The 60948-nt window shown below is 33.1% G+C and overlaps 2 protein-coding genes across 3 annotated transcripts; both read left to right on the forward strand.

Moving 5' to 3' along the window:
* Positions 1-9385: 9385 nt before the first annotated feature.
* On the forward strand, positions 9386-10441 carry LOC146530990 (uncharacterized). The gene has a single exon (XM_085199374.1). The coding sequence runs from the start codon at positions 9588-9590 to the stop codon at positions 10305-10307; it is 720 nt and encodes a 239-aa protein (XP_085055500.1). The 5' UTR covers positions 9386-9587; the 3' UTR covers positions 10308-10441.
* A 16271-nt stretch (positions 10442-26712) lies between these two features.
* Cph (BCL11 transcription factor chronophage) lies at positions 26713-59586 on the forward strand. 2 transcript variants are annotated; one of them, XM_085199216.1, is made up of 5 exons: positions 26713-27454; positions 45402-45575; positions 45792-45995; positions 46298-46483; positions 55827-59586. In XM_085199216.1, exons 1-5 carry the CDS (start codon positions 27418-27420, stop codon positions 57812-57814), a joined length of 2589 nt encoding a protein of 862 aa, XP_085055342.1. In that variant the 5' UTR covers positions 26713-27417; the 3' UTR covers positions 57815-59586. The 2 variants fall into 2 exon arrangements, with proteins under 2 accessions (XP_085055342.1, XP_085055343.1); XM_085199217.1 differs by having other exon boundaries at positions 46301-46483.
* The last annotated feature ends 1362 nt before the right edge of the window (positions 59587-60948 follow it).

Genomic DNA, 60948 nt, shown 5'->3' on the forward strand with positions numbered 1-60948 from the left:
CAATATTTAAATTTACTTTTAAATTATAAGTATCTTAGAGATATCTTATAAAAATTAAAACTCGAAAAACAAAGCTCGTTTAAATATATTAACTTTACACTTTAAAAGGTAAAAACTACTATAAAATGTAAAACTACTATATATGAAGTAGGACAACTAAGGTACCGTATTTTTTTTCCAATATAAATACTTGATATTTAACTTAGTAATATTTTATACTATATCCATTATATTCTAATCATTAGTACCTAACTGTATATACATATTTAAATATTAGTAAACCAATAAAACAATCTAAATATTCCTTTATCTAATATCAGCATAATATTTCTCAAGTAGTAGTAAAAACTTTGACCATATTCAAACCACATATTAAGGGACACCCAGCATTTAGGACCAAACGATGGTTAAAAATAGTCTCAGAAATGGACAAAAAATGCCATAAACCGCTCCTACGGGCAACTTTACGCAATATGGGTTTTGACCCTTATACCCATCGGATATTTGTTTTATTCTTGACATAAGTCATGCCGTGGGATTATACAGGATGCTACTAAATATAAATATGTTTTTATTTAGGAATTTAGGTGAGATTTGATGCTGTTTTAGTACTGTTATGGAATGTCTTGTGGATTCCATTGAATATTAAAAAAAATATTTTTCGCCAATTTATCTCTGATAACTGATTTTTAGTTAATTAATGACTAAGATCTTTTATCTTCATGCATAGTCTGTAAAAGGTAAAAAGGAAACGAGTATAAGAATTAAACACTGGCAAATTCTACCAAAAACTGTTGTGACAAATATATTTTTATTATTATTTACCACAATACCAAATATAATACCAAAACCAGAATAAAAAGTCCACCAATCCCACAATATTTCTAAGCAATTCCCTGCAATTTTTCCTTCAAACACTGTCACGCAAAGCAATTATATACAAACAATATATAATACCACAATGAAGTTAGAGCACACCTCCGGCCCACGTTTTTTGCGGGTCATGGCGGGCTAACGGTGAGAGCTACGGCTTCCAGATGCGGCTAGCGGTATTCCACCATGGGGTTTTTTGCTTACTTTCCTATCGTATGCCATGAAACACCGCCCTTCTGGAAATCATTTAAAAATAATATTTAACATGGCAAACGCCATTATGACTGACAGCGCCGATATATTTGCAAAAGAGTAAGTAGATTTGTTTTTAATTTGTGGTATCAACTACATTAGTACTAATCAAAACTATCTTTATTTTTGTGTTAGTTAAACTTTTATGTGTTAAATGGCGGCGTTGGACACAACGGCACATCTCCATGCATTTTCAAATATATAAGTATGCATACAGCAATTTTATACCAAATTTCCAAATATTGATTGCAATTATGTACTGCGTCTAATGCCATACTATAGAAGACTTTTTCTCAGTTTCAATCTGTATTCTGCATACGTAGGGTAGGCAAAGGGTATCTAGGAACTTAGTGCTAAGATTTCCTTTCCCATTAAAACTCTTACACTCTGCATTTTTTGCCAAATTCTGGAGGCATTAACGTCGACACTAGAACGAAGAAATGAAAGTAATAAATGTTTAATTTCATCGAGCCCACGTAATCGAACCCATAAGCTATCGTATATACAGTTCACTTGTACACCTGCACCTCAAGTGGCCTAAATTATAAATATTTAATTATAAAAGCATATACCATAAAAAATATTGAAAACTATAAATCTATAATTAAACTTAAAAAGTGATAACTAAAATCTTTAATATGAATGCACGCTATGAAACAGAAGTAAGGAATTTAAATGTCCACATCATATGTCCGTCTGGCCATCGTATCTGGCGACCACGTGTGTTGAGTCCCTCCCAATACGGGTGATCGACTTCTTGAAATTAATATGTGAACTAACTAAGAAAATAATTACGTTCTCAATTATGCAATTAATTTAAGTTATTATTGTATCATCATATATTCCGCCGAAAAAATTTAAATATTAAATATTTCATTTTCTAGAATAAATATAATAAAAAAAATATGCAATTATAATAAAAAAATGTCATTTTCATACACAGGTAATATGCAAGTAATATAACGTATAAAAAATTCAACATACTATTAACTGTTGTTACCATTAAATCTAATTTCTTAAAATTATCAAAAATTTTACAAGATATGAAATTTATTAATAATTAAAATATATTTAATTTGCATTTTTAAATAAGAACTTAAATATTATATTATATTTGAACACATTTATTTATTTTATAAGAATTCTATTTAATACTAAAGCCACAACTTTAGAACACATAAATCATATGTGCGCGTGGGAATCGTACTGACCCATGGACAGAGTCAATGCAAAAAATATGAGCAAAAAGTTCACACTGGATAAGAATCTACATTTGATTAGTCTAGTGGATAGTGTTTGGCTAACTTTGTGGATTCGATTCCTACCCGGGAGAATAGAGCTAAACCACGACATTGAGTTCGGCCATTCAACCTGCATATCCTCAAAAAATTGACGGAAAGTGGATAACGGAAGTATCTTAATGGAACGCAGTGTCCTAACACTAGGTTCCCAAGGTGTCTCTGCCTACACTGCTTAAGACGTATAATGTATATCGAATTCACGACCTCTGAAATTAAAATTACTAAGCAGTATTTTAAAAACCAATTCTTACAATATTTATTTCAGTTATTTCAGATTTACTCGGCTTACTACGTCTGTGCCATATGAAGAATATTTTTTACTACAGTTCTTGTGAGAAAAGTACCGTTATGGACACAGACTGCATCAATTAGGTGAAGTGGCGAATGCATTTTTGGGTGCATCTAATAGGAATATAATATTTTAACATAATTATTTTAATTAGATATTAATTTACAAAATGTACGTAAAATTAAATATAACTATAATATCGATTAAATCCATATAATATTCACCATTGGGTTTTTTTTCAATTATTCATATAGTAAATAACACAAAAACTTTAATAATATATACCTATGTTAAGTAAGTATACAATGTCCTGTATTTCTACAAAACCGTTTACAAGCAAGTAGTTTCCGAGTCTTCAAATCCATTCTCGCTCTGGCAACACTGTTCCTCTCGTATAGAATGGCGGAACCCAACGCTGAACGACACAGCTTAATAAGTATTTACTGAGACATATATGCAAATATTACATAAATTCGCCAAAATATCCACAAAATCCATAGCATTTGACAACGAAACGTAAAATATGTAAACGTTTAAAAGATCACTATTCTCTCCGTGGTCCCATAAACTAATGTTTTTATGCTGTCCACAAATTCATTAGCGACGCAACATGTGTTGCTGATACCATCGACTGTGGCTATAAAACACCATGTTCGGGGACTCTTATCTCGAGAAATATAAGATGACCGTATTTATAGATACAAACACTTGTTCCAGAAGTTAGTAAATTAGAAAAAAGTAGACTAATATATTGTATACTATACTATTTCTTTTTCTTGTAGAGAGTTTTTTTTAGAGGCACTGTAAATTTGTTAATTTTGAGTTCCGCTACTAAACACGCGGTATTTCAAATTCAGGTGGAGAATGGAGTGTCTTGACACTAGAAACTCTTAACATTATTTAAAAATAATTATTAGACATATTTTTTAATTCTTTTAATATTACGTTGAGGACACAGAGACTTGCTGTATAATTTTGTTCTCGGCGGAACCCAACAACAATCCATGTAGCTAAATGACCCATCTATCTATCTATATATATAAAATCGAAAGGTCACTCACTCATCACGAAATCTCAGAAACTACATGAGCATATAGGAATCTTAAATTTTGCATAGGATTTATTTATAGGACGTAGGTGCTCGCTAAGAAGCAAATTTGTAATATTCGACTTCTAAGGGGTTGTTTTTGGGGTTGAAAGTTTGTATGAAACTTCGTTACTACAAATGCTAGGAGTCTCAAATTTTGCATGGACCTCACTTATAGGACGTAGGTACTCATGGAGACGGATATTAATAATAACGTGGTTCACACAGGCGAAGCCGCGGGCGGGCCGTTAGTAATTAAGAAAACTTATTTAAATATTTTGACTATAGAAGTGGTTAATGGGATTGAATTCAAAGCAATCACTTGTAGACACATTAATAGCAAAAAATGACATTAATTTCATTTTTTTCCCAAGACTGTTTGTCTGTTTGTCATTGTCTCTGTTTGTCATTGTCTCTTGACAATGACAAACAGTGTTGTTTGTGTCTATGTATTTTGTTGCAAAATAGATTTTGAAAATTGAATATTTTAGGAATAAAAAAAAATATATTTTTATATAAAAATAGATAATCTTTATTATTTAGGAACTATAACCGAGAATAGATACTCATCAAACCATCCATCAACTCTTTCTAATTATATTCTCACAATGGACACAAAAGTTGAAAAACAGTGGACAATGGAATGGGGTCCATCGCTAAAGGAGGTCTATCAAAAAGAGATCACATGATAGACCCCCACATGTGGGCTCCAAATCCTCATAAAAAACTAAGAAATGTGAAACGAGGAATTATTCGCATCGTTTCCTTTGAAATTTTATAGAAACACCTTTTTTGTTGCAAAAAAGCATAAATAGAGGGTAGATAGTAAAAAACGTGCGGACAAAGGCCGGTATACAAGAAGCTTTAATACATCTTTTTCTGATGACCCCATCGTTCTTCAAACGGTCGACACTCGATAGAGCCCGCATTAATCGCAGCTACCTAAATAAGCTTTAGAGCAAATATTCTTACAAATAATAAGTAATTTAGAAAATCTAACAGAGCGCGCAGTTTGTTTCCGCCACGTATTACGCAATGTGGCAATAATTTAGCGGAAAATGGGGAACGGAGTGATTTAACACTAGATTCTCTCTACCTTATCAGCCGTGTTCGGTATATATCGTGAAGCTGATCTAAAATAAATGTTAGATCGTAGAAGGACAAATATTAGCGTCACATCTACCATATTAAGCCATACATAAGTAGGTATGGCCTAATAGGTCAGTCTCTGACCTGACCTAATAGGTCAGTCTCTAGTTGAGGTCAGTCGTGGCTTAGGGTACAAAGAGTGACTGTAAACTCGACAGGTTGTGAGTTCGATTCCCATTCAAGGAAATAAAATATTGAATATTTCTTTTTTTTACTTTTTTTCTTGTTGAAGCAAATTGAGTTCCGCCAATCAACACGTAATGCCTTCGGAATGCGGCGGAAGAGTAAAACGGAATGTCTTAACACTAGGTTCCCTCTGCCTACCCTGCTGTGTACAGGATATAGCATGACACTAACAAAAAAAACAAAAAATCTATGTAGAAATCGAACCCACAACCTATAGAAAACATTATAATTAAAATACAATCTTCAATATGAGGTGACAATGCGTCGTTCACGATAATTTGAAGCAGGGTGGGGCGACGATCGCGCGTCCGCTAATGACAGCCCGCGGGCCCGTGTCCAGCCCGCGCTCATTCAATGCAAATATCTGTGTAGATTGTGATTGTTGTAGACAGGATTTTAAATTATTATTTTAATAAGGTTTTTTTATGTATTATTATAAGTAAAGGCAGTCGTGGAGCAAGTTGTGATTGTGAGTTCGATTCCCACTAGAGGTAATAAAATATTTATTTAGATTTATATTTTCATTTTTTCGCTTTGACGTCATGCATGGCGTTGAATCCGAAATTCAGCGGAAGATGGGGAACGGAGTGTTTTAAAACTAGGTTCTCTCCGCTTACCCTTTTACATGTGGGATGCAGCGTAAGCTGGAAAAAAATCACAAAACAGCTAAAAAAATTGCTATTTCTACAGATTCATTTTGCTTCTTAGAATAATTCTAAAATTCCTTCTATATTTCACTCATTTTACAATATATAAGGTGTAATTCACACACGGATTACAAATATCTGTATTGAAATTTCGTGTAAAAAATCGATCGGAGTAGAATTACACAGGTACTAACATCAAAAGTACATGTACAACCTGTAGTTAATCGCCCCTTTAAAAAAGTTTTTCGCCGATTTTTTAACCGACTACTGTCAAAAAAGGAGGTTCTCAATTCAACTTTTGTTTTTTTTTATGTTTGTTACTTTTATTTTTAAATTTTATTATATTGATTTTAATTTAATTTAGTTCTATATAAGTCTTAAATTTGCATATTTTTTTGCAAATCGGTTTTTTATTAAGCAATATAAATAGTAAATAATTTAAAAATAAACCATCAAATCTTCTCTAAGAAATATTATAGTCTTCATATCGTACACAATGACCCTTGCGATGACAAGCCGCCTGCCCACGCCCAAACCCATTCTACCGATCCTCCATACTCAACATACAAGAAAGACAATGAAATAAATTAAAAAGCACTAACATAGCAATACATTGACAACTGTACTACCGATATAACTTACAATACCAGTACATAGCAAGCGATGTATAACGAAACCTTAGGAAAAATTGTCTCGTAAACTCATTTCTATAAGTTATAATCACATCTTTCCTCATGTTCAAGCCTTTCGTCCATTCATACATATTTGGACGATTTTTCATTATAGTTTAAACACTCGAGTGGGCAGACGTTTTGTTTTATTGTTTCAGATTTGATACGTAATCGCTTTATCGTCGGTCAGCGTGATGGATTTATTGTAAGGTCTTTACTGATGGCATGATGAAAACAAATTATATGGTCATTTAGTTCTCTGATTGACCCCAAAATGTAATTGATGATTATCTTTTAAGTTTTAAGTGTTTAAATATTGTTTTTGATAGTTTCTAGTATTTGAGACCGTCGTGGCGCAGCGGCACAAGGGTGTGACTGTATCGCGAGGGTTGTAGGTACGATCCTCACTCGAGGAAATGAAATATTTATTTATTTGTATATTTCCATTTCTTCGTTCTTGTATCGAGGTAAATCGCGGTTCTGCCACTCAACACGCAATGGCTACAGAATTCGATAGAGAGTGGGGAACGGAATGTTTTATCACTAGGTTCCCTCTGCCTACCTTGCTGTGTGCGGGTTACAGCTGATATTTCCTATATCTTATAAAACAAAGTCGCTTTTCGTGTCTGTCTGTTGTTTCTAACTCTTCTTCTTCTAAACCACCCAACGGATTTTAATGCGGTTTTCACCATTAGGTCGAGTATTTTTCGTAGAAGGTTTATATATAGTTTATTATTTGTACATTCTTATGTAAATTAACATAAATACGATAAATATGTATAAAGTCCTACCCGTTGAGACACTTTCGCGCATAGCGCATGCGCATGCTTTAATGGTAAGTACTACATGAAAATAATGTACTGGAGTATTGTTCCTCTTAATAAGATCTACAAAAAAGTCTGCGAGAGCATATTTTTATCTTTTAAGGATAACGTGTAGTGATCATATTTCTGTCTAAAAATAGTAATTTCAATATATTTTTAATTGTGAGAGATATTTTTCCATAATGGTATTAATCCTTATCCTTTAAAATACTTTATTAATTTTCTACTTTAAACGAAGATAAAATTTGCTTTTTACACTATTTCGAAATTGCGAATAGTTTTAGAGAAAAACGCATTTAATTGTTCACATCACGCCGTTGGCTCATCAACTGTGCCGACTCAAGTTTTACTTATCCCTTACAAGCATATAGCATATAGATAGCATATAAATAAGGATGTTAGTTACGTTGGCCATTTAATGTAGATGAACTGTCCTTTACTGTTTTTTCATTTTAATAAGTACTTTAGAAGTTGTTAAAATACTAAAACATCCTTGCTGCGAAACGCGCCTCGCGACGTTTTGCTTATTTATACAAGCGCGTCATGAGCAGTCATCGGTGGTTCAGTGGTAGAATGCTCGCCTGCCACGCGGGCGGCCCGGGTTCGATTCCCGGCCGATGCATTCTATTTAATTTTCCTCACAGGCAGCCACGTAGTGCCTACCCAACCGGTGTCGCTGTTTTAACAGCATTAACCACAAGCTCGAAAAAAAACCCGCCTGCCTCTATAGCAAAGAAGATTTAGATGCGTTTCACATATTGGATAATTTCAGTTAAATGTATTATTATTATTGGTTATTGGTTATTGGCGCGATATTGGTTTCACATTTTTTGTAGTAGTTATTAGTAGGTAGGATTTTGTTTATAATTTCTTCCGTTTAAAAATAGTCATTTAACTATCTAAAAATAGTCATTTAAATATATTTTAATAAGTACTTGAAAAGATTAGTAGCACAGATTTAAAATTACGGTACCTACTAAAAAATCCTTGCTGTGTAAAACAATTAGAAATCCTTATTGAAACTATAAAAATGCGGGTTGCATTAGGGTTTCATGAATTTTCACATTATCTTAAGTGCTTTGCAAACATATATTACATGAATAATCCAGTAGTTAAAGCGGGCGAAGCCGCAAGAGGGTCGCTAGTTTATAATAATTTTATTAATTTTATATTTAGCTCTTTAGGGATGCAGATGCGGAGAGGTATAAGGATTCTCAATCGGGAGAATATTTAGGTATAAGGATCTTTCTATAACATAAAAAAAATATTTTCAGTCATTCGCCAGAAGAGACCTCGACGCGAACGCGACAGGTTGTGGGTTTGATTCGGACTCGAGGAAATAAAATATTTATTATTTTCATTTCTTCGCTCTAGTGTCGAGACAAAACGAGGCATTGAGATCCGCCACTCAATACGCAAAGCCTCCAGAAATCGGTGGAAAATGGAGAACAGAGTATCTGAACACTAGATTCCCTCTTCATACCCAGCTGTGTGCAGCATACAGCATCTACCTAAAATAATTGTGAAAGCGTTTTTAAAATGTAAATCATGGCCGAAGCCGCTGGCCAATATGCTAATTGTAATATGGAACGTCAAACTGCTTGTTATGTTGATGACTGTACATTTCTGTGACCACACCCTCGTGTGACGGTGTCAAAACATTCAATGGGTCATCATTCATACGAAATTCATTCATATTTACTTCTTTTATTTTATTATAATAAAGCTTGGAGTATTTTCATTGTATAATTTTATAAGACAGACAATGTGATATTTTGTATATTAATATACTAATTATCATAATAAATATTATTTATTAATCTGCCTCTATAATAAAGGTTATAGTTTAATCTGTTAAATTTTTGTGTGGGGATTGGAAGTAAGATATTATACATTGTATATGGAGAGAAGAGACACTAGATTATTAGATCAGATTGTTATATGATATAGATTCTCTTTAGTCAAGTACTTGGAGCTCGTGCCTCGTACTATTATTATATGAAAATACGTATTTGTTTTTTGTAACAATTGTCAAATTATTCAAAAATAAGTCATTTTTTTGCAATGTTGATTAAATATCAATTAATATTTTTTTCGCGGGTAGGAGGTCAAAAAGTCTATATCATTTTTTCTCCATTCTATAATACTTTCTTTTATTTATTTGGAAATAACAGTTTTTAAAGTGAATTTGCAAAAGGAAATGATTCACTAAGTTGTAATACCCACTAGCTAGTGTTATTTTCCTTTAAAAGAAACATATAGTTGTTTTTTTCGAGTGTCATAGTTTCGACTACCACTACTGTGTAATATGGAAGGAATAAAAGACTCACTTATTGCTATGAACGAGATGTTCAACATGAAGATGAACGAGTTCCAGAACGAGTTGCACAAATCGTCGTCTCCTATCACGGCATCTTCTCTGGCGGTTGATTTTAATAACTTTAAGAGTTTCACTCTCTCTGCACTGAATACCCTGCAGCGGCAGGTGGAACTTATCAGCCACGAAATGGATCGTCAGGAGATGCGTCGACGGAAGAAAATGTTGCTGTTCCATGGAGTCGCAGAAGAAAAATCAGAAGATCTTTTAGATAAAGTAGTCACTGTTATAGGTGATAGTTTAGACCTAACCGATTTTTCAAGCTCCAGTATAAAGTCATCGTATCGGCTAGGACATTCTTCAAAGAAACTGCGCCCCATTGTCGTCAAATTTATGGATATTGCTACGCGGAATAAAGTTTGGTTTGCCAAAACCAAATTGAAAGGTACTGGTGTTACACAATCAGAATTCCTCACAAATCCTCGACATACGGCGTTTCTTGAGGCAAGAAAGCGCTTCGGTGTTACCAAGTGCTGGACAAGAGACGGTAACATTCACGTAATAACACCCAACGGAGCAAAGCACAAAATTGAATATTTGTCGGAACTGGAGAGCTTATCTGGCTCCAAACCACCACAAAACACAGTCCCCGTAAATAAAACTGCACATAAAATAGCAACTGCACGTCCGAAACGACTTGTCAAGAAATAATAACTATTTGTTTACATCTGTTACCTACTAATTTTAAGTATAATTGCTAACCTTCTATTTTTTATATATATTTTTTTATACTACCCACATGTTCTAATTAATAACATTGTTACTAAAATAACAGTTTGGTTTTTATAGGGCTTTCATTTTTGTACAAACTAATTGTACGAATCTTTAAAAATTTGAGATAATTATTATGTTATCGTTTTTTAATCAGATTATTTTTGATGTTATTATTGTATAGTATATATATATTGTATATTTTAATATAATTCTTCTGGCAACTGGCAGGTGGGTTAAGAAACTGAGAAAAAGAAACTTGTTAATTTTTATTTTATATACATTTATAAATTTATTTATATTAATTACTTACCTATTATATACTTATAAGTACATTACAACTTTTATATTATATAACAAACTTATAATTTAGATTTTATCGCATTGTATATTGTAGTATTTTTATTTATTTATTTATTTATTATTATTAGTATTTATTTTTTCACATATATACCTGTTACTATATATATTTTTTGTCTATATTAATAAGATTTCATTATCGTTATTTAAATGTCTGAAACCTCCTCTGATACAAATCCTTTTCTCTCTTCTTCTTCTGTTTCAGAAGATTTATCTAACAACAGTTATCAAAGCATTCCTTCTTTAAATGAGTGTCTGAATTTTCATCTTTCTCCTTTTCCAAAAAATCTAAATGTGATTCACATAAATGCACAGAGTATTCCAGCTCATTATCCTGATCTTCTGTCCTCTTTTGAAAATACTAATGCGCACGCCATATTAATATCAGAATCATGGTTAAAGCCTTGTCTGCCATCAATAGCTTATTCGTTACCTGGATTTCATCTGATTCGAAATGATCGCACAGGGCGCACTGGTGGGGGTGTTGCAATTTATCTCCGCTCTCATATACCATTTACAGTTCTCGACTACTCTCATTATAATGCAGGTGACGCCGCTAGACCTGAACATCTTTTTATTGAACTGTCGTTTACACATACAAAAATTCTTCTGGGTGTGTACTATAGCCCGTCACTTACTGTGGATTATTTCGAATCTCTTGAAGTTCTGCTTGAAAAACTGAGTCCTTCATATGAGCACTCAGTTATCATGGGAGATTTTAACACATGTCTGCTGAGAAATAATAGCCGATCGGATCGGTTAAAGGCCGTTGTGAATAGTGTTAATATGCACATTCTGCCTCTATCCTCTACTCACTCATTTCCTAACTGTACTCCTTCTCTTTTAGATTTAATCTTAGTCTCTTCCATTGATCATGTTGAAATACATGGTCAATGCAATGCCACTGCATTCTCGTATCATGACCTCATCTTTCTGTCTTATAAAGTTAAACCGCCCAAAGCAAAATCAAGAATTCTTCTCCAGCGTAACTTTGCGAGTATGGATTTAGAACGTTTGCGAGAAGATGCTACAAAAATCGATTGGAACATAGTCTACAAAGAAAGTACTGTAGAGCATCAGGTGTGTGCTTTCAATTCACTTATAATCCAACTGTAAGATAATCATGCACCTATTAGACCTGTACGTGTTAAGCATCTACCAGCTCCCTGGCTTACAGAGGATATAAAAAAATTACAACAAAAGAAAATTATTGCTAAAGCTAAATACAAAAACAACTCTTCAGACAGTAACCGTGAGAAATATGCTAAGGCTCGGAATCGTTGTAACATGGTGTGTAGGGATAGTCAACGACGCCATATCCATAAATCTGTTGTTGAAGAAGACAACACAGAAAAAATCTGGAAATTTCTCAAGACACTTGGAGTTGGGAAGGCAAAGCAATACACCAATCCTTGTAATATTGATCTGAACAAATTAAATAAACATTTCTCCCCTTCTGTTACAATTGATGTAACCACTAAATTAAGTTCCCAAAATCAAATTCGTGCCTTGCCCACTCCTACTAATCCTATTTTTAATTTCGCTCAATTCACCGAAAGTGATGTTAAAGAGAATATATTGGCGATTACTTCTGATGCTGTTGGCCATGATTGCATTAGTCGTAAAATGATCATACCAATCCTTGACATCCTGATTGCTGTTCTTACCGAAATTTTCAACCTTTCCATAAACACCAGTACCTTTCCTCCAGCTTGGAAAGAGGCCCAATTAACTCCATTGCCTAAAAACCGCAATCCTTCCTCCATGTCAGATTACCGGCCTATTTCAATTTTACCATTCCTTTCAAAAATCCTTGAACGTCTCGTAAACCAGCAATTTAGTAAATATCTGGTAAGCAATAACCTACTTAATTCCTTACAGTCCGGCTTCAGGCCTGGTCATAGTACGACTACTGCACTAGTTAACGTATCAGATGATATTCGTTCAGGTATAGATAATCATCAAGTTACCTTAATGATTTTGCTTGATTTTAGTAACGCCTTTAATACCATAGATTTTGATATTCTATTGTCAATTATGTATTCTCTTAACATATCTCCTAAAGTGATTGATTGGTTTCACTCTTACTTGTATGGTCGCAAGCAACGTATCCGAATTCAGGATTCCTATTCTGAATGGACCTCGGTGCGTGCTGGTGTTCCGCAAGGTGGCGTGTTGTCTCCTCTCTTATTTTCTCTCTTTATTAACTATTTCTGTCACAATCTTGCTTCTCCCTACCATCTTTACGCTGACGATCTTCAAATTTATCGTCAATGTCCGTTGCATAATCTTCCGAATACTATAACAGCATTATCTCAAGAACTCACTAATATTTCTACACGAAGCAAATCATTAGGCTTAATTATAAATCCTAAGAAAACGCAAGCTATTATAATAGGTAGTCCAAGGCTTATTTGTCAAATCACATTTAACGATTTACCTGATATATTGCTTGACGGAGTAACAATTCCTTTTACTGAGAAAGTTAAGAATTTAGGAATTATATTCGACCAACATCTATCTTGGAAGCCACAAATCTGTGAAGTAAGCAGGAAAGTTTTTTCAGCTGTCGCATCACTACGTCGATTACGTAACTTTCTACCCATCCCTACTAAAGTTGCGCTGGCACAATCACTCCTACTACCAATTCTTAATTATGCCGATTGTTGTTACCTTGACCTAAAGGAGGAGCAATTAAATAAACTCGAGCGTCTCCAAAACGTCTGCGTAAGGTTCATCTTTGGACTCCGCAAATACGATCATATTTCCGAATTTCGAAAAAAGCTCAAGTGGCTCCCTATTCGATTTCGCCGGAATACTCATGTTCTTTGTCTTCTGTATAACGTTCTGTTTAATCCATCTTCCCCTTCATACCTCAAAGAACGATTTAAGTTTTTATGTGAATCACATAATTTCTCCCTCCGCTCCCAATACACATTATCTCTTAAAATCCCTTGCCACTCTTCTTCCTTCTTCACAAATTCCTTTTCTTTTAAATCTGTTCGCTTGTGGAACTCTTTACCCGTTAAAATAAGGCAATCTCGAACTTTAATGACCTTTAAAAAAAGGCTGAAGGAATATTATTTGACACTTTGAGAATCTTAAGTATAGTTGACAAATTTAATTTAATTAATATGTTTCCTGTTCCCACAAAATCTTATTATATATGTATATGTGTATGTAGGTGTGTTTGTATGTATGTATTTATGTATGTATGTATGTGTATGTATGTATGTATATGTGTATATATTTGCCCATTTATATATTTTATTTAGTACTCAGATTTATTTAGTACACCCCTCCTAATTTAATTAATGCTCTCCTCTATCCAAAGGTTGCCTGGGAGAGATTGCTGGCTTAGCAATAAGGCCGCCTATTGTGCTGTTTCTTGTATCATTATGAACATATTTGTAATTAATTATTTGGTGTGCAATAAAGAATATTTTACTTTACTTTACTTTTTTTTAATATCTTTCTCTTACATAAAATATCTTGTATTCTTGCAGTTTCACCTCCACTATTATAGAGTTTGTAGAGTTTAGGTACCTACTGGTGATGTACTTACTTATTAGCATGTCCGATATAAAGTTCTAACGACATTATAACATGCAATTATAAATAATGGGGAACGGAAGTCTCTTAACACTAGGTTCCTAAGTTACCCTACCACGCTGTGTGCGGGATACAGGGTTAACTAAAAATAGCTATGAATAAAACCATCGAACGCACCATATATTTACGTTAATGTCTCAATTATAAGTATTTTAAATGACCACCAATTTTGTAGGTCTTTCAAAGGCCAACATTTGCGTTTGTGGTCAAGCGTTAAGAGTTTGATGTAATTCGTAAGCATTGCGGTCGGCATGTGCATGTGCATGTGCATGGTGATGTGTTGGTCATTTGGCTTTCACCTGCTATTGGCGACAGTTGGCGACCATTGAGTCTTAGAAATTACCATAATATGCATGTCGGTTTTGAATTTTAAACATGTTATTTATGGTTTTTTTTTAGTTGTTGAATGATATATGTATATGCAAATTTGTGAATTTGAGACTGCTTTTAAGAATTATTTAGGTAAAATCGAATGTTTTATTATTACTTTTTGATAGCGTTAAGAGGTTCATATTGGATATGTAACAATTCATCTTAACTATTAATATTAGGTGCACGGTGTATCGGTAAAAATGTTTAGTAGAGCCTACGTAGGGGCGGTAGCCCTGGGCACGGGTTCTTATTACGTCTATGGGATAAGGAGAACTGGGCGCTTAAAATACATTATACATTGTAAAATACATTATCCCAAATTTGGCCGAAAAGTAAAGAATAGATGGTTCACAGTTTTTTCTGCTTAACCTACTAATAATATGTGCTTACTATGCTACTGCTACTAAGTACTAGGAATATTACTGGAGTTATAGGTAATATGTGAAAACGTAAAAAGAATGGATATCAAAACACCGCGGCGCGGCGTTAAGTTCCCCCACGCAACACGCAATGCCTCTATATATATGATACTAGCGACCCGCTCGCGGCTTCGCCTGCGTGAACTACGTTATTATTAATTTCTGTCTCCATGAGTACCTACGTCCTATAAGTGACGTCCATGCAAAATTTGACACTCCTAGCATTTGTAGTAACGAAGTTTCATACAAACTTTCAACCCCAAAAACAACCCCTTAGAAGTCGAATATTGCAAATTCCCGTCTTAGCGAGCACCTACGTCCTATAAGTAACTCCTATGCAAAATTTGAGATTCCTAGCACGTGTAGTTTCTGAGATTTCGTGATGAAGGAGTGACCTTTCGATTTTATATATATAGATGTACGTTCTTTTCTTATGTTGGACATAATCCTACAACGCTTACCTATAATAATAAGCATGCTGTGACGGTATTATATTGTTTAAAGCTTCAGAACTAAGAAATTGCAATACAATAATTACTTTATATAACGCGAATATGAGAACACTTAAGTATTTTAACATTACATAAACCATTTAACAAAACGATTAGAGAAAACAAAAAAGAAAATAAATCATCGCTGTAACACTATTGTGAAAGATGTAATTGGTTTCTACATATAATAAGTTGTAATTAATGATGGGTGATGAGATATCAGTGGGCAGAGAGCCCACTCTGTGTGGGATTCAATTACTTAGTGAAATTACTGGTACAGTTCATAGGTTGCCGAAATTGCGTTACCTTGAGTTTTTTTATTGGCTTCGCGCTTTATCCTGAGTAGGTTTAGAAGGGTAAGCTGAAGCTAGTGTTAAAACACTCCGTTCCTCACTTTCCACCAAAATTTTCGAGGCATTGCAAGTTTTTCCTTGGTGCCTGAGCGAAGAATGGGAAAGGAAATCTTAATCAATAATAATTCATTCCCCCGAGTGGTGATTGAACCCTCGACCATCGCGTTGCAGTCACTCTCTTGTTCACCTGCGCCACCACAGCCAACCTTGGCCTTGAGTTATTTTGTCTTATATAAAAACTAGCGGCGCGCCCGCGACTTCGCCCGCTCAAACTACATGATTATTCATATTAATTAAAGTCAATAAAATATATTTTTTTAAGAAACCCTTTTTTTAAACAAAAATATTAAGAATAAGTATATCATTTTACCATCACTTCTAATTATATATTATTACGGTAATACTACGGCAGGTACTGACCTAATTTAGGTTCCCGTCAAGATTGCTGTGGTAATAACTCTATTGACAATGTAAAACACAATACATTTACTGTCCAAGAAATTACGTGCTATGTCAGAAAAAGACATGTGGTAGAATTTTCTTCATACAATAAAAGAAATATTTATTAATTATGTTTGTAAAGTATGATGTACATTGTAACGTTCATTATATATCATCTTTATATAACGCATTTTAATATATTGCGGCGTTGAAATCCGCCACTTTACACTAAATGACAGGGTTCAGCGGAACACATGTGTCTTAATCGGAAACGGAGGTGTCTTAACTAGGTTCCCAGGTTCCCTCTGCCTGCCATGCTATTGTGTGAAGCTAAAGAAACAAAAAAATAATCATTTTAGGTCTTAAAGTCCACGCAAACAAAGCTATAGGCAACTAAAAGTTTATAAAATTAAATGACTCCACTCATTTCTTTATTCCGAACCTCAATACGACAACATTTGGCAGAACCGCGAAAGTGGGACTGTTGGCATTGTTTGACACAAAACATTGTCATTATTGGATGAATTCATTTTCGATATTTTTTTCTGTGTACACTGCCCAGTTATTACTTGTGAATACAATTTCTTTTTAAAATAAGCCAATCATAATTTAAAATATCCATAAGGAATGGAGAGTAGAGAGGAGAGGAGAGTGATATCATATTTAGAGAATTCTAAATAATGCATTGGATTAAATGTATGCATTTTTCAAAAACTACATAACTATAGAGTTTCGAAGTGCGGCGTTAAGTTCCGTCACTAAATGCACAAAGTACCAATAATATAGTTACCTATATATTAGTATTTGCAATTAGCTACGTCCTGACTATACTTATTTGAAAAATCGACTTTACCTTTGACTCGCTGACCTCCAGCCCACATGGCTTCCCACATGGCATTGTGGATTCGGGCCGCGTACGTTGTGCTAGTTTTATTACTATACGAATCATCGATGTTTCGACAACTTAAAGGGTCATACTTACCTAGTAAATTTTGACTTTTTTATTATGAAAATAGGTAGTAATTAGGCTTTTTCTATTTATTTCTTATTTTAGATAGGGGAACCTTTATTTGCTATAAATATAGTATATGCCATAATGGCATTCCATGCAGATCTTTATATTTTATTTGAATTTTTATTTTTTATTGTATTACTAGTTATACGAAAAAAAATTATATTGCACTTCTTAAGATTTTTAACAATTATTTTAATATATGCACATGGATTTTATAATATAAATATCTATAATACTTTTATACCCAAAACAATTACTGAGCAAAACTTTTGTAAACACTCAGACTACTGTCACTTTTGGTCAACTTTTTTAGCATTTTTTCCTCAATGTGGTAACAAGGATCTGGCATTTGATCAAAAATATTTTATGAGGCAAAATTTATGTCGACACTTTCGTTGTTCCGAGTATTTGAATAAGAGGTCACTATCACAATTATAAATAAAAACATGTAAAAATCGATTTATTCCAAATTTTTTAACTGAATTTATATAGGTGCCTGCAACTTCTCGTTACACTTATTATTTAGCCATGGCTACATAACATATGTTAAGCTGATAGAAAGTGGAGAGTGAAATGATATAGAAAGTGGAGAGTGTAATGATATATATATAAATTAGTGTCCTTAAATTTAGCGGTTACGTAAATACCGAAAAGAGGATTTAAAAAAAAATATACTAGAACAAAAAAAAAACAAAATACTAAATTATAACACATTATAAAAAAACATCTCATACTTAGCAAGAGCTAATTTAGTCGACATTGTCGCTTCCTGAGCAGGGTCAAAAGGCTTTGGCCTACAGTCTAGACGTGAAATATAACAAAACTAAAGCGAATTGTCTAACATAAGACCTCTCGACGTCACTTTTCAGTAGCCATTACTGTCTCCATTCATCCCATTGTCCCTTACGTAACTCAATACTAGGATTTTTTTATGGATTTTGTTGGATTTTTGTCAAAATATTTACTTTGCTTCGAAATCACACAATGGGTCTTTAAACTAATAATGCTATTCAGAATTGTGAACTGTGTAATTGTCATTATAATATTTTCTATGGGGACATTGATGCTTTGACATAAGATATTGGCGATAGATTGGCGATGATTGGCATCTATCTTGAGATAACATCTATGTATCGTATTGCTTATTCTTAAGTGTTCGTAATTCAGGATATTTCTAAAGAAGATGGAGAAATAGTAGCCTGGTAGGTACCTATTCAAAATTACTGTTACCCAATTGTTAAAGCTGATGTGACATCGTCTGACTCCGAACTTATAAAATCTATCTTCAGAATTTCAAATTCTGTTAAAAATTATCAAATTCATTATAAATAGCGTGTGACTATAAATGCGTCAGGTTCGATTCCAATTCGAGGAAATGAAATGTTTAATATTTTTATTTGAGAATAAGCGGAAAGAGGAGAACGGAATGGGAATAGTGTATTCAGCTTAACACTAGGTTCCCAGGTTCCATTTGCTTACCCTGCTATTTGCAGCATAATGTTAAAAAAACATAATCTTCAAAATAACAATTGATAAACAAAAAACTTATTTATCTATTTAAACACAATAATCGCATAATAAGCTTATTTCGTTTGAAAACACTAATACTATTTACTTAACAACAAGGTGACAAAAAATAAACCTTTGAATGGACGGTCATTATTCATGTTTGTATGTAAATGCTAGGCTCTACCTTGGCTGGAGTCATCAGGAATGAATTAGGTATCGAACTTGACCACGGGGCAGGGTCAGGAGGTGGAGGAGTGACATGATGACGACTGCGCTTTGTTTAGTTTGAGAGGTTCCCTTTTTTTGCTGTTTTGTTGTTTATTTTTTTGTTATTTTTTTTTTGTATTTTAAACGAATATTTAAGGAAGTATTGTTTTCGTCTTAGTTAGTTAGTCTATTGTTTGTATTGATTGTTTGCGTTTGCTTAATTTAATATTAAATGTTTTCGTTATTTTTAGATCAATAAGTTTTGGTGTATGTACATATTTCATCACAGATAAAAAAATCCTTTAGAAAACTTGTTTACCTATAGAAATTCAATATAAAAAATTGAAAAAAAAAGCGTCAATTTTCTAAAATATAATCAAATGAATGTAAAAGCTTGATTTGAATCTGTTATACGTGTAAGTCAACCACTGAGACTACTAAGAGATTATAAAAACTTAATCTACCATAATTTTTCATATAATAACAACACACCATGTTGATGTATTCTTCGCCATGGTAATTGCTGACCTCACCTGAATGGACTTGAACCAGTGCGATGCGGTCAATAGATGGTGCCAGGCAGTACCGGCCTCGTGCCATATCTTGCTATTTTTATAAAAACAATTTATATTATTTGTTTCTATAGCAATGGCTGTCTGTGTACCTTTCTTAACAATTGTAGGTAAAATACTCGTTTTGTAACGGATTTCATCCAAAATCTGCTTAAAATATTATGATGAATATACAGTATGCCAGGAGGAAGAAGATCCAGTATTATATAATTTGAAATATCTACTAATATTAACATTTTATTTTATATTACTTAGAGTCGTGATGCAAGAGCGCAAACTGCGCCTGTAAACGCAATAGGTTGTGGATTCGATTCCCAGTCGAGGAATACATATTTCACATTTTCTTTTCTTCCAAAATTCGGCGGAAAATGGGAAATGGAAGTGTTTTAATGGGAATGGAGTGTGATAACGCTATGTTCCCAGGTTCCCTCTGTGTAATCTTCTTCAGGATACATCGTGAAGATAAAAAAAAACAAAAAAAATATTCATAAATGAACTGGGCTATGGTATATTGGCCGGTCAATAGCCAGTGCCTACGCGTACCACGCGCCAGTAAGGGTAGCATGAATATAGCTACATGCACCTATTGATTGAAAGATTAAATGGATAGTTTATATTATAATGTTATAGATAGAAAACCGGTCAGGTGCGAGTCGGATGAAGTGTTTGGCACGAAGAGAAGAGAAGTTAAATGAAGGAAAAGATCTGAACAGATAATAGAAAAAAAACATTACAAACTAATATTTGTAGTTCATTTCTTACAAAATGAGCACATATACCCGCAAACTTAACTTCGTCAACTTTTCTAAGTTGAACTTATAGTTGACCTACAATCCTAAATTGGTGGGCGTCCGGCTCTCACTTAAACGATTTTTTTCCTTTTGAGGTATAAAACCCTAAAATGCATAAAAACAACGAAATTTAAGGACGTAAAACCCTATACCGCAACTTTTTAACATAATTTCTTACTATATTCTACAAATATTGTTGAAAAATTATATCACACTTATTCTAAAATACTATTTTATTTTTTATTCCATTATAACTAAATACGCAACTGTATATTAATAGTCGTGCTATACAGTTTTTAGTCCAAATAAGGCGACTATAAAATCAGTGGACTATAACTCAAGCTCATTACCTAAAAACATAACAACAATAAACAATTATATAATAATAACAATGTACATCCAGACAAACAAATTTATAGGCTTGATGGAATATTATATTTCGCAATGATGAGTCAGCCTGAGAATAGACTATACCTCTGTGGGAGTAACGCATTGCGAGGTTTTGCGAAATCATTTAATATGCTAATTTGGCCTTTATATGCCATGGACTGATGCAGGTCAGTTGGATCGATTGATTTTAAATTGATTTATAATTATTGTGTACGTAATTAACGTGTTTTTTGTGTTTTTATGTTGTTTTTGTTGTTTTTTTTGTTGTTAACGTCAAAGGTCAAAGGTCAATATGTCATCTTAAAGATACGTTTGACTAATATGTGTTTCTTTTTTATTATATAAAGCGACACAAACAATAAATATTTATTTCTAATTCCATTATTTAATTGAGTGAAGAAATTATTAATTTAAAATAAAACAAAAAGCCTTCAAGTCAGTTTTAAATAACAGGAGTTAAATTGAAACATCATTTTAACAAAAACTGCAACCCTTGTCAAATTTTCATTTACAATTAGTTAGTTTTTATGAGTCTTACAAAAAAAATATTATTTTAAAAATTCTTATAGATTTTTAGTAGTCTTTTACAGTTATAATTATGTATATTAAGACAAAATATACTTCCCATGGTAATTTATCACATAGTACGTTGGTGGTTCCGCATTAGCTACTGTGCTAGAAAGCTTTGAGATATGAATCAATGCATATCATAAACTTTACTAATATATTTACATATTTCCTACTTTAAAAGCTTATTTTACTTATAAATAAAATATTATATGATATCTTAATTTTACAGAGTAAAATTATATGTAGTGGGGAATGTCTTAACACTCCGTTCCCTCGTGAAGTTTAATATAACGATCTAAAGATAGATTTTAGATTTTAGTGTAGCGAAGACAAACAGCACAAAAGAGATAAATAATACTTACAAATACCAAAATTTCAAAGAAACGTTTTTATGGAATATACGGAAAATAATAAAAATAATAAAATTTCATAAAATGTTTACAAAAATTAATAAAGAATTACATAAAACGTAATAAAATTGTGTCCACCCCTTTATATTTTAAGATGTATTTCTCTATGATTAGACAAGTCGTAGGCGAGGAGCATCTATTGTGATGCGCTTAGATATAGGCCTAAGATCATAGGATATGCTAGTCGTGGCTAAAGAGTCACTGGTTGTCGGTTCAATTCCCGCTTAACAAGCAATGTCTCCAGAATTCGGTGGACAGTGGGGAACGAAAATGTCCTAATGGGAATGAAATGTTTTAACGCCATATTACTAGGTTCCCATCTATTCAATTGTATTTTTAATTTTAACAATTACTAAAAATACCTTCCTCTCTATGAAGGAGTCTTCCTCGCTTTACTAAAATAAAATTCTCCAAAAAATTGAGGCTATATATTATATATATAATCATAATCTATATATATAATCTAATTTAAATTGAGGTTGTTGGTTCGATCCCCACTCGAGGAAGTAAAATATTTATTTACGTTTATATTTCCATTTCTTCGCTCTGGAGTCGAGGCAAAGCGCGGCGTTGAATTCTGCCAGTCAACACGCAATGCCTCCAGAATTGGGCAGAAAGTGGGGAACGGAGTGTCTTGACACTAGGTTCCCTCTGCCTACCCTGCTATGTGCGGGATACAGCGTGAAGCTGATTTGATTTCATTTTGAAATTCTTCTAAATTTTAAATTCAACTTTCATCTCACAGCTTGTGTCCAAATCATTTAATATTTAAACCATTCACAGATGATTCTACTTATATTATCTTCGTACTAACATAAAACGGCCGTAGTCCTTCGAATTATGACCGTTCTAATTTTACCACTAAAGGCGACCCACCCTAAAGATTTCGATTTATTTTTGTCATAGACCAAGCTATATTATTATTAAATAAGTGTTTATTTTTGCACCTCTACTGCCCGTCTATACCTGGATACTATCGGGGGATGGTTTTTATAGAATTTTAAGACGTATCAAGAGAAACTGACTGACTCTAGAAGGTCTACCTTCAAACAAGCAGCAAATTTCAATCTCATACTTATCATGCAATGATGAATTAAAAATATAGGTACAAAAACAATAACTTTTATATAAACTAATTAAAAAATATATCTAAATACCATTTTATATTGAAATAACTATTGAAACATAAATTATTTTACGCCACGCTGCACACAGCCTAAGGCAAAGGGAGCCTAGTGTTAAAACACTCTGTTCTCCATGCATCTTAAAAACCAAAAATATTTTGATAATATAATATTATTTTTTCATTACTATCTCTTAATATTTAGTCTTTCCTAGTATAAGCATAGAAAGAGAAGCAACGTGAAAGGTAATATATCGTAAAAGGAATATGTGACATTAGTTTCTGTCGGACACATGTGCGTCCTTGAAATGGGGCTTGCGTAAGTTTCGGTCTATTTTAAGATTGTAGCCTTTCTAATCGGGGTGCAGGGACAAAGATACATGGTTTAACCGTTACATATGTGTATAAGTCCTTTACCGACTTTTAATAAAAAAGTAAGTGTCTATAGGAAATATCACTTGTGGTTTAGTGTGAGCCCCATATAAAGAGACACAGGTTCAAATCTTACTACAATATTTCAATATGTAAGTAACATATTCGTTTAAAAAATAATAATACTTTTATCGTCTTAAGTAGATCGTTGTTGTCAAATTCAAAGTTTAATATGAAAGGAAAAGCAAACGTTTTATGTAAATAGAATTTTTTATTTCTACTTTCTACAATTTAGAAACTAATACAATAACTTCGCTTATAAAATTAAATTCATAAAACTACCTATAGCTAAAATGATAACTAATCTCCAAATTATAAATTTTACTAATAGATTAGATGCGTTGCAAGAAGGAAGTCAGAAAATATTTTGATAACGATTTATCTTATATATTTATTATCTGCGGAAAATCGTTATTGTTCTGGTTTTTACTAAAGTGTATTGAATTTTTTATCTACTTTTTGATATCCAAAATATCTATATAGTTATCTATTATAATTAGTTTGTTAGGGATTTAATCTCGTAGGTCGTAGGTTCAGTGTACCTACATACATTTTTTTTCTAGTCCCGCTACATTAAAATTTTAAGAAATTAATAAATTTTATTTTTTCCTTAGTGTGTGAAGCATTTTAATAAAAATATTAAAACAATTAAATAAAGCATAACATGTTATTAACATTAAATTCATTAATATATTTCTTTCTTATTTTATAACACTATGAATCCCGTAAGTAGTAAGGTAGGCAGAGGGAACCTAGTATTAAGGAATATAATAAATAAAACAAAATACAGAAATAATTAATTCACCTAACTGTATTTTCAAAATACATCGGAAACCTGTACTAATGAAAGGAAATTATAAAAAAACATTCAAATTCGATACTTTCTAGCGACAACGTTTCATGTATCGGCTTCAAATTTTGTATATCCCGTTGCACATCTGTCAAGAGACAAAAAATATTTGTCGCGACATTCAATCATAAGTTTTAACTATTCTAACGTTTTCTTTTTGAATATACATAGATGTACGTACGTAGGTACCGTAGGTAGGTATAGAGGAGTTAGTGACCATTTTTTATACTCTCCTCTTGTCTTCCCTCTTCCCCTCGTTGCCCTGAAAATAATGTATTATTTAGGATTTGATCTAACTGTACACGTTAGGGTTGGCACGTATTTGCATATTTTTAAGATATGAACATATGTGATAATTAATGGTCGAAGTGCTTAAAAGTTTAAAAATAGACACGAAAAGGAGGCACTAAATAAATATAAATTTTAATAACAAATACGTTATCTTTATAAAAAAATAATATTGATATAGAATAATAAATAGTAATAAACAACACCACCACATACACCTACATATTTAAATAATACAAAACAAAAAAAACCACTTAAGTTATATTTTTTTAAGAAAAATCATTATAATATATTACTTTACTGTAATAAACATAGTACTTATTGCAATTTTAAGACGAAAATGTAATAAAAATCAACATTGAAACTTAAACAGTTACAGACGCGGTAACGAACCTCCGGGGGGTTCTACCGCCCTCGCTTTTCACGCCGTCTAGCGTCGAGTAGCGTCTTCTGGCACACATGTTTTCCACATGCTAACCATCCCTCTCGCATCCCCCACATACCCCTACATATGAACGAGATAAACATACATTAGCCATTACTGGGGCTTTTCTCTCGAGAAAACGACACCCCCCATCCGTCTCTATTTTCACTCAAACTGTATACCTTTGAAAAGAGACGGAAATATTTCAAACCTTTCGATAACCATTAAATGACCGTAGTTGTCCAGCCTACTAGTAAAATTTTGGGTTGAAAAATTCATGTCCAAAAAATTAAACTAAGAAGTGTTAGACATATATTTAATAGAATATGTTTCACAGTAATGAAGTAGAGTCATATAAATTTATATTATATTATGTAAAAATAGAAATAAATTATCAATAATTATTTTTAGTATTTACTTCTTGTAGAAGTTAAAATATAGATAATCGTAAGCGCGATATAAAAATAATTTAAAATTCCAATAAAATATATATTATTATTCCATAACATTAATAATTTTATACTTAAATAACTCATAAAATACATACATTTACCACATTGAAAACATAATTGAATTAACAAACAAATTTCATTCAAAAAAAAGAAATTTAAATTAAAAAACAAACTCTGGCTGAAAACAAAACCTCCAAGTTTAAAATTTCAATAATCGAACGCCATTTCACAACTCGGTGAAGTCAGTTCGGAAACAATTATAAAGAAGTTCTTTTTCGTCGCCCGTTCGCGCCAGTCTCTGTCATAAAACTTATTAAAGTCAAGGACCGAGATAAGTTCCTCGTCTTAAGTAAAATAACGCTGTAAAAAATGCGCTCGGAAAGTTGAGAGTGAGAGTGAAATGAAACTACGTGTTGCTTTTAGCGATGGAACTATTTATATATTATATTTACGTGGTGTGTTTAGCTGGATTTTTGTGGGGGTTATTTTAGTGTTGGAGTTAGTTTCTTTTTAAAATATTGTTACTAGAAAAAGGATAAAAATACATTTAAAAAATAATTATAAATAAGCATAATTGCATTTAATAATATAACATACTTAAAACAATCGCTCTACATGTTTCGTAGCAAACGTAGCAGATTGCTACGAAGAAATTATTGTAAGTGAAAATTGTTACTATTGCCTAGTAATATTAATAGCTTTCATATATATTCTACCTTGCTATTATACTAACTATATATTCCTTCCATAATAAATACAAAAAAAAAACTAGACTGTAAAAGCAATTCATAATTTTCTATAACCCCTTACTAGTCACTAATTGTCCGAAAGTAGAGTTTTAAATTCCTACGCCATAGAGTTGATATTTGTTCCACCTGGCACCCGTCATAATCCTTTTCACGACCTGTCTCTATAAAAAGCGTTCACCGTAGACTGACCGTGCGACGTCCATTCAATTAAAAATTCCATCTCCTAATCGAGTCATGAAATATGCAAGCAAATATTATCCCTTTTCTTTTGTACGTGCATCTTCGCCCCACCCGCGCACGCACACCGACGCGCGGCGCTCTCTACTTACAGCTATCCCGCTTACACCCACGCACGACGCGGCGGGCGCGAGTTACGGCGTCCCTCTCGGGCAGCCGAGCGCGCCGCGACCGCGAGTAACCCCTGGCCACTTGTATGGACTCGCACGCGCCGTCGGCCGGCCGAGAGAGACGGCGCGAGTCGGACACGCCGCCACGAGGCCGCGGCGCCCTCGCGCGAAGGGACACAGGACAGACGGTCTCGGACATCGGGCGAGAGCGGGCGGCCGGCCGCACCTGCCTCGCACCGTTCCGCACGCGACATACTACATCGCGACGATAAACAACATACGCTCTATCTTACTGAAAATCTATTTTCTTGTTTCTTACTGGAAATTTAATTTAAAACTGAATTTGGACTCGCTGCAAGTTTTAATATTTGTAGAGACAGTGGTGAAAAATTACGGACAAGTGGAAAACAGTAATTTTGAATTTATTGTAAAGTGTTAATGTATGAATATTTTGCTGAATAAGACCACTCGCTGTGGATAGATTAGATAGGACAGAGACGTTCATTCAAGTGTTGATAAGACCTTAGGCGATCGAATTTGGCAAGTAAACATTGGAAACTGTGAACTAATTCTTGCAATATGAAAAGAAAAAAGTAATATCAGAAATGTTTACGATTTAATTTTGTCATGATGAAGAAATTACGAAGATGACTAAAATTATCATGTTGTGTGAATGCCGACGGACTTTTCAGGATTATTGTATGACATCTCGACCTCTCTTATCGAGACCGTTTTGAGAACAGGACGATAAGTCGCTGGACCGACGGCGGCACATGTGAAGTGCGCTAACGTACTGATAGCGAGATATTAAGATAAAGATTTCCGAGGATAAAAGAAGTTGTTGAAGATCTAAAAATAGGTGACCAAATCAAGATGAGAATCAAGATGCCAGCTGTACGCATCGCGCAAGGTAATTTATAGTAATTTTATTAATAATAAAAAAAATTGCAAAACTAAGCACAAGTCATTACACGTAGTTTGATGTAAATATAAAAATATATTATTAGTAGAGTAAGAATTGTACCTATATCTTTATCAATTCGTTTATATTGGAGCTATCAAAATAAACAAATAAATAAATAAGAATAACAAGAATCCACGGAAAATAATTTTAAATTTTACGAAATGTCCTTAAAATGTAAGCATAAACAAAAAGTTGTACGTTTAGCTATAGTGTATGTATCCACAGTGACGGTGACGCTATTCAAAGCTACTTAATAGCCCTGGCGAGTGTCAATATTTGTACGCTTGGTCATCCACCGTCCGACAGGAGAAAGACCTTTTATGTAATAATAAATGTGCAGAAATGAAAGGAAAATATAGTATTTGAGCAAAATTTTGTTTTTTGTCAAATTTAGTTTCTCTTTAAAATATCAAAATTTAAATGTGAGCCCATTTTTTTATTTTCAAGAAATGTTTCATAAATGGTTTATGGCTCTAGTTTTTTATTTTTTTTCGAATAATTTTATTATAAGAAAAAATAGAGTCTAGTTTGACATAACGTTAATTCATATTTATGAATGTAAATGGTAGAGTCGGTTGAAACATTATTTTAATGATAATAGAATAGAAATTATTAAAGATGTAAGTATATGTATTATATTTGTAGTATATTTTCCCAACTATTTTTATGTCATTATAAATTATTACGGCGCCGCTCTAAGTCCCACCGCTCAACACATACTGTCTTCAAATATTAGGGACAAAGAGGGGAACGGAGTGTCTTATCAGTAAATTTTCCCTGCTTATGCTGCTATAACGGACAAATCGTAAAGCTAAAAAAAATCCACATATAATTTTTGGCATAAAGGTAATATAGTATTTTTTTTATTAACTCTACGTCGTTATTGTAATAAATCATAACGCTTATTTTATAAAACTTAATCCAATATTATAAGAGAATCAGAATAAATAATCTAAAAAATGTGAAAAAAATACTATCTAATTATGAAAAATATATGAAAAGAAATTACTATCGATTTATATTTTTTTTTCATAAAACATCTATATTGCTCAAGGGCGACTTGTTGCTTAAAGGTTTTATATTTAAGATTTAATATACGAATTCTCAAAATTCTATTTTTCAATTATATATTGAGTTAGGAAATTTAAAAAACATTTAAAAAAATTTGTATATTAAAAGTACATATAACAATTAAAATAGACAATAAAAGTATTAAATAAGTATACAGATGTATACCTAGTATGCCATATTACAGTTTTCAAATATCAAAATCTTCTTTTGTACACCTTGTACATTTTGGCAGAGGAACCCAAAAAATGTAGAGCCGAATAAATAATAAATATATTAAATGTTTTTCAAATTATAAAATCTAGCATCTTTTAATGTATTTTCTATTATATTGTTTCTAAAACTTGGTTTGTTTTATTTATAGAAATTGTATTTATTGTTTAAAGAAATAAACTAAAATTACTAAATATATTAATTGCTATAGTATATTTTAAAAAATACATTAAGATATTCAATTAGATAAATTAAATAAATGAACAGATTTTAATTAAATTAACTTTTCAGAAACGGTAGAAATATGCGATTTTATACACAGATGTAGGACATGATATAAGAAATAATAACATTAATGAAATCGCATCACTCGTTATTGTTGTTAACGTTCCCACTGCCCAAGTGCTACTTTATTTTAATTACGTATTTTATTCAAATGCAAGTCCGAAAATTTCTCATGCTTTACTTTAGTTTCAAAGAATAGCCACACGACATATCTCTAATTGTTTCGAGAGTCTGTGAGAATATTATATTTTTTTATGAAAATAACAGTTGTTTATGTCTCAAAGACCCCTATTAATGTGTTAAAATAGATTTAATAAAATTATAACAACTAGTAATTTAATTACGTCAAATGAACTCGTTTGGTAAATTTAAGACAAAAGCTCTACATCCAGTTAAAATTATAAAGTATGTAATCGTTTAACGCATGCGTGTGCGCAGTTAAGCGCACTGATTCTTCTGAAGCCTAGTGTTATCGCACACATGAGCAATTAACGCAAGTTGACCGGAGGCGACAGACCGATCCTATTGGTCGGCTGTGGCGTGACGTCATCGACGTCTGCGGCCTTCGCGCCCGATTGGTCGACACGCGTCATTTCGTCGATGACACGTTTGTTCTTATTTTGAACGTAAGAGGTCTGAGGTACTTAGTTTTTGTTGTACGTTACAATGGCAGCCCCCCCTTTATAAAAATGTTTGTTTCGCTAAGTTAGTATTTTTATTACTAATTAAGCAGTCCCGCACATTAAAAATGCAGGTCACCTTAAACTTTTTATTCCATTTCAATTAAGGAAGCGAAACTGTCCAAATGTAGAACCTTTTTGGTTTTTAAACCCTCTTCAAAAGTGTGGATTAGGGAATTCGTCAAATTACTTTATCAGGTGCGAGACTAGACGGCCAGAGGAAAACATCGGGCAAACTTTGGAAGTTTTAAAAATCCAAGTTAACTTTGCTACGGTGCCACTCTGAACCCTCAATAAAATATTAACTCGCGCGGCGATTTGTTTTTGCTTTCGAATGTTATACAACTAATTGACACGGGTTTGTCCCTTGACAACTTCTTAATTGATACTATTTTTGTCGGATTTTATTGTATTTAGGAGTACTTTCGTAAATTATAACTTTTTTTCTAAATACGTTTTTTAAGAGGACCTATTGGTGTAGTGGTGAGGTACGAGACGTACGTCAAGAAAAAATTCTTTGAGTTGTATTGGTTGACGATTAATATTTATCACTAAGTGTTAATTTCTTATTTATTTATAATTAGGGTCAAATATAAACAATAGTATTTATTTAATTACCTGACCACCATAAACAGACGACCTTATTTGAGGAGAGGGGCAGAATAGCCGTTAGCGGAAAAATGTAAAAAAAAAATCCTAAGTTTTTTATGTTTATAGCCGAAATGAACGGATGCTAAATAAAAGGGCCGCATGTCAATTTAAAACATTGTCTATATCTTGTCTTTAGCCGCTTAGCGATTCAATATGTCTTCATTAAGCGAATATTGAAGCTTCGCATTTGCAAGCGGAACACTCCATCTTGATCCTTGTCCAGGAGTTACAACCGCAACATTGGTTTTGATGTTCAGACCCAATTTCATATTGGAAATACATACATTGAAAGTATAAAGAAATTTATTACTAATTTAATGAAATAATACATTTATATTATTAACTCGTCGATTATATAATAAATATATAAATAAAATATTAAATTAACTTAACACTAAACAAGATTGCATGTAATTAGTAAAACAAAGGGATTTGACCAACCTTGTAATGCCTTATTTTGCAATCATAACCAATTATCTCTGGGCGTTGGCAAAACTGACATGATCGTCGCCAATTACAATGTAACAAAAATAATTGTTTCCAGTTAATTTAGTGGCACGCCCAGAAAAATAATTATCCTTTTACCAATCGTGAGAAAGAAAAAGCCTCAACAAATGCAAGCCGAGAGCCATTCCAATAAATTGAATTCGTCAAACGAACGTATAAATTCAGCAATTGACATCATTCGTCCATTAGAGGATAAAAATAGAGAAAATATTTCAGGTTGCATCGGATAATTTATTCAGATGAGTACAAGTTGGTATTTAAATTATGGGAATAAAGTTAATTTAGTATTTAGAATAATGATATTGCGGACGGCGGCCACCCGTTCTGAATTTGCAACTGGACCGCCTTGTGTTTTTTTCCTTTTTAGATGTCCCTATCGATCGGCGTTTTTGCGATTCCCAAGATAAAGAAGTATGGATTTACATATGTTATTTCAAACGAGGTCCAGGCGATATTTAAATTGGATTTATTAGTCCGTTCCTATTAAGTGGGTCTACGTTGGGGGTATTAAAGCGAGCGGTACTGCTTTAAAATTAGTACGCATACAAATGTATCGTGGACGACATCAAGCTTTCTTTTTGAAGATGCACGGCAAACAATCCTTTCTGGGAGGAAAGGTTGGACAAAAGGATTATTTTTTCCAACAATACAAGTCGTATTACAAACAATGGAAACAGTAGCCAAACATAGTTTTTTTGTTCAAGGTGTTAAAGTAAACATAATCTTTAAAAGAAAGATGAACCAGAGATAATTATGTTTAGAAATACACTTATCGAGTACCAGTTATCTGTATTATACACTATTATACATTTTTGTTGCTCTTAAAAGGATTAAATCGTTGAGTACTTAGAATTTTCCTTTTGTACTATAACAATATAAAGTTCAACATTTCAAATGTAAATTAATATAATTTTGAACTATAAAGATTTTACATTTTATTATATAATAATATATTGAAAGGATTTAAGAATTTATATGGACAAATAAAACAACGGATCTCACGGAGGTTCTATTCATAAGTGAATTCAATTCAGTCTTCATTATGAACCAAATTTCCTTTGACCAATGGCCGCCCATTAGGCACTATTACGTCTAGTTAAATAAATACTCTACTAAACACAATGGGATAAAAAATGTTCATAACAAGAATTAATTTATTGTAAGCCACGATCAATAGACGGTGAGTGGGTGGACAGTTTCTCAAGAGTCCATCTTTGTCAGGCTTTGATACCAATTTGTTAGTGTCGTCGGTTCAACGCCAGCGATTTAAACTTTGGTAGGTTTTGGATTTTCGGCTTATAAAGGTTCAGGTATTCTGTAAAACTATAATTATATCCTTATTAGATTCTTATGATAACATTTATACCTCAAAACAGAACAAATTTTAATACGCACAATATAAAGTAAAAAAATCACAAATAACATATTAAATTTTGTAAAAGTCCGATACAACAGGTTAACAATGGTTTCAAATTCGATAGAGGCACCTGAAGATCACATATTTTCCCATGGTCAACGATAAACACCTCAACAAAAAATCAATCTTGCTTTTGACAAACAATTGGTCAAAGAGATTTTTTCAAAATAGGTCGACTTCGCACCCACATAGTCTCTCTCTCTAATATCCATCCTAACAATACTCAACAGGGTTGGAATCCATAGCGTTAGGCAAAATAACTATTGTGTCATTATGAGAATTTCTTTCATCGATTCTTATAGAAAAGGGTTTAGGAGTGTCACTTTCTATTATTGTCAGTTTATATTTCTTTACATCTATTTTTTTTTATTTATTAAAATATTCAATATCAAAATTATAGATATATTTATGTTTTAATTTTATTACTGCATAAAGGTATATAAGTATTTAAAGTCCTAAAATATTTATCTTGGATATTATTGTAAACGCTCGCCGTTTGATTGACATGAAGATTGTAGTGTATCAAATTCTACCTGATGTTATGCCATTCTATATTCCGACCAGTTCCATGACCATTGTCCAACTTTCCTTTGATTCGGCTAAACTTTGATTTACTTTTTTTTTCTCCTTTTTTTTCTTAGATGCCTCCATGTCAGGACGGACAGGCCTTTTAATAGTGTGGTTGTATTGTATTGAATTACAACCAGTTAAGCGTCTTTTTTACTAATATTTGGTCCTGTTCTTTACTAGGGTCAAGACTGAATTAAGATTTTATATAGCTTATGACTCTTTAATATTCATGAACCAAAATTTTTGTTAACTAATTATGTGCCATTTTTACGTATAACATTCGATTCTAATAAAAATTAAATAAGTAGAAAGATTTATTATCTAGTATATGGACTGTTTAAAAAAATACATTAGATTTCGAAAATTCAAGAAGCTATCTTTCACTAGGCTCCCAATATATCTGAATAATATATATGAATAAAAAATAAAATATTTATTATATAATCCAAAGCAAGAAGTTACGCTGTCACGCACATCACATTGTTTCTTAAAGGGATTAAGTGGGTGTTAAAAATCATAAAATAGTCAAAGGAGTGAGAGATAGCGATGTTCGCTTATGATTTATATTAATGCATTGTGTCGGAGATGTAGGCGTTTTCCTAGATTTATAACAGCTTGCCCTTTCTGCTAAATACAATGTTTAATACTATTCAATAACTTTAACATCATTTTCATTCAATTCACGCTTATCACGATATAATGAGATTGGAAATATTTATTGAATTGCAGCTATCACATTTTATACTTAAAGAACGTAATTCTAATTACATACAATTAAAAAAAATTGGAATATTGCTGATATTAAATCATACATAATTATATAATTACTAGATTTCTATATAAGATGAAGGAAGTTTGTAAACAACGTAGAGCGCACAATCGTATAGAACCGCCAACGCTGACTAAGTGTCACCGCGGCGCGATCACATTTCCGGACGAGCGTTAGATGTTTATAAGGTCGTATCTCCATACAACGCTGGGAGCTTTCCCATACCGGGCAGTTCGTGACCGCTCGCCTTGTTAACGCGATGACCTGAGTCGAGATTATGCACTTACTACGTCTGAATGATGACTGCCTAATTGAGGTCATGTGAATAGTCTACGCTTACAGTAAACAAAGCTTGCGTTTTTTGCAATCCACCATAAATGTAAGAGCGTAGAGAGCGCGGTGATTAATTAGTTCCTCCATACCGCTTCTAAGCATTGTGTATCGCTTGTTTGTTTGAATTTGTATTAACATTTGAACTTAGACATTAAAAGTTTTGTTTGTTTGTTTGTTCTTTTTTATAATAGAATTGTACTGACAAGACCACAAAATAATGTGCTTTACAATTGATAATATTTCTTATTTATAAGTAGATTTTGAATATTTTAATACGTCATATACGGTTAAGAATGTAATTAATGAATTATACTGATATTTTTTTTATACTGTTTACAAAGAAAAATGAACAATAATGTTATCTAACTTTACATGCTGCAATCATCCACATCTCTTATATTGCCAGTTATCTTTTTATACCGTTTCATAGTTTATGTGAATAAATATACTAACAAAGTATATTTATTTACTAGTAGCTATAAATTTGATGGTAGCCACAAAGATCAGTTTTCTTCCGATCGGCAGATAACCGCCGAGTGACCCGCGAGCCCATTGTCTACTACAGTTCAAACGTCAGTGAGTAATATTAGACTTGGATTAGGAATAGATTTCCCATTGTGCAAGGTTAGTTCCATGTTGCTAATGCAAGATATACGGGAAACGTTAGATCATAAAGCTATAGAAACTATGAAATTATTGTTTTTTCTTTTTATCTTATCTTTTTATTCGTATCTTATAGCTATTTTAATTAAAATCTAACATTATAATTTACGAACAGTTTTATGTACTAAAATCTATATTAATTATTGATAATTATGTACTAGTTTTGTCATTTCTAATTTTTCGTAACTCTGTGCAAGATAGTAAAGTATTAAATACGTTATTGTGTCCTTACAATGAACTAGTAAATAATTCTTATCACACAGATTTAATATTGTAGAGTTTTTTAAAATACCGATTTAAGATATATTAATAAAAGCATATTTTTTACCCTTTTTCTTATTTTCGTATATGAAAACACACACTCCGAAATTTAATTTTGTAAACATTTTTTTTTAAATATCTAAATATCTATCTTATCCACACTAAACAGACCACATGTTATATGTAATACAAAAACTTATAATAATTTTGATACAGGTCATCAGGTAGTAAGAATAAAAAAAAATCGCCAAGTGCATTTTCTGTTTTCTCTCACGCTGTCTCAATTTTTTGCTAGATGACACCCAACCCTTTCAAATCCATGAATACACAATAAATTGATAATAACTTAGAAATAGTTCCTGTGTACTCACATTAGATGATGAAAAGAATCCACAAAAGGTGGCTTGACCAGAGTTTATTTGGATTTTTTTTTATTAAATACCGCTCGGTTGCTTTTGCTATAGGAATTATGTTATTAGGATTTTTTAAAATTATTATATAAATAAACAATATTATTTTTAAATTTAAACAATTATAAATCCATGTAATAGCATAAGTTTTTAAATTTTCGATTTACATAAAATTGCCTGCAGTGGATAAAATTGTTACGAATGCAGTTATTGACACAACATGCTATCTGTATTAAATTTACATACACTTCTACTCTTTGAAAACTCAATGTCACCTTTTAACTACTATTCTAAGAACCTACCTAATAAACAAAATATAACAAAAATAACTTTACGATTTAGATACCTAGAAAACAGTGTACAAAAGCACATTCGAAAAACCGCGAAACGTCCACTCGCGCATTTTATTCTTCATTTCTATAATTACCAAACGGAAGATACCACAACCACCTGTTCCATTTTCACACGACCAGACCAGGTACGAATCTCGGACAACGGTAACAGTATCCTTTTTTGTTCTTCCTGTTATAGTTCGGTCACGAGATGTTTTTATAATCGCCTGTGCTACGGATTAATAATGGTGAAATTTTTGACGTTTTGTTATTATTTAAAAAAATTGAGAAGGAGAAAAATAGGCCAGTCGTGGCGCAGAGGCACAAAGTGTGACTATAATTGTGGTTTCGATCGAATGGGGACTCTATAGGGAAATATTTATTTAAATTTATCTAGGTGTCGAGGCAAGCTGCGTTAAACTCCGCAATACAACACTACATGATGCTTCCAAAATTCGGCGGAAAGTGGGGAGCGGAGTGTCTTAGCTCCAGATTCCCTCTAGGTACCCTGCTATGTTTAGCTGATTTTTTTCATTATTTTTATATGATTCCAATAGCAACTTATTTCGGGCTGATACCCTATTTGCTTTACGAACAAAATTATTCTGTCATTGCGTAACCTAACATCACACGCAATTTGTCGGGCGGCACGGCAGTAGGAAAATCGAATTATTCTATTGTTTATCACATCCCCCGTATTTGAGCTTACCAGATGTACACTCGACGTCAATCTTCCTTGTTTGTTTACCTAGAAATAGCAAACATTACGCTCATTTTGCTACCCAGGGGTCATTTCGATCACGTTCTGGCCTATTCGGTTATCATAATTTCATTATAAGCAGAGGCAATCTCGAGAAATCTAGCGAATAATAAATCATATATTATGATTGCATTCGTTAAATAGTTCTTGCAATATCGCGTATTTTTTTGGAGAAACAAAAAAGTTTTTTCTTTTCCTCTTTGTGACTCTAGGAGTCTTTCGTCTATGACTCTTTATTCTTCACTTCAAGCCTATTTGGAGATATTATTTAAATTATCTGTTCAGTCCAGTTATCGTAAATTGTAAAGAATAATATATTTTATAAGCACTAGGTACATATAATTTTTATATATATTGAAAAGGAGTATACAACCTACTCAGCCAAGCTATGCATAAAAACCACGTCGAACCAATAATTCATGCTAAATCTAACGCGACACAATTATAAGCCAGCCATCCATTTAGATCCGAAATAATATTCATTCACTAATATCATTTTCGCAATGACATGCACTTTTTGCTATTCAAATGGGGACAGTTGGGTTTTTTCTATATGGAACTTTCGCCGAGGTCTCTTCGCCAGGGTGCCGTGGACGATTACGCATATTTTTGCTCACACGTTATTAGGGGTGGTGTGTGTGAAAAAAATGTACTATTATAAATAAAAGGAGCCTAACAAAGGGATGGAAGAGCGATCGGGGTCACTAGGAAACAGCGGTTTTGATACGGCGGGTTTTTTTTACCTGGTAGTCAGGGGGATTTTTTAATAACTTTTGGGACCCAAATTCACCGAGCTAGCCAGTCAGTCTGTGTTCATCTGCGAAGATGATCACATGCTTTATGACTTCAAGGTCTCTTGAAGTGAGTGCCCAGTGGTCCTCTGGTCATATTGGAATTTAGTTTAGTTATAGTTGAACCTTTTGGACTACATTCGTATGTGACTTCAATAACTTTTGAATAGTTTTAAAGTGCAGTTTTGGAAATGGATTTGTCATTAAGGAGTAAGTCAAGATTTTTCGACTCTGGAATCGACTTAAGACGAAAAGGTACTGTAATTTTCGTAGATTTTGCACATTTCAAAACAATCTCGTACTTTCGGTCGTAGTTTCTCATAAACAATTGATACATTTTGATTATACTATTCGAATGCATAACTCAATGAATCGAAGTTAATATAGAAAGAGGGGTAGCCATAAATGAGGCAATAACAAACGTTGAAGACAAATTGGAAAATAATAAGGCTGTGAAAATGATATCTGAATCGAAACATATCTATATGTGAATCTGAACGAATCTGATGCCATTTACATTAACATATAAATGAGTAAGTAAGTGGACTGTATCTCGTGGATTATTCTCGTAGATCGATCTTTTAGTGTATTGGTCATATAGTAAAATTCTTACTGCCTCCGATACTTAATGTTTCTAAGCATATTATTCTTTTAGTGACACTTAAATGGTATTGCCATAAGAATTTTATTAATAACAAATAAATGCTTTACTCAGTATTATTGTATGCTATTCAAATTATGTTTCTTATTTCTTTGAAAAATATAGAAATGAAATAGAGAAAACTTACTCGCGACCGTTAAAGCTGTAATAGCGTACGCATGCCAAGAAAGCAAGAAACCTCAGCAGTTTATCACCATAAATAGATATTTAAAAGTGTATTTTAGTTATGTATGTGTGTGATAGTTGAGGCATAGCTTCGTTTGACCGCAAATATATGTATATATGGTCGAACCATTTGTCTAGATAATATCAACTAAATTGCTTGGTTTATTAATGCTTAAACTCTTTAATTTGTACAACTAGGTATAACAAAATGGGTTAAAATATTTTTAATTGTTACCGTAAAAGAAATATTTATAGTTTTTAGTCTAAATATTGTCTAGTCTTACTGTGACATTTAAAAAAAATTATAAGAGATCAATATAATTTCAAAAATGTTATAAAATAGTATGTATACCTTGCCAAATCCCTGTAAGCAGTATTTTACTTGCACTAGTTTTATTGAGACATTTTAGAAGCATGCGATTAAGGTCTTAAGACATTGATAATAAGGGTTAGAGTGTATATTGTATCGTCCACTGTTAGTAGGGTTGGTCTCCGGCCAAACTGCCGACCGGACGTCGCTATATAGCCTTACTTTTATTGCTTTCGGAAAAACTGTATCTCTTGTTTCCATACTAGCGGGAACTGTGGCTATTATAAAAATCGTAAAATTGGCATCTCTATAGGTATTACATACTGACAACATTTTTGTTATAGCTTTGAAAATTTGATGAAAATTAATTTTTATATTCGTATATATTTTTGATGGAAAATTAGGAACGTTAGGTATGCTAATGTTAATCTCAATGTTTTTATTAATTACAAATGTATCGAGTAGTAGGCGGCAAATCCAATGCCATTAAAAAAACCGTACCTGTTTTACTATACGCTAGGATTTTTATTTATTTTTGATACGTGTAGATAAATATTTTATTTTCAAAACCATAAATTTTCATAAAAATATTATAAATTGATTTAAAGTAGCAAGCATAGCTTCATATTTTATACGAAAATATCGTTTTACTCGTCTAAGTCAGTTATCAACCTAGAACCTACATGGTTCTATAAAATATATCTCACATTTTTTCAACATATCTATACTAAACCTACCACTACCACACAACATTACATATATACATACAAACATACATACATATATAGAGACAAAGCCTCTCAAAGTAATAGATACAGTTGGTGCCTATAATTAGGAGTCGGGCAGTTAACGACAGCGTTCCGAAATTAAGATTTTTGCCATAAATGCCCGATGCCAGGCTAAACTGCTTTGCGGATTAGGGGTTAAGTGTCCGCTTAACGGGTGTGCTAGGTATGTGTGGATATCGATAGTTTTGGTTATTCGATTTCTTATATATATTGAATTAATTAATATATGAGAGATCTGTCGTGACGCAAGAGCAAAGGGCGTGACTGTAACGGGGTGGTTGTGGGTTCGATCCCTCGAGGTAATGAAATAGAAAAGTAAAAATATTTCTTTACATTTATATTTTCATTTCTTCGTTCTGGTGTTGGGGCAAAACGCGGCGTTAAGTTTCGCTAGTCAACACGTAATGTCTCGAAAAATTCGACGCACAAGCACAAGTAGGCACAAGCGTGTAACTATTAACGCGACCGTTGTGAGTTCGATTCCTACTCGAGATAATTGTTTAAAATAAAAAAAAAATAGGAAACAGTCTGTCTTAATGGGAATGGAGTGCCTATATAAGTAAAAAAATAAATCTATATTTATAAAAAGTTATTTTTATCGATTAATACTATAACATCACTAGCTATACCGCTGTATAGGAGCTAAAAGTCCGGTGTGGCGTTTTTATTGACACTCGTGCCGTGACAAACAACCGAACCCTTAAGACAGTAGATTCTCATCTTGTTATAGACTATCTATGGGTAGAGGTATTTATATAGCAGCTATATTAGGTAGGAACCTACTTTGCTATAGGTACTAAAGGAAATTCAGTAAAATTCTAACTATTACAGATATTTATTATTATTTATATTAACAGAAACCATCTTGTCCATCCGTTTAACTGTAAAGCGATGGTAGTGTGTTGGATTCCCACTCAGGGGATTGAATTACTTTAATTTCTCGCGAGTGTCTTGACTCTATATCTTTTTTGCCTATTCTCCGTATGCGGAATGAAATCGAATCTTTGAAAATATGACCGATAATATAGGAATGTGAGGCTACTATGAGTATGTACACGTACTAATAAGAATACAATAAGATTAGAAATATCTCATTCGATACAAATGATTGAATTATAAAACTTAAAAAAGTTGATTGAGAAGAAGAAGAATGAAGGTATGTTACCTGACACCAAAATTCTTAAAAGTTTAACCGTCGATTGTATAACATTTGTAATATTATTTGGATTATCTCACATTTCCCAATTTACTTGCAAATAATTCTCAAAAAAACCAGTATAAATTTTCAATTTGCTGTCCAATATTTTTCTATTAAGGGCTGTCCACCACCCCCGGCACAGTATCAAATTTCGCACCTAAAGCAACAAAAAACACGTGAAAAAGAATAAAAATTCAAATCCCTCTAACGAACAGCTAATACTCAGGAGAGGATCTGTTTTCCTCCAGTTATTCCCAATATTCAGTATTGAATATCAGTAACACGATTACTGACCCGGCCTTAATTCGATCACTGTGGTCGCCATTTTTGTTTCCAGCCCCAGGACCTTACCTGCTTGCTGTAATATGGCAAATTTGCAATTCATTTAGCTAGATGAATCTATTTTTTTATGTATTTTTTTTAATTCTTCCACTAAAATGTGTTAATTTGCATTTTTAATAGAAAATAATTATTTTCATTGAATTAATTATATTTGTAAGAACGATATTATATAGAAACAAACTACTTCTTGTAGCTAAAAACATTTTATATATTTATTTCTCGTCTTTATAATTTAATTTATTTTGTAAGTGTGAAATTAATCGACGAAATAATTTTAGAATATCTTGCTCTTCACACTGGCCACCAATGTCCTCAGTTCCCTGGGGCTGAAAAAAAAACAGGATAAAGATAATCAGGGGTTTTTGTCGCTCAGAATTACGGCGGATAATTTGATTAGCTATCGGTGGGCGAGAGCAGTACCCTTAAGAGGTATTCCTATTTTATAGCTACGCCTCTTTAATTTGATAGTCTTAAGCCGTTTTTATGGAATGTTTTCTATTTATATTTCTGTTTTTTTTTGCTATTGATTTGTTTTGATACTTAAGAAAAAAATATGCTTTGACAATCATTTAAAGGAAATACAGTACTGTTATTAGATTGATATGGAATATTTTATTCTCGACGGAAAATCGAACCCACTATCTGTCGCGTTCACCATAACTGCCATAACTGACTTCAAATGACAAATTTGATATTTATTAAAAGATATAGAAAACGATATGAATTTGAATGTATAAATTAACAAAAAAATGCTATAAGATAATCAAAATTTATACCTTTATAGTCCAATAAACAGTAAATAGTTCTTGTTTTTTTTATATTTTTCTTTTAAATAACCATACATAGGTGCATTATAGTGTAGTATTAGGTACCTATATATAAAAAAAAACAAGTAGCCCTGCTACTCTGACGTCATTAGTGCGCTGTTGACTTAGCCCGCCTTACGCCTCAACGGAGTCCGCTGGGCGTGGAGTTTACTGGGACTTAGCCCTTACCTGTAATTATAGTGATTTAAATAAAATAATAAATGCTCCCTAAACATTATTTATGTATAAATTTACAAAGCAGTTATGAAGAATACATATAAATATGTATTCTAAATAGCAATAAGCATGTACTTTCGTAAAATATATATATATTTTTAATTTTAATATATAGAAATAAATTATTGAAAACATTTTCCTTTTATTGAAGTTGGTTAAAAATTGAAACAACTGATACTATAAGGTCTCGGAGCATGACTTGCTCCATGTCTTGGAGCTTATAGCTCACACCAGATCAGGCTATAACAAATTTTACATTGTACTTAAATAAGATTAATAATATGCATGTGTTTTTAACTATCAGTGGGGAACGAAGTGTTTTAACACTAGGTTCCCTCTGCCTACCCTGCTGTGAGCGAGACAGAAGCCGACTTTTTAACTACCACGTTTAACGTCTCAACCAGGAAAATAAGCATTTCATCATCAATTATGAGTAACCGGTTGCCTTCGATGAAGCTGTAATAAGCCAAGAGCTCGTTGTGTAAACATGCAAAAAGGCAAGATGAAACCAAAACAAATTTTATTAAACAATTTAATAAGAGTAAAACAGCCTGAATGGAATCGGAATTCGCCGACAAGGCTTTATTTGAAAAGACCTTTGAACTGAATGTCCATTTCCGACAACTTGAACCATTGAATAACTACTTGTCAAAGGCTGATGTCAAAATTTATGCTTTGAAATTTAAAGCCTAAATTATAAATATGAGGACTGAACGCGATAAATATTTTTGTCGGTATGTTACTACACATATTAGGAAACGAGAAATTCTCAGCTAAAATATATAGAAAACAATTATTACTAAAATCCAGCAAAACGTGAGATAACAAAAATTAATAATAAATTAGAGCTTAATATTGATGTTGTCATTGTAAATGGACTTATTCCGAATAGTAGATACGAAAATTACATAAGCAAAGTACTAACAATAACATTTGAATAGGACTCCATCGATAATTGTAACAGAATATATTGAAACTAATTCTGGCTCTAACTTATAATAACTCATATAACAATCCACCCCCGCAGAATTCGGCAGCTACTATTTTTATTTGGCGTTATTGTAGTGAAAAACGTTTGATTTCAATGACTTCAATAGGGTGGTTCATCCCCTGCCAATTAAGATCGGACACGGTGGTCAGGGTTGTGGTGTGATGGACATATTTTTTTGTTCTCGATATGCCGATCAATCTTCTGATGAACAAAATTGTGGCATATAAAATTATATTTCTTTATATAGGTATTATTATATAGAAAATGACGAATTCATCAAAATTGAATGCCATAGAAAAGTTATTTTTTTTAGTTCACGCTCTATCCCGCATGTAGGAGGGTAGGTAGAGGGAACCTAGTGATAAGAAACTCTTAATAATAATTCATTCCTCCGAGCGGGAATCAAACCCACAACGGTAGCGTTTACAGTCAGCCATTACCCCATAGCGGCAGAAAACATATCTATAATATAATAAATATTATATACTTGAATTAGATGTAAATTTAACTTCGCGTGCAAATTAGCAGAGTATTACAATGTAGGACTCGGAACAAAATGTCATTAATAATTTACGCGGCGACGACAGTTGACTCAAAACTTTTAACACATAAGTTGCTGTGTGCGCACACATTGACCTTTTCTGTGGCGAAAAAACAAAGCACAGATTTAACTGTCATGCCGATGTAGTAACGAGCTAATTTAAACTTTTCGTTGAGTCCCTTCGAAGGGTGGGCCCCCCGTCCTCACCTGAGGCGTTGGGCTAGACTATGAGTTTTCAATAAATCACAGATAACATATGCTTCTGTTTTTACACATCTGGAAACCACTTCACTTTACGATACTTATTTCCAAATATATTTTACTTATAGGACTTTTTTTATAATATTATACGAAATCGTAAAACCCATCCAAATTTCCCTTTAACTTTCGATATAACTAGATGTACATTTAAAGTCAATAAATCAGTATAATCAAATAAAGTGTAAGTCGATAGTGGGTGTAAGCCAGGGCGCATGTGATGACCAGTGTCCACTAGCGTGCGGGGGTGTGGCTACCTGCGCCAACCAATTTACCCCATACTCGATATGGTTCGATCTTTGATAGCCGATAACTTTTATTTAGTTATTTTTAGGGTGCTTGTACATTTTATTTGGGAACATTTATATGGACTTTTAGATACAATATAATCACGTGAACTAAAATTATGCAAAGTTTTTTTAATTTTCAGAAAAAATATATATTTCTCATTTATACATTTGCAACGATTTCATTACAAAATGAAATAAAGATATATTAATTTAAAGGAAGTGATTTAAAAAAAACAAAACCATTTGCCACGAGCCATCACCTAAATAAATCATTAAAAAAGTGACAATAACACGACACATTTACATAATAGCCCCCCTAAACAAACTAGGTAGGACATTGTAAACAGAGCGGTCGAATCATGTAGTTTTTTCGCCATATTAATTTAGTACTCCGGTTACAATCGACCCCCGTATATTATTTCGTAAGAAAGCACGGCCTACTTTCCTCACAAAGAGATTGAAGGAAAAATAATAATAAAGCGTACGGAATGTAAGGGAGTCTGCATAGTACTTATGTAAAATTAGCTCGTACGGCTTTGATGTGCCGACCAATTGTGTGAGTCTTGAATATGAAAGTGCCTTTATAATTCTTGAGCGTCGATGCCGGTGTCGACTTATTTATTAGGTAATTAAACAGCTATGTACTGTGTGTGGAATGGGCGGCAGGGTATATAATACATGCATTTCAACAAGATGGCAGTTCGAATAAAAATTAGCAAAAATTTATTACGAAAAATAATATTTTTAGATTTGAGGTCAAAGTTTTTAAGTTAATTATACTAGGTCTCACACAATTTACTGTTGAAAATGACTTTTTCAATACAAAACAAAACGACAGATGTACGTAGAGTACAGTAACGGGACAACGTTCTGCGAAAATAATTATTCACGACAATTGAATAATCATCCGTATCAGTTGCGAAAAATTGCGCACGATATCTCAAAGCGCCCTTTCTATTTGAACACCTAATTATGGCAAGTCAAAACATAAGATAAATCGCATATGGTGGAGCAGCGATTATCTTACCTGTCCCAACAAAAGTATAAAATAGCCCCCCAACGCCGCAAATGGTACGCTGTCATTATCCATTGAAAGATAAGTGGTCAACACCGCAACTGACACCTTAAGTTCGACGACCGTGACTGGGACAAGATATAATTAAATGTAATTTAGCACTTAAGGGGTTGAAAGTGTCATTGTCCATATGTCGTTCAATATTCGAAATGTAATTCTCAGTTGAATACCTTTTCATCTTGCGTCTTTTGAGCTCGAAATGTTTATATTTGTGTATAATTTTTTTATTTATATTTTTAAGTCGTAACCAGGAATTTCTACCAAAATATAAAAACTATAAAATATTATTGACGTTTTGCTTTAATCAAATATGTCACTGAATTTCTTCACCCCTCACACTTACTAACAGAAAATAAAACCACAAAGCTCGCTATTTTCATCACAAGTATTATCTTCTATAAAAAAATCTATAACGTTATTAATTAGAACTCTAACGATATAATTTTCTCATTCTTCTCTTAAATCCTACTCTAGCTTATCCACAATTTTTTTATTATACTAATCAATTGATATATCCACAGCGGATGCGGACAGCGCGGCAGAGGGCGGCGGTTCACCCACGCCCGGTGTGACGGACACGCTCACGTGCGGAGCGTGTCGCAGGGCCTTCGCGCTGGCTGACATTGTGCGGTTCATACAGCACAAAGTCTCCTCTTGTGATAAGGATCTAACATCATATCACTGCTATAGTGCTGGTAAGTAAATAGATCTTAGTTTATTATCTAAATTTAAATATATAAATCTTGTAACTATTTATATTATAAATATTCGAAATATGGTCTTTGTATCTTATAATCCTAAAAGTAAATAAACTAAGATCGTATCTTTTAAATGTTCCAAAAATAACTAGAAAATTGCACAAATTGGATATATTTATCAATTAAATGTATATATGTCTATGTTTTTCTTAGGTCCCAACTCAGATCAAGAGGATGGATCAAGACCAGGACAAGTAGCAAGTGCAAATTCGAGTGGTAGGAGACCATCACTCCTCACTGCAAGACGACCTCCGAGTAGCAGAGTGCATACTCCGCCACTAGCCAGTCCATCAATAGCTCCGCCAGATTTACTTGAAGATGGCGGTGCTTCGAGTACACCTAAACGACTTTTGGATGGTACGTTTCTAAATTTTAACTGACATTTGAATGTCATCGTATTATTTAATTAATTTGGAATTGTTTGTTGTGAAGTACATAATATGTTTATTAGAAAAAAAATTTAGTAACCGAGTTGATAAATTATATTTTTATTTATAAATAATGCACTCAATAGTAAAAAACTGTAAATAATATTCATATTTACCAAATATACCCCATCTTATCCTGTTAATATGAAAATTTATATATTTTCTCAATCTACATTATTATTATAGGATAGGATTATATAATCATAAAATATAACAAAATAATTTGCCCAGAAGCTGATGCTGGAGCGTCGACACCAAAACGGAGAGCATCAACATCACCAATGCCATCAAGTTCTCCTGACGAAGACATTAAACCTAAAATAAAACAAGAACACATGGACACTACAGGATCGCCTGAAGATCAAAAGAAATCTAGGACTGAAGTAGCAGACGCAGAGTCTAACACGATGCATAGTGGTAAGGATCTCTATACCTTTATGTTGATATTAAATTTACAGAATTTTTAAATAGACAAGAAAGAAAAGATGACAAATTCGTAGTACCGAGGTTACATCATGGTTTGTTTAAAATGTTTATGTCATCGCGTATTCTTTGTCCAGTATTTACAATTTTATTAATGATTCCTGTCCACCGTCAGCTTCAAAGGATTTGATCTTTGGAGACGATTTCATCGTTACGCTTAACTTTTGTCCATTATTGTGCAAGATGTTACACAACAACAATACAAGCTACTATTTATACTTTGCTTACGTCATCATACGATCATACATTCTGGATTGAAGTTAATCCTGTCACATCATGTACGCATTGGTCAAAAGGGTGTTTAATTATACAGACGTTTAAAAATATTTAATTTTCCTTGAAAAATAATCTAAAAAAATATATAACGGTAACTTGTGTTATCGACATGAATTATAATAAAATAAATATTTGATAAGAAAGCCGTAGTTCTTTAAATTGAATTTTTTTACATCTTAAGTCGTATTCTGTTTATAATCTCAATCACGCTAACATAATCCTTTAATTGTTTACTTGTAAAGTGAAGGGATATAAAAAGATCAGTAAATCGGAACATCTGTATAAGAACAATCTTACGGGGGTGGTTCGAAAAATAATCTATCCAAGAGCATAACCCTTTGTGCGAGCAGATGTGCCGTCATTTGACACTTTTGTATTAAACCGTTGCACAACAAAAGCTTTCTTAAGCCCGAAAATTGTGTACCGTTCAAAATTTTCGACCCGCATTTTGCCAACTGCTTCGTAAATTGTTATAACTTAAAACAGTAACAGTAAATTTCAACAAGTCTCTCAGCACTCTTCAAATATAATATTCCAATACTTGTCAATATATAATGAAAATTCTGAATGCTTCGCCGGTATTAAAATAGCAGACGAATATCATACCCACAATGATATTGCCGATTGCGCTATCATCAAAACGTCAATTGCAGGTTTTGCTTCAACACCAGTTGTTTCGGCTTATTGAGTTTATCCTAAACGTTCATATTAACCCCTTCGAGTGAGCTGTCACACCAGCTATATATTCAATAAGGCATGAGGGTATCATTCTAAATAAAATAAAATAAAATATGAATTTATTAAACTATATAGATATCGTAAACAACAGAAATACTCCATAAATTTACTAAACTGTAAATTATTTTGACAATAGGAATAGTATAATTCTCTCGGTGACAGATAAATCCTGACCTCGTGCCAACGTAAAAAGGGCCTCTTTATTTAAAATGTATTATTTTGTACATATTAATTAACCCCATCGCGTTGTGAATAGATAAAGGGGATGTTTTATGAAAAAAAAAATATTATTTGCATGAACGCACGATTGACGTGCGCGCATTGTTATCTAGTGCCTTTTGTGATGACCCTTATATTAACGATAACAGCGATGAGTTACAAAGATCCAAAGTTTTGATACCAGTAGTTGGATAACCACCACTCTTATCATTACCATAAAGTCGATTTTACTATCCATCTATCTATATAAATGTCATTTCGATTAATATAGCTATAACAGTATAATTGTCAAAGATGCTACCAAGGTTCTATTGTAAAAGACGATCTTTTTATAATTTTTTCAAAGATAAAAAACGTTTGGCGTGCTCCTGACACGTATAGGCCATGCGTTTGCCGTGACCTACGGAACTTCTTTGAGCGTCACACAATGGTCGAGGATATATTTAGTTTTTGTACGCACGGGAAGGTAGCTAAGTGGTTGGTTTTAAATAAGTGCATTTTAATTTTAGATGTGACATGTTGCCTGTGAAGGTGAGGGGAATTTTGTCTCGTGCCTATCGCGTGCTGTTTGCTTGTATTGTATGACGTGATGTTTTGAAACATTATCTAAATTCTTATTACTCATATCACGTGGATTAATTATATTTTAAATTTCTTATATAAGTTAACATTATTTATATTAATATCTTTAAAATATTTTTTTCTTCACTCCTACAAGTGGTCTTCGCAGTTATTAACATCACAATAACGCGCGAGAACCGATGGTCGTCATGTATTTGTATCAAACTAAATATTGAATCAGGTGTGTATTGAGTCCAGTGTTTCTCTTCGGCACACAAGTTAATGAGGGATTGTTGCCTAAGTTATTCATATTTAAATTAGATGGACAAAATTTGTCCATAGAAAACACGAAAAAAAAGGGAAAACAATAATACGGGAAAAAAGGGAAAATAATAAACAATTTGATAACATGTTAGAAATTTATATCTATGTCACTTTCATAAGTCCCCCTATAGTCTCCGATAAAAATTATCCTTTTAAACTCGAAAGTCCACGGTCGACCGCATCGTAAAACGGTCGGTCAGCATATTCTAAACAACAAAGCTTTTTACTTATCCACTCATGCAAAATAAACGTTACCACAAAAGCGGTAGTGGGTCGCTGATTCAGATAAATCTCTTGTATTTGTATACTAATTACGCATTCATAGATCGTTTCCTTGATCGCCCCCGTAAATGATTTCTCGCTAAGTCCCGTCTTAGATATTTCCATATCAAGACATGTTTTCTTAAGGGTCGGCCACAAAGGACCATCTCGACGCCCAATCTTTAATCCTATCTCGGGGCCTTTGCGGGCAAATTTAAATTTCTTTAGAAATATCGTCCTTATTATGTATGTGCGGGTTTCTATTCCTCGTGACATTCGTGGGCGAGATAACGTAAGTTAAGTCCGAGAGGAGATTGTTGAGAAAAAACTACTGCCGACTTCCACTAGATCCCATCTTCGATATTTTTGTTATTGGAAATTGACCTCAACGCGGCCCACTTTAGAAACGTATTTCCTTCGACTTTTTTTGGATTAGTACAACCTTATTTTGTATATGAGGTGATAAGTCTTTATGAAGGGTCAACCTTTTCTATAGTGGAGCTCACCCTTTTAGTGAAAAGAGTCCGTTGATAGCTGATTTAGGAATAGTGATAATGCATTCACTGTGTGTAAATATATCATAGATTTACTCTATGATAGATTGCTTGGAACGGTTCGATTTAGCATGGTTTAGATTTTTCAATGATTTATTAAAATTATCAAATATTGGCATCGCATAGGTCTCAAACTCCCCTAGGTCAGGAATTTTTATAGCATTGTTGACAGGAATGATTGTGAGTATACACGATGGCTAGATTGAATAGTTGTCATAGTTGCTTTGTGGTTTCGACGTGGGGTCCGATCTGTATTGACCAGTAGGGAGAATTCGCTTAATTAAAATTTGAGCTGGAATTGATGCTTAAAGTCTTCCTTTAAGGTTTTATTATTAACATATGTTACATTCGTATGACAAAATATTAATAACGTTGCATTTCAAAATCAATTTTAAATCGCGTCCACTTTGATGTCCCTAGCACCCCCCTTACATTTTATTGTTTTTCCTTCATTTTTTGTAATATGTGGTAATGGTCGCTCCACACGTGTCGACAACGGTTATTACGAGTTTAAAATAGCCCCTCACATCTGGGAAAAGACGTTGCGGACCAATTTTGGAGATCACATTCGTTGTCTCGTAGAATTTTGAATTGTTTATATAATAAAGTACACTTTTGTTTTGATATGAGTGCTTAGATTATACTAAAGTTTATTTGTTTAATGTTATAAAAAAATATTATAATTTGTTTTTGTTTTCCTCATTTATATAGACTACAGTAAAAAGCTCGCTATATTATATAATTTAAAATTTCGTAATACTTTACTATTTTTGTTTATCACATTCATCTTTTTGTCTAATATTTTCGGATTTTAGATATCCAAATATATATTTTTTACAAAAATTTGATATATTCTAAATATGTGTGATATAAAATATATCAAATTTAAATCGGCTATTAGTAAAATCACGCCCAAAGGCGGAACTGATTGTGGCGAGGGAGGAAACAATTTGCAGAGTAAGGCGATAGTTTACTGAAAACGGGCGCGGTGATCACCGTCACAGTGTATTTACACCCTAATTGATTGCGAAAGTATGTCAAAATTTAGCAGTTTTAAAAAAATATAATAGTATTCAGCTTTCAAAAGATATTTTCAGAGGCAAAATAAATTTGTTTAACAGTTTCTCTTATCAAAAGAGAGAAACCCTAGGAAATGAAGAGAGAGAAATCTCCACCTACCGTTTCTATTTCTGTTTCTTGACATAAATATTTATTTCTAAACCCATAAATTTTCTCATATTGTCTTTAATTCATTTTATTTCATTAAGATATTAAATATCGATATGCATTTTCAATATTAGAAGCCGTCGTGGCTCTCGGGCACAAGGGAGCGACTGTAAAAGCGACGGTTGAGAGTTGGATTCCCACTCCGGCAATGAAAAGAAAGCACGGTGTTGAATTCCGCCACTCAACACTAATGTCTTCAGAATTCGGCAGAAAGTAGGAAATGGCACGTCTTAATGGATACGAAATATTTTAATATTTGGTTCCGAGAGTCTCTCTGCCTTTTACTAAGTGCAAAATAAAGCGTGAAGCGTGAAAAGAAAAGAAATTGAACATTAAAATTTTGTAGGTGACACAGACTATTTAGATGACAAGTTGGGTCACTTTGCCGTACATTCCGTACGAACCGCGAAACACTTGTGTACTCACTGGAGATAGGTAGAGTCAGTCGAATCGGTCATTTCATTGTTTACTCTGACACAGCATAGAGGACGTTTGGGTGTGACGCATGAGATGTCTCAGAAAGTCTTGTGCATACAGTCGTATTATTATTTTAAAATTATTAACTTACCTTATTTACGTTGATAAATTTATTGTTTTATATGAAAATTGTTGTAAATATGCTGTTTTTTAGCTTCACATCAGGGTAGATAGAAGTAACCTGGGAACCTAGTTATAAAATATTTCGTTACTATTCATTTCCTTTCCCGATTTCCGCCAAATTCTGGAGACAAAGAGACGAAATGATAATTAATATTTAAATATTTTATTTCCACAAGTTAGAATCGAACTCACATTCTACCCTTTCCCCCCACCTAAATAAGTTGCTTATAATCAACCAGTGACGATAAATAGATTATAATCTAATAATAATATACAATACCGATATCTTTAAGCACGCTTAACTGAATAAAAAAGAAAAATTTCAGCACACCACACTAACAGACCACACCTCAAAACTCCAATAAAATGCCAACCACCAACCAATAAACCAAAATATACCATAATTTCGAACGAAACCACTAAAATATATACGAGTATAGCCAACATAAATAAGCTAGCGTAAATTGCGTTCCATTTCAGCAATTTTTATTTTTCATACTTTTCATACCGCAACATGTCACGTTACGGGTCACAATTTGCACCATTCGGGGTTATGGCTGAGGGCGGGTTGGGCGGAAGGGGAAGGCGGTCATTCAGCGCGACGGACATCCGCCGCATAACAAGTCGATCTAGCCTCGCTTATAAATATCGCATGCCTTGGAAATAGGACGCCTTTTTAACAAGTAATTGCCGTTCAAATTAGGTGTGGATTGTTAGTGCTGAAATGCTGAAATATGTTATAGAATAGGTGGTTTTTTTTTGTGTCTTCAATTGTATTTGAAAATATAGAGAAATAAGAGAAAATAGAGAAGTTGGTGACGGAGTTCTATGTTTTCTTCTTGAATTTTAAATATCATATAATAATTTAACAATGATACCTATAAAAAATATCATTAACATTAAAACGTGGAAACTATTAAAAATTTAAAAGCTAGTAAAATTTTTAACTTATAACTACTAAACTTTTTTAAACTTTGTAGGACCGCATTTTATCTAGTTAATGTCTTTTTGTTCACTTTTATTAATATTTTATCAATAAAATAACATTAATTTATATTATTAATTTTTATTTTATTAATGTTTCTGTATTAAACAAACATTGGTTTCAGTAGTAACGTCAAAAATGATCATACAACTAAGATTACTGAATTAATATAGGACAAAGCCTTTTATAATCATTAAATAAGCATCTATCAAATAACTTAGTTAAATTAAAATTAAACAAAAGCTAATTTAAAAAGAATTCTTACAAAAAATACAAAAGAACTAATGGGTGCGATATAGGTAGGCTTCAGTGTTGTCCGCGAGAGGAGCCGGGGCGCTAACAACTGCAGCCCGGAAGAAGCGCCGGCGGCATCCGGCCGAATGTTTTATACGAACTATATTCACATTTTTCAACCCTGCTTTAAATTTTATGACTTTATTTTCCCGTACATGGACTAGATACTATTCTTTCGTCATTTCGGGCTTTTGTTCTTTTTTTTTTGAAGTGGCTCGCGAAACTTGAAACGCAAACAACTTTTTGATTTATTGTTAAAAAAAATATTTTTATTACTTTCTGGTAATGATGAGGTAAATTTTTGGGAAGTCCAAAAAATTGTGAATATCGTTGATATTGATGGGTGCTCGATTTATATTGCGAGGTTGATGGGGATATGATATTTATATGAAATTTTTGAAATTTGTATTTTTACGAAGTCGTTCTCCTCTTTGACCGTTTCTAAAAAAATCCAATATTTCTTGAAGGTATTTTAACAATATATACTTCTGTAAGTAAAACGATTAACGGTCTTGTACACTAATGATTAAAATTTGAAGCACATTACTAGGCCCATCGTTGCAAAAGATAATTCTCGAGCGCACGCCTTTGCCATTTAGATTTACATCAACGTCATAAAACGGTATTTACAATGATAAACAGAATCTAAATTTTATCACCTTATGTTATTAGGGAGTGTATTAAATCTTAACATATTTTATGAAAATATCGAAAAAAAATATTTTATAGAATATGAAATAAAAAAGTTGTTTTTGTTTATAGCGTTTAGAAATAACATATTTCAATATTCACTAGGCAAATCATTAAAAAAGTTAAATGCTTATTTAATTTTTTTCATACATATGTTCGTTTATATCTTTTCCAATGACAAATTTGCACGAAAAAAAGGAAAAATTGAAACGGTTAACGCACTGTCCGGAGTTAAGCCACCCAAAGGGGTGGTCCAGACGGGTGGCGTTTAAAAATTTCACCCCCACTGATTCGCCCACAATGCCCATAATCAACGATTGCCTTTTGAAATCGAAACGGTTGTTAACTTCTGGAACTTCGTCTTTAACCGTTATTCCGGAGACAGACATTTTTCAGTATTTGGCGTTTAAACGAGTGTGACTTTTTTTATATATAAGATATATATACAAGTCATATCATGAAGAAAGTATAATATATTTTCATAAATAATTGATTAGCACTATTAATAATGTTTCGATTTTCAAAAAAATAAATAAACCAAAAGCATAGAACCTCTCTTAGGTCTTCCACTTTAGAATATTAGAGTAAATGTAAAAAGCTGTGAAAAGTAGAAAACTATTATTTCGATCTTTCTGCACAATATGTAGGAGATATAAGAAGAGAATAAAATAATTTTAAAAATTGTCTTTTTAACTGTATACTGATTATAGTCTAATATAAATCCCGCCATCGTCGACCCACTCGCTTATTGTTTAATTATCACTTATCACACCGCACCGGTCTTGATACTATAGTATTTAAATTACGCGCTCGGTACTGTTACACTATAAAGGTTAAAATGTTTAAAAATATTAGCTATATTTCTTCTTCTTTTTTTTGTCTATTCCTTATTTGGCTTACTTAGTATTTATTTTTTATAGTGTTTTTGTGCAGCTTTATAATGTAGTGCGAATTATATAATACGGTAAAATAAAAAAGTTATATTTTAAGTACAAAAAAAGGATAATAATCATTATCATATAAGTAAAGTACAAAAAAACTTTTTGGTATATTTTTTTTTCAAAATGATTTTTACAAAAATAATTATTTTCATAAATACGTAAAGCTTATATTAAAACATACTTATAGCTATACTATAAGATGTAACTTAAACCAAAAAAAATATTACCTAGAATTGCATAAAAATTGCATACATTGCATAAAAAATTATGAAATATCCAATACAAATATAATATTCTACCATGGAACACAGTTAAGCTGCAAAACGTTATCATTTATAGTTCATTGTTCCTGCGCTACATACAAACATACATACATACATACATACAGACATACATACATATTTTTTCCGGTCGGCCACAGAGCAATTTGACCGTTACATTTCAATAATCGTCTTAACATTCGAGATGGTATCGGACCGCGCCCACCGCAGTGACGATCTCCTACTATCGATAACGATTTGCCTTTTAATACCTTAACAACTACTTACAATATATTGTATAATCTATTAGTATAGGTGATACGTGCTGTGTAATCCGATTTAGCTTGAATATATAATTTTTTAATATTGTATTGGATTGATTTCGTAACTAAAAGTAGGTCTGTACTAAGTACAATATGAAAATTCATGGAAATTCTTAAAAATATTTTAATTTTGCCACTGTTGTTAGATTTTGAATTTTAATTTAATGAACTCTAAACGGAAATCAGCATTAATAATTATAGTAGATGGAAGGAACTTTTGAATCTAGAGTTAAGATACTCCGTTCCCATTAACACTTTCTTTTCTCACTTTCCGCCGAATACTCATATTATTAATATTAATATTAATTATTTTAAAATATATTTTTAAAACAATCTGATATACAAATCAAAATATTAAACAATTTTTTACATGTACTTTTTAAACATGTTTTAAATACATTACATAAACTCTTGATCTGATTATATTAAGTTCCCATCACTATAAGCTGGAGACATATTCGTAATACAATGGTGTCCACAATAAAATTTGACTCGGCATCACAATGAGCAATCCCATCACTGTCACAACTAGAGGTGCAGCTTCGCCACGGCTCTTGACCACCAAATCCTTATAACGATATTTTGCTTTAAAACAAACGTCTTTAATTGTCTTTTTCATATATCATCTGGGACCTAAGCTTAAAAAAAATCTTGATTTGTGTTTTGGTCGTTGTCACGTCGTTTATCTATTTTCTTTTACCGTGATAGTGTTACATATAGATTTCAATATCAACATTCTTAACTCGGGCGGGTGTACGTGATTCGGGCACGCGTATATTTCATAAGATTTTAGAGGTGCATGAATCACCCGAGACACGGAGGGGCTATCAGTCACGGCTGCCGACGCACCGGGCCCGTGGACCTCCTGTTTAACATGCGCACCACGCGCCCTCCCTAGGCCTATACTACGATATGTGAGAGCTATTACTAGATACTTTGCCAGCGTTAATATCGCGGTATATCTTCTATCGAAAAGCTACCATTTATTCGTTACGAATTTTAACGTGTTTTTTCCTTGTTTCAGAACCGAGTAACTACGTCTGCTCGACGTGCAAAGCGCGAGTGCATTCCGCCTGGCGCTTGGTACAGCACGTTCAACACGTTCATGGCGTAAAGATTTACGTGGAGAGTATGCCACAACAAATGCCAAGCAAACAGAATCACTCTTCCTCAAGTACTTCTTCATCGAGTTCAGGGTGTTCTTCTACAAGTGCGCCGCTACCGCCACCTTCACTTCGCCACCATCCATTACTGCCACCACCAGATATGCATTCCCCTTTTGGAGTTGGTGGATTGCTTCGTATGCCTTTACCAGGTAGTTTACCTCCTCTAGCTCACCCGTCAGTACCACCAACTCCTCTGTTTGCTCGGCCTAATCATCATGACCATCGATTTAGAATGGAGCAACTTGTCTCAGAGCAGTTTCGTCATCATGGACTTAACTTAGCTGCGGCCGCTGCAGCTGTAGCAGCTAATTCACTCCCTCCACACCAGGCATTTCCATCGCCTGCAGATCGACCGCCTGTAATTCCAACATCATTACAGGGTCGAGAAAGACCACCTGTATCCCAGCCTCTCTCTTTAGAACCCCAGCTGGATTTTTACTCGCAGCGCTTGCGGCAACTGGCCGGTACGACCAGTCCAGGGGCGGCCACAGGCAATTCGAGCTCTCCTAGCCCCAGGAAGCATTCGCCTCCGTTCGCTTCCCCGTCGCCCTCGCGAGTCGGCCAGACTCCTCCCGCGGGCGCCGGACCCGGGACGGTGGACACTCCTCGAGAAGCTATAAGGCCTCACAGTTCAATATCCCCCGATAGACGAATTGAACCTCAAACTGCTGACGCACCGCCGGAACGACCATCTTCAACACCACCGAAGAGAAATAATGACGAGGCAATACACACCTGTGAATTTTGTGGTAAAAAATTCCGATTTGAAAATACTTTAATGGTGCATCGTCGTACCCATACTGGGGAGAAACCATTTAAGTGCAATGAATGCGACGAAGCTTTTGAGAAAAATTCAAAATTGAAGAAGCATATGAAAGTTCATAGAGGTCCTGATGCAAACACCGAGGATGGTGAATCTGGGGGTGATACTGGTGAGGACGACTCTGATGATGAATTAGAAGATGAAGAATTAGATGGTGAAGAGGAAGAAGATAATGATGATGGAGAAGATGTTGAGGAGGCTGAAGATTTAACAGTATCCAATAGCAGCGTTCCTAGTGGTCCTCCTCGCAAGCAAACTCCAGCAATACCAGCCCATCCTCCTACAGCCTCGGTAGTCGGTGAGCTTATGGATAAATTTGGGTTATCTAACATTGCTCAATATAGTGAGGCTTTCAAGCAAGCATTGCAAGAATCAGGGAATTCTCTTAAATGGCAATTAGCAAAAGATCGTGATAATAACAACGGTCCTCCCACCGATAAGCCAAACGGCATGCCACCTACTGCTGCTTTGCGCTTAAAAGAAGAATTTGCTAAAATGCCACCTCAGCCGCACCCACTATTCAACCCGTTTGAAAACCCATTTGAGGCCTCAAAACGAATGAAGCTTGATATGGATCGGGGAGAAGGCTGGTGGTTACCAACTTTACACGCACAAAGGCCGCCTGATAACATTTTTGATGGCCTCAAGAATAGCAACAACGGATTATTACAAAATCCATTACTAAAATCGAAGGAAGGACGTCGAAACGACACCTGTGAGTTCTGCGGTAAAGTTTTCAAAAATTGCTCAAATTTAACGGTCCACCGGCGATCGCACACAGGCGAGAAACCCTACAAATGTGAATTATGTTCCTATGCGTGTGCTCAGAGCTCAAAACTAACGAGGCACATGAAGACGCACGGGCGACTTGGCAAAGACGTATACCGCTGTCGTTTTTGCGAAATGCCGTTCTCAGTACCGTCGACGCTTGAGAAACATATGCGTAAATGTGTTGTGAATCAAAGTAATGGTGCTCTCGCTTTATCCGATGACTCTAACGCATGTCGTGATGAGGCCTCGTGACTCTACCCCTGGGGTGGGCTTCGCTTACTACCACCCGCGCCGCCCAGCCAGATCTTCTAAATAAACCTGCTGCACGCTACCAAGTTTCTGTTAATATATATAGAAATGTAGTCCGGTTACTATGTACTAAAGTTTGACTATGGCATAGATATAAATTAATCGTCTTTACTAAGTTTCAATGTTAACCGGACTAGGCGAGTCGGCGTTTGTTCAATTTCTAGTCTTAAGAAGAAAATAAATGGCGATTACTTTATATAATATAAAACCCATTGCAATATGAGCCCAAAAATCCTAGCATCGAAGGGCATTACTTTAAGTGATAGACACACTTAGTGACATATCTTTTGTGTGAGTGTTAGTTCCGTTTCGTTGTTGGTGTTAGATGTGAAATTTGGTTATTTTCATTGGAGGCTGTACTCATTATGTTATATTTCAACTTGTTTTGACATGTTTATTGTAAAAAGAAACCAATGCCAAAGTTAGCTACGTTGATTTTAACATTATAGCACGTTTAGTTTATAAGCTGTATAGTGTCAATTAATGCGGTTTTTTCAGTATTTTTTAAGATCTTATGTAGGTATGTGTACGGTATATTAGGTAAGTTGTTTCGTAATTTTAGTATATTATGTACATTACTAAGAAAATGTTTCCTATCCTAGTTAAAACTTGTAAATACAATCGACGTAAGGGTAATACATATGTATGTAAAACGAGTACCTACCTATTGATGTTCATAATATTTTTAAAACAACAATATTTCGCATAAAATAAATTCATTTTCGGCTAAGACGGTGAGTTTCCTTTTATAATTAGAGTCGTAGAAAACAAAATTGCAATCGTTAATAGGTGTTATTACCAACAAGGTACGTCTATATATAATGAAATTAGTGTTAAATATTATTAAATTAAAACTTTCTTGAAATATGTGATCTTTATTTCCAAGCTTCCTCGAAAGCTAGTTACTTGTTTTATTAAGACTGAAAAATATTCCAGTTTTGTTTTAAATGAAAATGTCCCATGTGGAAGACCTTGTACCTTATAGTCCAAGCGTGAAATCTTTCAGTATACGTACTTAATGTAAATTATGATAGAATTTATATTAGATAATTATAAGTAAATTATAATAAAAAAAAACTCCATTTTGTCTCCTGAATCGATATCCTGTTATTTCAAACTGTTAGGACCTCTTTGAATGATGTAAGAATATGTCATTTTGATAGGACCTATTAGATTAGGTTAGTTTTATTAAAATGTCACTAGTTAGGGCTGGGCGCTTACGAATGATTTACAACATAATCGAATAACAAAATTATTATAACGATAGTCGATTTCGAATACAATTTTAAACTGTAATTCTTAGTAAATCTCATAATTAATCAATTATTTTAAATATAGGTCTGCATGAAAACAATTGCTATTAATGGAATTTATTATAATAAAATAATCGATTTCTATTATTATTATTATCATTCGCAATTGCCCATCTCTAAACGTCATTTTAATAAATAATTATTAAATTACCGATATTTTAGATAATTTATTTCTATACTAATGATTTATACAGTACAAATATATTATTGTTTGAAACTAGTGTTGATTCAAAATTTAAACACTTTCATGTAAACAGGATAACGGAAGGACGACAAAAGGGGTGAATAGCAACAAATAAATAAGACAAATTTTATTGTGTAACTACGTGAAAGATGAACTGTTTTTATTATTTTTCATTTTTATTATTTTTATTTCAATAAATATCCATGATTTGTTAATCAGACATGTTTTTCATTTAACCCTATATCAATAAGTAGGTACCTATTATTTAACTATTAAACTGATTATATCAAGACCGTAGTGACGTTGCGGTGCAAGGGTGCGACTGTAAGCGCGATGGTTGTGGGATCGATTCCCACTCGTTGACATGAAATATTTTATATTTTCATTCCTTCATTCTGTTGATGAGGCAAAAGCACGTCGTTGAGTTCAGCCATTCTATAGTCAAAGCCTTCAAAATTCGGCGGAAAGTGGGAAAGGGAAGTTAGCTTATATGATAAAATACAATAAATTAGATACTGTACGATGCGAGGGAAACTAGGGAAAATTTCCGTAGCTTAAAACAAGCACTTTACAAAGAAAGATAGATCTTTCAAACTACTCAATGGATTCCAATATAGTCTTCACTAAATTAGACAGTATAAACGCGACTGGTTGTGAGTTCGATCCCAACTCGACGAAATTAAATATTTATTTTTGCATTTCTCCGTTCTGCTATTCAATTCGCAATGCCTCCAGTATTCGACGGAAAATGCTTATCCCGCTGTGTGCGGGATACAGCGTGAAGCTGATTTAAAGAAGGTTTATAGATAGGTATGTATACTATATATAATTGTAATATATTAGTGTAGTCCGTACCCGATGATGCGATAGATATTAATAAAAACAACGATTTTCTATTTTAATAATTTCCTTTATTTCTAAATACAACATGCTTATTATACATTTGGTAAAGACTAATTAGAACTAATAAGTAATAATTCCCAAAAAATAATAAAAAAAACGTTTCCAAAAAATAATAAGATTGACTGAACTTAGATTAAATTTAAAAAGGTGTTTCTAATATCATTTCATGAACATGGTTAAAACATTAAGTTGCACTCGCAAAAAAGCTATTTTTTGGTACATCTATAAGTAATTCTCAGGTGTAGCTTATATAAAGTGAAAATTACCATCTCTAATTATGAAACAAGTGATCTTTTAACACTTAGATGCCTCTTTATAGTCAGAAATATGAATATAAAGAAATCTAGTAGCAATAAAATGTTAATTTACGTAAAAAAGATTTGTTTGTGTACAATTTGTCGAATACATAATTATTTAATCTGGTTGTTAATTAAATGTAGTTTAAAGTAACACATAAATAATGTTATACTCAATACACTTTAATTATTAGTTTAATTTTTATTTTTTATCAAATTAAGCTTCTTTATTTGCTTGCCTAAGAAAGTTCCCAAATACAAAATAAAATGATCACGTTTTACCATAAAAACCCTTCCCCGAATTCAGCAGCCTGCCCGTGTCCAGTAGTACTCGTACTGCTCATAAAAGGTTAATAGACATAAAATATTTAATAAAAAAGA

The sequence above is a fragment of the Heliconius melpomene genome, chromosome 16, assembly GCF_056956725.1.
Source record: "Heliconius melpomene rosina isolate 202511_hmr_F chromosome 16, ASM5695672v1, whole genome shotgun sequence".
NCBI lineage: Eukaryota > Metazoa > Arthropoda > Insecta > Lepidoptera > Nymphalidae > Heliconius > Heliconius melpomene.

Excerpts from the sequence above, each read along its gene's own strand:
- Cph (XM_085199216.1), top strand. The coding sequence starts at position 27,418 with ATGAGAATCAAGATGCCAGCTGTACGCATCGCGCAAG. Across the intron at positions 45,576-45,791 it reads ATATCACTGCTATAGTGCTG|GTCCCAACTCAGATCAAGAG; the intron begins GTAAGTAAATAG and ends TGTTTTTCTTAG. Across the intron at positions 46,484-55,826 it reads GTCTAACACGATGCATAGTG|AACCGAGTAACTACGTCTGC; the intron begins GTAAGGATCTCT and ends TCCTTGTTTCAG.
- LOC146530990 (XM_085199374.1), top strand. The coding sequence starts at position 9,588 with ATGGAAGGAATAAAAGACTCACTTATTGCTATGAACGAGATGTTCAAC.